A 71,139-nucleotide genomic window follows, 5' to 3' on the forward strand; every position below is an offset into this window, starting at 1 on the left:
ATATTTATTACTCTATTTATTTATTTATTTTATTTGTACATATCTATTCTATTTATTTTATTTTGTTAGTATGTTTGGTTTTGTTCTCTGTCTCCCCCTTTTAGACTGTGAGCCCACTGTTGGGTAGGGACTGTCTCTACATGTTGCCAATTTGTACTTCCCAAGCGCTTAGTACAGTGCTCTGCACATAGTAAGCGCTCAATAAATACAACTGATGATGATGATGATGATAAATACGATTGAATGAATGAATAATAACTGCGGTTTTGTTCAGTGCTTACTCTGTGCCGAGCACTGTACTGACTTGGTGCGTTGGCGGTCTTTAAGGTGCGAGGCCCCGCGAGGCCGGGTGCAGGAAGGGGTTTGCTGGCATAAACCGTTTCTGCTGCGACCGTGGCCTGTGGTGAATGGGGTGGCCCTGGGCCAGCCAGCCCTGCGGGGCCCCTCCCTGCCTTTCCGTTCCCCTGGTCCGGGCTGGGTGCCCGAACCTGTTTTCACTGGTTCCTGGAGCCGAGGAGTTTGCCATCTCCCCGTTGCACGGGCCCGTGTGGCCCGGGTCTCGGTTGCACGGGTCTCGGTGGCCTGGGGCCCGGTTGAACGGATCCAGAGGGGTAACTCTGGTTCTGGGTGGTCTGGGGCCTGCTCCCATGGGTTCCGGTTGCCGGGGTCCGATTGGCACGGGACTCGGCGGCACGGGTCCTGGGTGTCCCGGATCCCAGTTGCACGGGTCCTGAATGGCCCAGTTTCCGGTTACACGGACCCTGGCCGGCCCAGCTCCCGGTTGCAGCGGTCCTGGGAGTCCCGGATCCCAGCTGTATGGGTCCTGTGTGGCCCAGCTCCCGGTTGAACGGATCCTGTGCGGCCCAGCTCCCGGTTGCAGGGGTCCTGGGGGTCCTGGGTGGCCCAGATCCCGGTTGCAGGGGTCCTGGGCGGCCCAGCTCCCGGTTGCGGAGGTCTTGGGTGTCCCAGGTCCCAGCTGCACAGGTCCTGAGAAGTCCAGCTCCCGGCTGCAGGGGTCCTGCGTGGCCCAGCTCCTGGCTGCAGAGGGCCGGGGTGTCCCAGGTCCCGGTGGCAGGGGTCCTGGGCGGTCCAGGTCCCGGCTGCAGGGGTCCTGGGTGCCCCAGGTCCCAGTTGCAGGAGTCCTGGGTGTCCCAGGTCCCGTTGCAGGGGTCCTGAGCAGTCCAGCTCCCGGCTGCAGGGGTCCTGGGCATCCCAGGTCCCGGCTGCAGGGGTCCTGGGCATCCCAGGTCCCGGCTGCAGGGGTCCTGGGCATCCCAGGTCCCGGCTGCAGGGGTCCTGGGCGTCCCAGGTCCCGGCTGCAGGGGTCCTGGGCGTCCCAGGTCCCGGCTGCAGGGGTCCTGGGTGTCCCAGGTCCCAGCTGCACGGGTCCTGGGCAGTCCAGCTCCTGGTTGCAGGGGTCCTGGGTGTCCCAGGTGCTGGCTGCAGGGGTCCTGGGTTTCCCAGGTCTCAGTTGCATAACTCCTGGACAGCCCAGGTCCTGCGTGTCGCAGGTCCCGGCTGCAGAGGTCTGGGGTGTCCCGGGTCCAAGTTGCAGGGGCCCTGTGTGGCCCAGCTCCTAGTTGCAGGGGTCCTGGGTGTCCTGGGTCCTAACTGCAGGTGTCCTGGGGGTCCCAGATCCCGGCTGCAGGGGTGCTGTGGGGCCCAGCTCCCGGTTACAGGGGTCCTGGGTGTTCCGGGTCCCAGCTGCATGGGTCCTGGGCAGTCCAGCTCCCAGTTGTAGGGGTCCTGGGCGGCCCAGGTCCCGGCTGCAGGGGTACTGGGTGGCCCAGGTCCCAGCTGCACAGATCCTGACAGCCCATGTCCCGGTTTCAGGGGGCCTGGGGGTCCCAGCTCCAAATTGCAAGCGTCCTGGGAGTCCCGGCTCCAAATTGCAGGGGCTCTGGGGCCAGCTCCTAGTTGCAGGGGTCCTGGGTGTCCCAGCTCCAAATTGCCGGGGTTCTGGGTGTCCCAGGTCCCAGTTGCACAGATCCTGACAGGCCAGGTCCCAGTTGCAGGGGTCCTGGGGGTCCCGGCTCCAAACTGCAGGGGTCCTGGGGGTCTAGGCTCCAAATTGCAGGGGTCCTGGGGGTCCCAGCTCCCGGTTGCAGGGGTCCTGGGAGGCCCAGGTCCCAGTTGCACAGATCCTGACAGCCCAGGTCCCGGTTGCAGGGATCCTGAGGGTCCCGGCTCCAAATTACAGGGGTCCTGGGGGTCCCGGCTCCGAATTACAGGGGCCCTGGGGGTCCCAGCTTCTGGTTGCAGGGGTCCTGGGTGTCCCAGCTCCCGGCTGCAGGGGTCCTGGGGGTCTCTCGGCTCCAAACTGCAGGGGTCCTGGGGGTTCCAGCTCCCGGTTGCAGGGGTCCGGGGCGGCCCTGGTCCCGGATGCAGGGGTCCTGAGTGTCCTAGCTCTCGGCTGCAGGGGTCCTGGGGGTCCTGGCTCCAAATTTCAGGGGCCCTGGGTGTCCCAGCTCCCGGCTGCAGGGGTCCTGGGAGACCCAGGTCTTGGCTGCAGGGGTCCTGGGGGTCCCGGCTCCAAACTGCAGGGGTCCTGGGGGTTCCAGCTCCCAGTTGCAGGGGTCCGGGGCGGCCCTGGTCCCGGTTGCAGGGGTCCTGAGTGTCCCAGCTCCCGGCTGCATGGATCCTGGGGGTCCTGGCTCCAAATTTCAGGGGCCCTGGGTGTCCCAGCTCCCGGTTGCAGGGGGCCTGGGAGACCCAGGTCCCGGCTGCAGGGGTCCTGGGGGTCCTGGCTCCAAGCTGCAGGGGTCCTGGGGGTTTCAGCTCCCGGTTGCAGGGGTCCGGGGCGGCCCTGGTTCCGGTTGCAGGGGTCCTGGGTGTCCCAGCTCCCGGTTGCAGGGGTCTCTGGGAGACCCAGGTCCCAATTGCACAGATCCTGAAAGCCCAGGTCCCGGCTCCAAATTTCAGGGGTCCTGGGGGTCCCGGCTCCAAACTGCAGGGGTCCTGGGTGTCCCGGCTCCCGGTTGCTGGGGTCCTGGGAGGCCCAGGTCCCAGTTGCACAGATCCTGACAGCCCAGGTTCCAGTTGCACAGATCCTGACAGCCCAGGATCCAGTTGCAGGGGTCCTGGTGTCCTGGCTCCAAATTGCAGGGGCCCTGGGTGTCCCAGCTCCCGGTTGCAGGGGTCCGGGGTGGCCCTGGTCCCGGTTGCGGGGGTCCCGGGTGTCCCAGCTCCCAGCTGCAGGGGTCCTGGGGGTCCCGGCTCCAAATTGCAGGGGCCCTGGGTGTCCCAGCTCCCAGTTGCGGGGGTTCTGGGAGGCCCAGGTCCCAGTTGCACAGCTCCTGACAGCCCAGGTCCCGGCTGCAGGGGTCCTGGGGGTCCCAGCTCTAAATTACAGGGCTCCTGGGGGTCCCGGCTCCAAATTGCAGGGGTCCTGGGGGTCCCGGCTCCAAATTGCAGGGGTCCTGGGGGTCCCGGCTCCAAATTACGGGGGTCCCGGCTCCAAATTACAGGGGTCCTGGGGGTCGCAGCTCCTCCAATTCCCCCGGCTGCAGGGGTCCTGGGGGTCCCGGCTCCAAATTACAGGGGTCCTGGGGGTCGCAGCTCCTCCAATTCCCCCGGCGGCAGGGGTCCTGGGGGTCCCGGCTCCAAATTGCAGGGGCCTTGGGTGTCCCAGCTCCTGGTTGTGGGGGTCCTGGGAGGCCCAAGTCCCAGTTGCACAAATTCTGACAGCCCAGGTCCCGGTTGCAGGGGTCCGGGGGGTCCCGGCTCTAAATTACAGGGGTCCTGGGGGTCCCGGCTCCAACTTGCAGGGGTCCTGGGGGTCCCAGCTCCCGGTTGCAGGGGTCCTGGGTGTCCCAGCTCCAAATTGCAGGGGCCCTGGGTGTCCCAGGTCCCGGTTGCACAGATCCTGACAGCCCTGGTCCCGGTTGCAGGGGTCCTGGGGGTCCCGGCTCCAAATTGCGGGGGTCCTGGGTGTCCCAGCTCCTGGTTGCGGGGGTCCTGGGAGGCCCAGGTCCCAGTTGCAAAGATCCTGCCAGCCCAGGTCCCGTTTGCAGGGGTCCTGGGGTCCTGGCTCCAAATTACAGGGGTCCTGGGGGTCCCGGCTCCAAATTACAGGGGTCCTGGGAGTCCCAGCTCCCGGTTGCAGGGGTCCTGGGGGTCCCAGCTCCCGGTTGCACGGATCCTGCCAGCCCAGGTCCCGGTTGCAGGGGTCCTGGGGTCCCGGCTCCAAATTACAGGGGTCGTGGGGGTCCCGGCTCCAAATTGCAGGGGTCCTGGTAGGCCCAGGTCCCGGTTGCACAGATCCTGCCAGCCCAGGTCCCGGTTGCAGGGGTCCTGGTGTCCTGGCTCCAAATTACAGGGGTCCTGGCTCCAAATTACAGGGGTCCTGGGGGTCCCGGCTCCAAATTACAGGGGTCCTGGGGGTCCCAGCTGCCGGTTGCAGGGGTCCTGGAGGGGGTCCCAGCTGCCGGTTTCAGGGGTCCTGGGGGGGGTCCCGGCTCCAAATTACAGGGGTCCTGGGGGGTCCCGGCTCCAAATTCCAGGGGTCCTGGGGGTCCCAGCTGCCGGTTGCAGGGGGTCCTGGGGGGTCCCAGCTGCCGGTTTCAGGGGTCTTGGGGGGGTCCCGGCTCCAAATTCCAGGGGTCCTGGGGGTCCCAGCTGCCGGTTGCAGGGGGTCCTGGGGGGTTCCCAGCTGCCGGTGTCAGGGGTCCCGGGTCCCCGGTGTCCCCGCATTCCCGGGGGCTGAGTCAGGGCTGGGGGCGGGGCCCGGGGGGCGGCCCCAGGAAGAGCCCGGCCTCCAGCCCCCGGCCTCCAGCCCCGGGACCCCCCGGCCCCCCCCCGGCCCCCCGGCCCCCGCCGCCATGGACCCGGCACCGCCCGCAGCGGCCCGCGCAGTGTCCCGCGCACCCCCGGACATGGCCAGAGACCACCACCACCACCAGCACCACCACCACGACGAGGAGGAGCAGGAAGAAGAGGAGGAGGAGGAGGAGGAGGAGGAGGAGGAGGGCCGCGCGGTGGAGCTCCGCATCACGGAGGGTAGCGGGGGGCAGGGGGTGGGCGGGGGGCTTCGACGGGGGGCGGGCCGGGGGGGGCACAACAACACCCCCCCTGCCCTCTCCCCCTTCTCCCCCTTCCTTCCCCGGCCGCAGCCAACCTGACCGGACACGAGGAGAAGGTCAGCGTGGAGAACTTCGAGCTCCTCAAGGTGCTGGGCACGGGAGGTGAGACCCCCAGACCCCCCAGACCCCCCATCCATCCATCCATCCATCCATGCCCCCCCACCCCCCTTTCCCCCCGAGATGACGTGTCCTGTGCCAGGCCTGCGGACCCCCGCCAACTCCAGGGGGGCTCACGTGTCCCGTGCCAGGCCTGCAGACCCCACCACCCCAACTCCAGTGTGGCACATCATCGTAACGATGGCATCGGTTAAGCGCTTACTCTGTGCCAAGCGCTGTTCTAAGCGCTGGGGAGGCTGCAAGGCGGTCAAGGCTGTCCTGCGGGGGGCTCACAGTCTTCATCCTCCATTTGACAGATGAGGGAACTGAGGCCCGGAAAATAATGATAATAATGAGGGCATCTGTTAAGCGCTTACTCTGTGCCAAGCACTGTTCTAAGCGCTGGGGAGGCTACAAAGGCAGTCAAGGCTGCCCTGCGGGGGGCTCACAGTCTTCATCCTCCATTTGACAGATGAGGGAACTGAGGCCCAGAAAATAATGAAAATAATGATGGCATCTGTTAAGCGCTTACTCTGTGCCAAGCACTGTTCTAAGCGCTGAGGAGGCTACAAGGCAATCCAGGTTGTCCTACGGGGGGCTCACAGTCTTAATCCTCCATTTGACAGATGAGGGAATTGAGGCCCAGAAAATAATAATAATAATAATGATGGCATTCATTAAGCGCTTACTCTGCGCCAAGCACTGTTCTAAGCCCTGGGGGGGGGGGATAAGAGGTCATCAGGTTGTCCCACAGGGGGCTCACAGTCATAATCCCCCATTTGACAGATGAAGGAATTGAGGCCCAGAAAAGAATAATAATAATGATGGCATTTGTTAAGCACTTACTCTGCGCCAAGCACTGTTCTAAGCCCTGGGGGGGATACAGGGTCATCAGTTGTCCCACGGGGGGTTCACAGTCTTAATCCTCCATTTGACAGATGAGGGAACTGAGGCCCAGGAAATAATAATAATAATAATAATAGTAATAATAATAATAATAATAATAATGATAATAGCATTTGTTAAGCGCTTACTCTGTGCCGAGCACTGTTCTAAGGGCTGGGGGGTTACGAGACGATCAGGTTGTCCCACGGGGGGCTCACAGCCTTAATCCTCCATTTGACAGATGAAGGAATTGAGGCCCAGAAAATAATAATAATGATAACAATAATGATAATAATAATAATAATAATAGCATTTGTTAAGCGTTTACTCTGTGCCAAGCACCGTTCCAAGCACTGGGGAGGTTACAGGGCGTTCAGGTTGTCCCATGGCGGGCTCACCATCTTCATCCCCATTTTGCAAAGGAGATCCCTGAGGCCCAGAGAATAATAATAATGATGGCATTTGTTAAGCGCTTACTCTATGCCAAGCACTGTTCTAAGCGCTGGGTTGGCTACAAGGGAATCCAGGTTGTCCTATGGAGGACTCACAGTCTTAATCCCCCATTTGACAGATGAAGGAATTGAGGCCCAGAAAATAATAATAATAATAATAATAATAATAATAATAATAATGGCATTTGTTAAGCACTTACTCTGTGCCAAGCACTGTTCTAAGCCCTGGGGGGGGAATACGAGGTCATCAGGTTGTCCCAGGGGGGACTCTAAGTCTTAATCCTCCATTTGACAGATGAAGGAATTAAGGCCCAGAAAATAATAATAATAATGGCACTTGTTAAGCACTTACTCTGTGCCAAGCACTGTTCTAAGCGCTGGGGAGGCTACAAGGCAATCAAGGTTGTCCTGCGGGGGGCTCACAGTCTTGATCCCCCATTTGACAGATGAAGGAATTGAGGCCCAGAAAATAATAGTAACAGCAGCAACAACAACAACAACAACAATAATAATAATAATAATAATAATAATAATATAGTGGCATTTGTTAAGCACTTACTCTGTGCCAAGCACTGTTCTAAGCGCTGTGGGTTTACGAGGCGATAAGGTTGTCCCACGGGGGGGCTCACAGTCTTAATCCTCCATTTGACAGATGAAGGAATTGAGGCCCAGAAAATAATAATAATAATAATGGCATTTGTTAAGCACTTATTCTGTGCCAAGCGTTGTTCTAAGCGCTGGGGAGGCTACAAGGCAATCAAGGTTGTCCTGCGGGGGGCTCACAGTCTTCATCCCCCATTTGACAGATGAAGGAATTGAGGCCCAGAAAATAATAATAATAATAATAATAATAATAATAATAATAATAATAATAATAATAATAATATAGTGGCATTTGTTAAGCACTTACTCTGTGCCAAGCACTGTTCTAAGCACTGGGGGGTTACGAGGCTATCAGGTTGTCCCACGGGGGGCTCACAGTCTTAATCCTCCATTTGACAGATGAAGGAATTGAGGCCCAGAAAATAATAATAATAATAATGGCATTTGTTAAGCGCTTACTCTGTGCCAAGTACTGTTCTAAGCGCTGGGGAGGCTACAAGGCAATCAGGTTGTTCTACAGGGGACTCACAGTCTTAATCACCCATTTGACAGATGAGGGAACTGAGGCCCAGAAAATAATAATAATAATAATAATAATAATAATAATGGCATTTGTTAAGCGCTTACTCTGTGCCAAGCACTGTTCTGAGCGCTGGGGAGGCTACAAGGCAATCAGGTTGTCCTACAGGGGGCTCACAGTCTTAACCCCCCATTTGACAGATGAGTGTACTGAGGCCTAGAAAATAATAATAATAATGATGATAATAATAATGATAATAATAATAATAATAATAATAATAATAATAATAATAATAATGGTATTTGTTAAGAGCTTACTCTGTACCAAGCACTGTTCCAAGCGCTGGGGAGGTTACAGGGTGTTCAGGTTGTCCCACGGGGGGCTCACCGTCTTCATCCCCATTTTACAAAGGATGTCCCTGAGGCCCAGAGAATAATAATAATGATGGCAATTGCTAAGCGCTTACTTTGTGCCAAGCACTATTCTAAGCGCTGTGTGGGGGGAATACAAGGCGATCAGGTTGTCCCACGGGGGGCTCACAGTCTTCATTCCCATTTTACAGAGGATGGAACCGAGGCCTAGAGAATAATAATAATGATGATGGCATCTGTTAAGTGCTTACTATACGCCAAGCACTGTTCTAAGCACTGGGGAGGTTATAAGGTGATCGTGTTGCCCCCCGGGGGTTCACAGTCTTCATCCCCATTTTAAAGAGGATGGAACTGAGGCCCAAGTAATAATAATAATGAGGGCATTTGTTATTATTATTATTAATAATAATGACGGTATTTGTTAAGCGCTTACTCTGTGCCAAGTACTGTTCTAAGCGCTGGGGTAGATATGAGATTGTCAGGTTGTCCCACAGTCTTCATCCCCATTTTACAGATGAGATAACTGAGGCACAGAGAAGTCAAGTGACTTGCCCAAAGTCACACAGCTGACAAGTGGTGGAGCTGGGATTAGAACCTGTGACCTCTGACTTCCAAACCCGGGCTCTTTCCTCTATGTGCCAAGCACTGTTCTAAGCGCTGGGGAGGTTACAAGGTGATCAGGATGTCCCACGGGGGGCTCACGGTCTTCATCCCCATTTTACAGAGGAGGGACCTGAGGCCAGAGAATAATGATAATGCTAAGGTATTATTATTATAATAAGTTATTATTAATTATATTATATTAAGTTAAATATAATAATGTTAAGTGCTTACCATGTGCCAAGCACCTTTCGAAGCACTGGCGGGGTGGGGGGGGGGGGGATACGAGGTGATCAGGTTGTCCCACGGGGGGCTCACAGTCTTCATCCCCATTTTCCAGAGGAGGGAACTGAGGCCCGGAGAATAATAATAATAACGATGGCATTTGTTAAGCGCTTACTATGTGCCAAGCACTGTTCCAAGCACTGCGGGGGGATACAAGGCGATCAGGTTGTCCCACGGGGGGCTCACAGTCTTCATCCCCATTTTCCAGCGGAGGGAACTGAGGCCCAGAAAATAATAATAACGATGGCATTTAAGGGCTTACTATGTGCCAAGCACTGTTCTAAGCGCTGGGGGGGGATACGAGGCGATCAGGTTGTCCCACGGGGGGCTCACAGTCTTCATCCCCATTTTCCAGCGGAGGGAACTGAGGCCCAGAAAATAATAATAACGATGGCATTTAAGGGCTTACTATGTGCCAAGCACTGTTCTAAGCGCTGGGGGGGGATACGAGGCGATCAGGTTGTCCCACGGGGGGCTCACAGTCTTCATCCCCATTTTCCAGAGGAGGGAACATCTGTAAAACATCTGCCCTTCCCACGGGGGGTATCCCCCAGCCCCCGCACCCATGTGCCGGCCACTTGTGCAGAGCCCCGGCCTAGCCCGCCCAATGCCAATGCAACCCCCTCCTCTACGCTGTGAGCTTGTTGTGGGCAGGGAATGGCACTGTTTATCGTTGTATTGTACTGTCCCCAGCATTTAGCACAGTGCTCTGCACACAGTAAGCGCCTAAGAAACGCGATTGAACGAATGAATGCATCGCCTGGCATTCCCGGAGTTGCCACGTCGCCTTCGAGCTTCGCTTGCCCGCGCATTTCCATGCTTTGCATGCTCAGGCCTCAGATCTGCACGCTGCCCTCGCCGCGTGGTAGTATTTGTTACACGCTTACTAGGTGTCAGGCACTGTACTACGCGCTGGGGTAAATACAAGCTAATCAGGTTGGAGGCAGGTCCTGTCCCACATGGGGCTCCAAGGCCTAATCCCGATTTTAGAGATGTATCTGAGGCCCAGGCAAGTGAGGTAATAAGGATAATAATAATCATAATGATGGTATTTGTTAAGCGCTTACTATATGTTGCCAATTTGTACTTCCCAAGCGCTTAGTACAGTGCTCTGCACATAGTAAGCGCTCAATAAATACGATTGATGATGATGATGATGATGATGATGTGCAAAGCACTGTTCTAAGCGCAGGAGGGATACGAGGTGATCAGGTTGTCCCACCTGGGGCTCACAATCTTAATCCCCATTTTGCAGATGAGGGAACTGAGGCCCAGAGAAGTGAAGTGGCTTGCCCAAAGTCACTCAACCGACAAGCGGCGGAGTGGGGATTAGAACCCATGACCTCTGACTCCCAAGCCCGGACTCTTTCCACTGAGCCACGTTTGTTAAGCGCTTACTATGTGCCAGGCACTGTACTAAGCGCTGGGGTTGGTACAGGCTAATCAGGTTGGAGACAGTCCCTCGTCCCACGTGGGGCTCACAGGATTAATCCCGATTTTACAGATGTAGCTGAGGCCCATTCATTCATTCAGTCGTATTTATTGAGCGCTTACTGTGTGCAGAGCACTGTACTAAGCGCTTGGGAAGTACAAGTTGGCAATGTATAGATACGGTCCCTACCCAACAGCGGGCTCACAGTCTAGAAGGGGGAGACAGACAACAAGACAAAACATATTTACAAAATAAAATGAATAGAATAAATATGTACAAATAAAATAGAGTAATAAATACATACAAATATATATATATATATATATATACATATATACAGGTGGTGTGGGGAGGGGAACGAGGTAAGGCGGGGGGGATGGGGAGTGGGAGGAGGGAGGAGGAGGGGGCCCGGAGAAATGAAGTAATAAGGATGGTATTTGTTAAGCGCTTACTATGTGCCAGGTACTGTACTAAACCCACGTGGGACTCACAGGCTTAATCCCGATTTTACAGATGTAGCTGAGGCCCAGAGAAATGAAGTAATAAGGATGGTATTTGTTAAGCGCTCACTATGTGCCAGGCACTGCGCTAAGCGCTGGGGTGGGTACAAGAAAATCAGGTTGGACGCAGTGCCTGTCCCATGGCGGGCTCACGGTCTTAATCCCCATTTTACAGACGATAGAACTGAGGCTCAGAGAAGTGAAGTGACTTGCTTAAGGTCACACGGCGGACAAGTGATTTAGCCGGGGTCAGAACCCAAGACCTTCTGAATCCCAGGCCCATGCCCTCAGTGACTTGTCCAAGGTCCCACGGCAGACGTGCGGCAGAGGTGGGATTAGAACCCGGGTCCTTTTGACTCATCATCATCATCAATCGTATTTATTGAGCGCTTACTGTGTGCAGAGCACTGTACTAAGCGCTTGGGAAGTACAAGTTGGCAACATATAAAGACAGTCCCTACCCAACAGTGGGCTCACAGTCTAAAAGGGGGAGACAGAGAGACTTCCATCCCCGAGCTCTGTCCATTAGGCCACACTGCTCCTTCTGTCCCGGCCGTAGTACAGTACCCTGCCCACAGTAAGCGCTCAATAAGTGCGATTGACTATTAACTATTTTGTTAATGCTGTGCATTTGGCTTTAATTCTATTTATGACGACTTGACACCTGTCCACATAATAATAATAATGATGGCATTTATTAAGCGCTTACTATGTGCAAAGCGCTGTTCTAAGCGCTGGGGAGGTACTAGGTGATTTGTTAAGCGCTTACTGTGTGCCAGACACTGTACTAAGCAGCATGGCTCAGTGGAAAGAGCGTGGGCTTTGGAGTCAGACGTCATGGGTACGAATCCCAGCTCCGCCACATGTCTGCTGTGTGACCTTGGGCAAGTCACTTAACTTCTCTGGGCCTCAGTTACCTCATCTGTAGATGGGGATTGACTGTGAGCCCCACGTGGGACAACCTGATCGTGTTATATCCCCCCGTCGCTTAGAACAGTGCTTTGCACATAGTAAGCGCTTAACAAATGACGTCATTATTATTATTATTATTACAGGCTAATCAGGTTGGAGACAGTCCCTTGTCCCATGTGGGGCTCACAGGCTTAATCCCGATTTTCAGATGTAGCTGAGGCCCAGAGAAATGAAGTAAGAAGGATGGTATTGATTAAGCGCTTACTATGTGCCAGGCACTGTACTAAGCCCTGGGGTGGATACAAGGAAATCAGGTTGGACACAGTGCCTGTCCCATGGGGGGCTCACAGTCTTAATCCCCATTTTACAGATGAGGGAGCTGAGGTGCAGAGAAGTGAAGTGACTTGCCCAAAGTCACACAGCTGACAATTGGCGGAGCCGGGATTTGAACCCATGACCTTTGCTTCCGAAGCCCGGGCTCTTTCCAGGGAGCCACGCTGCGTCACCTGTTTTGTTTTGTCATCCGTCTCCCCCTTCTAGACCGTGAGCCCGTTGTTGGGTAGGGACCGACTCTAGGTGCTGCCGACTTGTCCTTCCCAAGCGCTTAGTCCAGTGCTCTGTACACAGTAAGCGCTCAATAAATACGACTGAATGAATGAATGAATTGACTGACTGAATGACTCCTCTGTGCCTCAGTTCCCTCAACTGCCAAATGGGGAATTCAGAATGAGTTCCCTCCTTTGCAAAATGGGGGTTCTCCCCCCTCCAGTTTTTTCTCAGCGGCCTTAGCCCAGTCAGCCCTTTCTACGATTTGCACCCTCCACTTTGGGATTTGTCCTCCCCCCGAATCCTGCTCCCCGGCATGGCCGCCCCCCCTTCCATGGCCACTCCACCGTCCCCCCCGTCCCTCACAGCCTACGGGAAGGTGTTCCTGGTGCGGAAGGCCGGGGGCCACGACGCCGGGAAGCTGTACGCCATGAAGGTCCTGCGCAAGGCGGCCATCGTCCAGCGGGCCAAGACGCGGGAGCACACCTGCACCGAGCGCTCCGTCCTGGAGCTGGTGCGTCAGGCCCCCTTCCTGGTCACCCTGCACTACGCCTTCCAGACCGACGCCAAGCTGCACCTCATCCTGGGTACCCAGCCGAGCGGGGAAGGTGGGGAGGGGGCCGGCTGGATAACTGTGACTCCAACCCCATCCTCCTCCTTGGCCTCCTCCTCCATTCTCCTTCTCTTCCTCCTCATCCCAATGCTCCTCCTCCTCCTCATTTCTCCTCCTCTTCCGTCCCCATCCTCCTCCTTGTCCTCCTCCTCCATTCTCCTCCTCCTTCTCCTCCTCATCCCAATGCTCCTCCTCCTCCTTGATTCTCCTCCTCCTTCTCCTCTGTCCCCATCCTCCTTCTTGTCCTCCTCCTCCATTCTCCTCCTCCTCCTCCTCCTCATCCCAATGCTCCTCCTCTTCCTCATTTCTCCTCCTCTTCCATCCCCATCCTCCTCCTTGGCCTCCTCCTCCATTCTCCTCCTCCTTCTCCTCCTCATCCCAATGCTCCTCCTCCTCCTCATTTCTCATCCTCCTCCTCTTCTGTCCCCATCCTCCTCCTTGTCCTCCTCCTCCATTCTTCTTCTTCTCCTCATCCCAATGCTGCTCCTCCTCCTCGATTCTCATCCTCTTGCTCTTCTGTCCTCATCCTCCATTCTCCTCCTCCTTCTCCTCCTCATCCCAATGCTGCTCATCCTCCTCGATTCTCATCCTCTTGCTCTTCCATTCCCATCCTCCATTCTCCTCCTCCTTCTCCTCCTCATCCCAATGCTCCTCCTCCTCATTTCTCATCCTCCTCCTCTTCTGTCCCCATCCTCCTCCTTGTCCTCCTCCTCCTCCATTCTCCTCCTCCTCCTCATCCCAATGCTCCTCCTCCTCCTCTTCTGTCCCCATCCTCCTCCTCCTCCTCCTTCTCCTCCTCATCCCAATGCTCCGCCTCCTCTTCATCTCTCACCCTCCTCCTCTTCCGTCCCCATCCTTCTCCTTGTCCTCCTTCTCCTCCTCATCCCAATGCTCCGCCTCCTCTTCATCTCTCACCCTCCTCCTCTTCCGTCCCCATCCTTCTCCTTATCCTCCTCCTCCTTCATTCTCCTCCTCATCCCAATGCTCCTCCTCCTCCTCCTTTGTCCCCATCCTCCTCCTCCTTGTCCCAATCGTCCTCCCCATCCATCTCCATCCTCCTCTGTCCCCATTCCGTGCCCGCAGACTATGTGAGCGGCGGGGAGATGTTCACCCACCTGTACCAGCGAGAATTCTTCACGGAGCCCGAGGTGCGGATATACGGAGGAGAGATCGTGCTGGCACTGGAGCACCTTCACAAGGTGAGAGCTGGCACCACTCATTCATTCATTCAGTCATTCAATCATACTTATTGAGCGCTTACTGTGTGCAGAGCACTGTACTAAGCACTTGGGAAGTACAAGTTGGCAGCATAGAGAGGCGGTCCCTACCCAACAGCGGGCTCACAGTCTAGAAGACCATGTAGAACACTGCTTTGCACATAGTAAGCGCTTAACAAGTGCCATCATTATTATTATGTGCCAAACGCTGATCGAAGCACCGGGGATTAATAAGAATTAATAATAAGCACCATGTAGAACAGTGCTTTGCAAATAGTAAGCGCTTAACAAGTACTATTATTATTATTATTATTATTATTATTATTATTATTATGTGCCAAGCGCCGATCGAAGCACTGGGGATTAATAATAAGCAACCATGTAGAACAGTGCTTTGCACATAGTAAGTACTTAACAAGTGCCATCGTTATTATTATTATTATTATGTGCCACGTGCTGATCGAAGCACGGGGAATTAATAATAAGCAACCATGTAGAACAGTGCTTTGCACATAGCGCTTAACAGATGCCATCGTCATTATTATTATTATGTGCCAAGCGCTGATCGAAGCACCAGGGATTAATTAGAATTAATAATAAGCACCATGTAGAGCACTGCTTTGCACATAGTAAGCGCTTAACAAGTGCCATCATTATTATTATTATTATTATTATTATGTGCCAAGCGCCTATCGAAGCACTGGGGATTAATAATAAGCAACCATGTAGAACACTGCTTTGCACATAGTAAGCGCTTAACAGGTGCCATCATTATTATTATTATTATTATTATTCTTATGTGCCAAGTGCCGATCGAAGCACCGGGGATTAATAATAAGCAACCATGTAGAACAGTGCTTTGCACATAGTAAGCGCTTAACAAGTGCCATCATTATTATTATTATTATTATGTGCCAAGCGCCGATCGAAGCACCGGGGATTAATAATAAGCAACCATGTAGAACAGTGCTTTGCGCGTAGTAAGCGCTTAACAGGTGCCATCGTTATTATTATTGTTATTATGTGCCAAGCGTCGATCGAAGCACCGGGGATTAATAATAAGCAATCATGTAGAACAGTGCTTTGCACATAGTAAGCGCTTAACAAGTGCCATCGTTATTATTATTATTATTATTCTTATGTGCCAAGCGTCGATCGAAGCACCGGGGATTAATAATAAGCAACCATGTAGAACAGTGCTTTGCACATAGTAAGCGCTTAACAGGTGCCATTATTACTCTTATTATTATTATGTGCCAAGCGTCGATCGAAGCACCGGGGATTAATAATAAGCAACCATGTAGAACACTGCTTTTCACATAGTAAGCGCTTAACAAGTGCCATCGTTATTATTATTATTATTATTATGTGCCAAGCGTCAGTCGGAGCATCGGGGATTAATAATAAGCAACCATGTAGAACAGTGCTTTGCACATAGTAAGCGCTTTACAGGTGCCATTATTATTATTATTATTATTATGTGCCAAGCGTCGATCGAAGCACTGGGGATTAATAATAAGCAACGATGTAGAACAGTGCTTTTCACATAGTAAGCGCTTAACAAGTGCCATCATTATTATTATTATTGTTATTATTATTATGTGCCAAGCGTCAATCGAAGCACTGGGGATTAATAATAAGCAACCATGTAGAACAGTGCTTTGCACATAGTAAGCGCTTAACAGATGCCATCGTTATTAATATTATGTGCCAAGCGCTGGCCGAAGCACCGGGGATTAATAAGAATTAATAATAAGCACCATGTAGAACACTGCTTTGCACAGAGTAAGCACTTAACAAGTGCCATTATTATTATTATTATTATTATTATTATGTGCCAAGCGCCAATCGAAGCACCGGGGATTAATAATAAGCAACCATGTAGAGCAGTGCTTTGCACATAGTAAGCGCTTAACAGGTGCCGTCATTATCATTATTATTATTATTATTATTATTATTATTGTTATGTGCCAAGCGCCGATCGAAGCACCGGGGATTAATAATAAGCAACCATGTAGAACAGGGCTTTGCACATAGTAAGCGCTTAACAGATGTCATCGTTATTATTATTATTATGTGCCAAGCGCTGATTGAAGCAGCGGGGATTAATAAGAATTAATAATAGCCCTCCGGCCCCGGCTTCTCCTTGTCCGGAGGTGGGGTGCGGGAGCTTTTCCTGGGGATCACGATCTCGGTGGCAGGGGTGGCAGGAAACTTGCGGGCCCGGGGCTGGGATTAGCAAGATCACAGGTCTGACAGTCGGAGGACCCTGGCTTCGAATCCCAGCTCCGCCACTCGCCTGCTGTGTGACTGCAGGCAAGCGACTTCACTTCTCTGTGCCACCGCTCCCTCATCTGTAAAATGGGAATTCTCCGTTCCTCATTCATCCATTCATTCCTTCATTCATCCGTTCAGTCGTATTTATTGAGCGCTTACTGTGTGCCTTTGGGAAGTACAAGTTGGCAACATATATTTATTTTATTTGTACATAGTCTATTTTATTTTGCTAATACGTTTTGTTTTGTTGTCTGTCTCCCCCTTCTAGACTGTGAGCCCCCTGTTGGGTAGGGACCATCTCTAGATGTTGCCGACTTGTACTTCCCAAGCGCTTAGTACAGTGCTCTGCACACAGTAAGCGCTCAATAAATACGATTGATTGATTGATTGATTCTCGTGCGCTCAAGGTCCCCGAATACGAATCCTAGATCTTCAGGATTTCGAAGCAGCCGAAAGAGGGGTAGGGCGTTCAGAAAATCATCAACTTGATGACTCTATGCCTCAGTTACCTCATCTGTAAAGTGAGGATTGAGACTGTGAGTCTCATGAGGGACGGGGACTGTGTTCAACTTGATTACCTTGTGTCTACCTCAGTGCTTAGAGCAGTGCTTGGCACATGGCAAGCGCTTAACAAATACCTTTATTATTAGTATTAGTAGTCTTCATCCCCATTTTCCAGGTGAGGCCACTGAGGCCCAGAGAGGTGAGGCGACTTGCCCAAGGTCACACGGCTGACAAGCGGCGGAGCTGGGATTTGTTAATATGTTTTGTTTTGTCGTCTGTCTCCCCCTTCTAGACTGTGAGCCTGCTGTCGGGTAGGGACCGTCTTTAGATGTTGCCAACTTGGACTTCCCAAGCGCTTAGTACAGTGCTCTGCACGCAGTAAGCGCTCAATAAATACGATTGAATGAATGAATAGTAGTATTATCTCTGTTATATTGTACTCTCCCAAGTACTTGGTGCAGTGCTGTGCATACAGTAAGAGCTCAGTCAGTCATCATCATCATCATCAATCACATTTATTGAGTACTTACTGTGTGCAGAGCACTGTACTAAGCGCTTGGGAAGTGATTGATTGATCAATTGAGAAGCAGCATGGCTCCGTGGAAAGAGCACGGGCTTGGGAGACTGTGGGTGGGTAGGGACCGTCTCTCTATGTTGCCAACTTGGACTTCCCAAGCGCTTAGTACAGTGCTCTGCCCACAGTAAGCGCTCAATAAATACGATTGATTGATTTGGAGTCAGAGGTTATGGGTTCGAATTCTGACTCTGCCAGGTTGTCAGCTGTGTGACTTTGGGCGAGTCACTTAGCTTCTCTGTGCCCCGGTTCCCGCATCTGTAAAATGGGGATGAAGATTGTGAGCCACCCGTGGGACGACCTGAGCGCCTTGTAACCTCCCCAGCGCTTAGAACAGTGCTTTGCACATAGTAAGCGCTTAACAAATGCCATCAGCAGCAGCAGCCCCCCTCTCTGTGCCCCCCATTTGCAGCTGGGCATCATCTACCGAGACATGAAGCTGGAGAACGTCCTCTTGGATTGCGACGGCCACATTGTGCTCACCGACTTCGGTCTCAGCAAGGAGTTCCTGTCCGAGGAGGTGAGTGAGGGGTTCCTGCCCTCCCCCGTGGCCGGCCTCTGCGACCCCTTGGCCTCGAGGAGCAGGGCGGCCTAGTGGATAGGGCACGGCCCTGGGAGACGGGAGGACCTGGCTCGTAATCCTGGCCCCGCCACCTGTCTGCTGGGTGACCTTGAGCGAGTCATTTCACTTCTCTGGGCCTCAGTTGCCTCATCTGCAAAACGGGGAGGAAGGCTGTGAGATCCACATGGGACAGGGACCGGGTCCGGCCTGATAGGCTTGTATCTACCCCAGTGTTTAGTCCAGGGCCTGGCATAGAGAAGCAGCGTGGCTCGGTGGAAAGAGCCCGGGCTTTGGAGTCAGAGGTCATGGGTTCGAATTCCGGCTCTGCCAATTGTCAGCTGGGTGACTTGGGGCAAGTCACTTGACTTCTCTGTGCCTCAGTTGTCTGTAAAATGGGGATGAAGACTGTGAGCCCCCCATGGGACAACCTGATCACCTTGTAACCTCCCCAGCGCTTGGAACAGTGCTTTGCACATAGTAAGCGCTTAATAAATGCCATCATTATTATTATTATATAGGAAGTACTTAACAAATACCATAAAAAAACCCCAACCTTGAGAACCCCGGGGAATGCATCTCTGGACTTTTTTCATCCCGAGATCTCTGAGCCCCCTTCCCAACCTCCCCAAAGCTCCTTGCCCTCCCCTTTTTGGCCTCTGATTTGGGACGGAGCAAACTTGCCCTCACGCTCCCCCTGCCCCCAATAATAATAATAATAACAATAATAATAATAATAATAATAATAATGATGGCATTTGTTAAGTGCTTACTGTGTGCAAAGCACTGTTCTAAGCGCTGGGGGGGATGCAAGGTGATCTGGTTGTCCCACGTGGGGCTCACAGTCTTAATCCCCATTTTACAGATGAGGTAACTGAGGCGCAGAGAAGTTAAGTGACTTGCCCAAGGTCACACAGCAGACACGTGGAGGAGCTGGGATTCGAACCCATGATCTCTGACTCCAAAGCCCGGGCTCTTTCCACTGATCCACGCTTCCCCGCCATGGCCTAGTCGATAAGAGCGCGGGCTTGAGCGTCAGAAGGACCTGGGTTCTAATCCCGGCTCCACCACCTGTCTGCTGTGTGGCCTTGGGCAAGTCGCTTCACTTCTCTGCACCTCAGTTCCTTCGTCTGCAAAATGGGGATTAAGATGGGGACCCCCGTGTGGGACAGGGACTGTGTCCAACCTGATTCCCTTGTACCTCCTCCGGTGTTTAGAACAGCGCTTGGCACAGTAATAAGCGCTTAGTACAGTGCTCTGCACACAGTAAGCGCTCAATAAATGCGATTGATTGATTGATTAACAAATACCAAAGTTATTATTGTTATTATTAACAAGCCCCCTGGCTTCTGCTCCGATCTGTCCCGGGCCTCGGCTGGGCTGAGTGGCCCCGGCCGGGCTGTGAAGCCGGGTGGTCAGCGTTGATCCGGGCAGGGGTCAGGGGGATTTGTTTCGGGATTTGTTGGACCCCGAAAAGAGGCCGGCGCGGGATGGGGGACCCCCCTCTCAGCCTTTCCCAGTCTCACGCATCCCCTCCCGTCCCCGCCACCTTCAGAAAGAACGGACCTTCTCCTTCTGCGGCACCATCGAGTACATGGCTCCCGAGATCATCCGCGGGAAGTCCGGGCATGGCAAGGTGCGGCGCCGGTGGCAGGAGGAGGGAGGGTGGGAAGCGCTTCCAGAAGTGGGGAAGTTGGGGGAAGTGCCGTGGGATGACTGGTGGGAAATGAGGGACGGAAGGGCCGATCCTCGCCGTCAAATAGCTTACAATCTGTCGGGGGGAGGCAGCCAGTAAGATACATGGCAGGCGGGGGAAAGCGACAGAGTAGAAAGATATGTATGTAAATTCATTCAATCGTATCTATTGAGCGCTTCCTGTGTTCAGAGCACTGTACTGAGAGCTTGGGGAAGGACAATATAGACTAGACTATAAGCCCACTGTTGGGTAGGGACCGTCTCTATATGTTGCTTTGGCCTCGCGGAGAGAGCGTGGGCCTGGAACTACCAACGACCTCGATTCTACTCCTGGCTCTGCCTCTTGTCTGCTGCTGTGCGACCTCGGGCAAGCCCCTTCACTTCTCTGGGCCTCAGTTTCCTCAACTCTAACAAGGGGGTCTAATACCCGTCCTCCTTCCTGTGAGCCCCAGGTGGGACAGGGACCCGGTCCAACCTAATTAACTTGCACTTAGAATGGCCTTTGACACACAGAAGCAGCGAAGAAGCAGAGAAGCAGCGTGGCTCAGTGGAAAGAGCCCGGGCTTTGGAGTCAGGGGTCAGGGGTTCGAATCCCGGCCCTGCCGATTGTCAGCTGTGTGACTTTGGGCAAGCCACATCACTTCTCTGTGCCTCCGTTCCCTCATCTGTAAAATGGGGATGAAGACTGTGAGCCCCCTGTGGGGTAACCTGCTCTCCTTGTAACCTCCCCAGCGCTTAGAACAGTGCTTTGCACATAGTAAGTGCTTAATAAATGCCATTATAATAATAATAATAGAAAGCACTTAACAAAGCACTTAAGCTGGTGGGAGAAATGCATCTACCAGCCATGTCATATTGTACTCTCCCGAGTGCTCTGCACACAGTAAGGGCTCAGTAATTACCCTTAATTTATTGATTGATTGATTGATTGATTGATTACTTGTATTTCCTGGGCACCTAGTGCAGTGCTCAGCACACCCGACTTGTAGTTCCCAAAAGCTTAGTACAGTGCTCTGCACACAGTAAGTGCTCAATAAATACAATTGAAGGAATGAGTGAATGAACAACGGACACTAAATTCATTCATTCAATCACATTCATTGAGCACTTGCTGTGTGCAGAGCACTGTACTAAGCGCTCGGGAAGTACAAGTTGGCAACATATAAAGACGGTCCCTACCCAACGACGGGCTTACAGTCTAGGAGGGGGAGACGGACAGCAAAACAAAACATGTGGACGGGTGTCTAAATGAATGCTATTGATACCGCTACTGATTTCTTAAACCTATTCCTAATCCAGCCCTGCCTTCCTGACAATCAGTCAATCAATTATTTGTGTTTATTGAGCATTTGCTGTGCAGCACGCTCTACGAAGTATCGTACTACCAGAGTACGACAGCATTGGAAGGGCCGATCCTCGCCATCAAATAGCTTACAATCTGTCGGGGGGAGGCAGCCAGTAAAATACATGGCAGGCGGGGGAAAGCGACAGAGTATATGTAAATTCATTCAATTGTATTTATTGAGTGCTTCCTGTGTGCAGAGCACTGTACTGAGAGCTTGGGGAAGGACAATATAGACTAGACTATAAGCCCACTGGTGGGTAGGGACCGTCTCTATATGTTGCCAACTTGTACTTCCCAAGCGCTTAGTACAGTGCTGTGCACACAGTAAGCGCTCAATAAATGCGATTGATTGATTGATTGACAATATAGCAATAAAGAGAGACAATCCCTGCCCACAACGAGCTCACAGTCTAGAGGGATGTGGGGAGAGAAGAGAGCTTTACCATGGGGGGCCTGGTTAATCTCTGGGGTCTGGGTTCTATTCCCGGCCCCACCGCTTGTCTGCTGCATGACCTTGGCCAAGTTCCTTAACTTCTCCGTGCCTCAGTTACCTCATCTGTAAAATAGGGATGAAGACCGTGAGCCCCGACTGGGACACGGACTGTTGCCCAACCTGATTAGCTTGTGTCCGCCTAAGTAGAGAGCTTTACCATGGGGGGCCTGGTTAATCTGTGGGGTCTGGGTTCTATTCCCGGCCCCACCGCGTGTCTGCTGTGTGACCTAGGCCAAGTTCCTTAACTTCTCCGTGCCTCAGTTACCTCATCTGTAAAATGGGGATGAAGACCGTGAGCCCCGAGTGGGACACGGACTGTTGCCCAACCTGATTAGCTTGTGTCCACCTAAGTAGAGAGCTTTACCATGGAGGACCTGGTTAATCTCTGGGGTCTGGGTTCTATTCCCGGCCCCACCGCTTGTCTGCTGTGTGACCTCGGCCAAGTTCCTTAACTTCTCCGTGCCTCAGTTACCTCATCTGTAAAATGGGGATTAAGACCGTGAGCCCCGAGTGGGACACGGACTGTTGCCCAACCTGATTAGCTTGTGTCCTCCTAAGTAGAGAGCTTTACCATGGGGGGCCTGGTTAATCTCTGAGGTCTGGCTTCTATTTCCAGCCCCACTGCTTGTCTGCTGTGTGACCTTGGCCAAGTTCCTTAACTTCTCCGTGCCTCAGTTACCTCATCTGTAAAATGGGGATTAAGACCGTGAGCCACCAGTGGGACACGGACTGTTGCCCAACCTTGTGTCCGCCTAAGTGCTTAGAACAGTGCCTGGCACATAGTAAGCGCTGAAAAATGAAATGGGGAAGATGCGATTTCAGATCAGAATAGGGGAGATCTGGGGTCCGTGTGTGACCGGATTTTTGTCTGGGCGTGATTTGAAGAGGAGCGGTTTGTTTTGAGGGAGGGACTGGGGTTTGGGGTGGGGGGCGGCGAGCTCCTCTGCCCCACTTTCTGACCTCGGTCTTCCTTCTGCAGTCTGTGGATTGGTGGAGCCTCGGGATCCTCCTGTTTGAGCTGCTGACCGGGGCATCGCCCTTCACCCTGGAGGGACAGAGAAACACACAGGCCGAGGTGTCCCGGTGAGGGGCGGCCGGAGCGGGAGGCCCCGGGGGCCGGGCCCGAGGCCGTGAAGGGCACAGCTGGTGGTCCGTGGTTTCTGTAGAGTCAGTCGATCGGATTTATCGAGCGCTTACTGTGTGCGGAGCACTGTACTAAGCACTTGGGAAAGTACAGTAGAACAGTGTAACAGGCACGCGTCCTGCTTAGGAAAAGACAATACAATAGACCGGATTCCTGCCCACACGTGGCTCAGGGGAAAGAGCCCGGGATCGGGAGTCAGAGGTCTTGGGTTTTAATCCCGGCTCTGCCACTTGTCAGCCGTGTGCCTTGGGGGGCAAGTCAGTTAACTTCTCTGTGCCTCGGTTACCTCATCTGTATAATGGGAATTAAGACCGAGCCCCACGTGGGACAACCTGATTACCTTGTATGGAGCCTAGCGCTTAGAACAGTGGTGGGCACATAGTAAGCGCTTAAAAGATACCATCGTTCTTATTACAAGGAGCTTATGGTCTCGTGGAGGGTGTGGGGTAACGTGGGGGGGAAGTGGGGTCTCCCCCTTTTAGACTGTGAGCCCACTGTTGGGTAGGGACTTTATATGTTGCCAATTTGTACTTCCCAAGCGCTTAGTACAGTGCTCTGCACATAGTAAGCGCTCAATAAATACGATTGATGATGATGATGATGATGATAACCCCTGTGCCTCCTCCCACCAGACGGATCCTCAAGTGCTCCCCTCCCTTCCCCTCCCGGATCGGTCCAGTGGCCCAGGACCTGCTGCAGCGGCTACTCAACAAAGACCCTAAGAGGCGCCTGGGGGCCGGACCCCAGGGGGCCCAGGAGGTCAAGAATCACCCCTTCTTCCAGGTGGGGGCCCGGCCAGGGCCCGGGGCCTAGGAACCGGGAGGCCCCTCAAGTTTTCTCCTGAGCTGGGGCGGGGGCTCTGAGCTGGGGAGAACGGGCAGAGCGGTCTTTCCTTCTCGCGGGTATCTGACCTCTGACCTTGGGCCACGCGGCCCTCCCCTAGGGTCTGGACTGGGCGGCCCTGGCCGCGCGGAAGGTCCCGGCCCCGTTCCGGCCGCAGATCCGCTCGGAGCTGGACGTGGGGAATTTCGCCGAAGAGTTCACGCGGCTGGAGCCCGTCTACTCACCCGCGGGCAGCCCCCCGTCCGGGGACCCTCGCGTCTTCCAGGTGAGGCCTCTGGCCTGGAGCCTCCCTTCACCTCCTGCCCTCTCCGTCCCCCCTTGAATCCTTCCTGCTGACCCTCCCAGCGCCCCCAAACCCGCCCCGCGGGGCTCTCCTTGACCACGATCTCCCCCCACAACTACTCCTGTCCCACAGGGTTACTCCTTTGTGGCCCCGTCCATCCTGTTTGACCGGAACAATGCTGTGATGACCGACGCCCTGGAGCTGCAGGGGGGTGGGGACCGGCCCGGCCGGGCCGCTGTTGCCAGAAGCGCCATGATGCAGGTGAGGGGAGGTGGCTCCCGGCTCTGGTGGTCCAGAGCCCCGGTGTTTGGGCTGGATGGACCCCTAGCCAGACTTGCTTGGGTCCAAGCTGGTTTTTGAAAGGGGAGGGGGTCCGGGCCACCAAACCAGAAGGGAGTCCTTGCCCCGAACAGGGTAGTTTGGGATCTATGTCCAGGGAGCACGCTGCCTGGAGCTTGGGCCTGCTAGTGATGTGGGGGGCGAGGAGGCGGAAAATAAGGGTCCTGAGCAATCCTGGAGCCAGAAGTCTTTCCAGGCCGGGCCCGTCCAACCTGCCCCAGTTAGGCAGAGAGGCCGGGCCCGCCGATCGCTCATGCACTTTGACCTCAAACGAGCGCCGTGCAAATTAGAGTCAAATGGTGCGTCCGCTAGCGCGGTGGAGGCCTGATGGCCCGCCCGGCCTCTCTCTCTCCGGTCTCTGCGCGGCCTCCCTAGGACTCGCCGTTCTTTCAGCTGTATGAGCTGGACCTGCGGGAGCCGGCCCTGGGCCAGGGCAGCTTCTCCGTGTGTCGCCGCTGCCGCCATCGGCAGAGCGGACAAGAGTTTGCCGTCAAGATCCTCAGCCGCAGGTGCGGGGGGAGGACCAGAAGGGGCGGGAGGATGGAGGCCGAGTCGAGCGGGGCGTGAGGAGCGAGTGGGGAGAGGTCAAGGTTACGGTCGGGGGGCAGTGCCTCGGGGTCAGCCCTCTGCAAGTACAGTGTGGGGGTGGCCTGACCGCCTCCTCCCCTCCCCTCCCGAGCAGGCTGGAGGTGAGCACGCAGCGGGAAGTGGCCGCCCTGCGGCTGTGCGAGTCGCACCCCAATGTGGTGAAGCTGCACGAGGTTCACCACGACCAGGTGACCGCTCAGTTGTGGGGGCCGGAGGGGCTGGGGGTGGGAGGCGAGGGGCGAGGGGGGACGGTGGGGTGGCAGGGAGGAAGGCGAGCAGGGTGTAAGGCGCGGAGGGCGGGAAGTGGAGGGCGGGAAGTGGAGCCCAGGGCCGTGAGTAGGCGAGCCCAGGACAGTGCTGGGGTGACGGGAGGTCAGTGAGTGTGGAGGGAACAGAGCCGATGGCAGCGAAAAGGGACAGGAGGTCAGTGAGCAGAGAGTGGGGAGGCCCAGGGCAGTGAGGAGTCCATCTATCCTTCCTTCCTTCCTTCCTTCCTTCCTTCCTTCCTTCCTTCCTTCCTTCCTTCCTTCCTTCCTTCCTTCCTTCCTTCCTTCTTTCTTTCCTTCTTTCTCCCTCTCTTCTCTCCCTTCCTTCCTTTCCTTTCCTTTCCTTTCCTTTCCTTTCCTTTCCTTTCCTTTCCTTTCCTTCCTTCCTTCCTTCCTTCCTTCCTTCCTTCCTTCCTTCCTTCCTTCCTTCCTTCCTTCCTTCCTTCCTTCTTTCTTTCTTTCTTTCTTTCTTTCTTTCCTTCTTTCTCCCTCTCTTCTCTCCCTTCCTTCCTTCCTTCCTTTCCTTTCCTTTCCTTTCCTTTCCTTTTTCCTTTCCCCTTTCCTTTCCTTTCCTTTCCTTTCCTTTCCTTTCCTTTCCTTTACTTTCCTTTCCTTTTTCCTTTCCCCTTTCCTTTCCTTTCCTTTCCTTTCCTTTCCTTTCCTTTCCTTTCCTTTCCTTTCCTTTCCTTTCCTTTCCTTTCCTTTCCTTTCCTTTCCTTTCCTTTCCTTTCCTTTCTTTCTTTCTTTCTTTCTTTCTTTCTTTCTTTCTTTCTTTCTTTCTTTCTTTCCTTCCTTCCCTCCCCTACTGTGTGCAACACACCATACTAAGCTCTTGGGAGAGTGCAATAGAACAATAACAAGCTCACAGTCTAGAGGGGGAGACAGGCATTAATATAAATAAATCTATAAATAATTAAATAAATAAATACATTAGATAAATAGAGTTGATGTATTTATCAGTTATATATGCAGTTGATATATATCAGTGGATATATATTTACAGTTGATAAATGTATTTCAATAAATAGATAAATTCATAAATAAATTGCAGATATATAATGTATTTATATGCATTATATATTTGTATATATATCACTGTATATATCTGTAATTTATTTATCCTTGTCTCTCCCCCCTCCAGACCCACCCCCAACCAGCTCTTTGTCTGCCCAGCTCCACCCCTATTATTAATAATGGATTATTAATCTACAATATAAATTTATATTCCTATAAATGCAAATTGGTATTTATATCATATATATAACTGTACATATCTGTAATTTATTTATCTATTTTTGGATTTATTTTTATTAATGTCTGTCTCCCCCTCTGGACTGCGAGCTCACTATGGGCCGGGAATGTGTCTGGTGTCCTGTTGTAGTCTCCCAAGTGCTTAGTACGGTGCTACATATATACACATGCATGTATATGTGTATGTATATATATAGCCCTGTACGTATATATGTATGTATATATATAGCACCATACGTATATATGTGTATGCATATATATATATAGCACCGTACTAAGCACTTGGGAGAATACAACATATACCGTACGTATATATGTATGTATATCTATAGCACCGTACTAAGCGCTTGGGAGAATACAACACACACACACACACACACACACACACACACACAGCGCTTGGGAGAATGCAACATATATATATGTTGCATTCTCCCAAGTGCTTAGTATGGTGCTATAGATATACATACAAATATATGTACAGTGCTATCTATCTATATCTATACATACATATATATATATTCTCCCAAACGCTTAGTACGGTGCTATATATATACATACATATATACATATGGTGCTGTATGTATGTATGTATATATATATACACACACACACACACACACACACACACACATATATATGTATATGTATGTATATATATACACACATATATACATATGGTGCTGTATGTATGTATGTATATATATACACACACACACACACACACACATATATATGTATATGTATGTATATACGTGTGCGCACACACACACATACACACACACACACATACACCCACATATACACACACATATATATGTATAGTGTTGTATATATGCATACATATACACACACATATATATACACACACATATATACACACACACATATACATATACACACATGCATGTATATATACTTATATATGTACACACGTATAAATATACGCACACGTATATATATATTTATATATATACACACACGTATATATATACACACACATATATATAATATATATAGTATGTATATATAATACATACTAAGCGCTTGGGAGAATACAGTATATTTAGATATATATCTGTATATCTATATATAGAGTTGAGGGGGCAGAGCCCAGGGCAGTGAGTGGGAAAGGGGGGCGGATCCCAAGAGGCAGAGCCTGAAGAAGAGTTTTGTGGGGGCGACAGGGAGGCAGGGGGTGCCGGGGCCTGGGAGCCGGGCGGGCGGCAGGGGCCGAGGCCGGGAGCCCCCCGGCCCTGAGCGCCCGGTCCTCCGCGCGGCCCGCCGGCAGTTCCACACGTACCTGGTCCTGGAGCTGCTGCGGGGCGGCGAGCTGCTGGAGCACATCCGCAAGAAGCAGCACTTCAGCGAGTCGGAGGCCAGCCAGATCCTGCGCAGCCTCGTGTCCGCCGTCAGCTTCATGCACGAGGCCGGCGTCGTTCACCGGGACCTCAAGCCCGAGGTGGGCCGCGCCGGCCGGCTGGCCGGCCGGGGGGACCAGGGCCACCCGGGGGAACTGCCCGCCCGGGGCTTGGCGGGTCCTTGCGGGAGAGGCCAAAGAGGCCGAGTGGGGGCCGGGGTGGCGTACGGAGGTGTTTAATAATAGTAATAATAACGACGATGGTATTTGTTAAGCTCTTACTATGTGCGAAGCACTGTTCTAAGCGCCGGGGCGATACAAGGCGATCAGGTTGTCACAGTCTTCATCCCCATTTTACAGATGAGGGAACTGAGGCACAGAGAATTAAGTGGCTTGCCCAAGGTCACACAGCTGACACTAATAATGACGGCATTTATCAAGCGCTTACTATGTGCAAAGCACCGTTCTCAGCGCTGGGGAGGTTACAAGGTGATCAGGTTGTCCCACGGGGGGTTCGCAGTCTTCCTCCCCATTTTCCAGATGAGGTAACCGAGGCCCAGAGAAGTGAAGTGACTTGCCCAAAGCTGACAGTTGGCGGAGTCGGGATTCGAGCCCGTGACCTCTGACTCCCAAGCCCGTGGAAGGAGTGGGCCTGGGAGAGAGGGGTAGGGGAAGAAGCGGGGGCTGGTTCCCAGGGGTCTGCCCCCCTTCCCTCCCCGACGCACCCCGATACTCCCCCTTCTCCTCCCGGCTCTCCCTCAGAACATCTTGTACGCGGACGAGTCCCCGGAGGCCCCCGTGAAGATCATCGACTTCGGCTTTGCGCGGCTGCGGCCCCAGAGCCCCGCGGGGCCCATGCAGACCCCCTGCTTCACCCTGCAGTACGCGGCTCCCGAGCTGCTGGCCCGCCAGGGCTACGACGAGTCCTGCGACCTCTGGAGCCTGGGTGTCATCCTGGTATGGGGGCTGCCCCAGCCCTGGGGGTCAGAGGTCATCCCGGAGGAAGGACGCCCGGGCCGGGAGGGGCGTCAGGGGCCTTCCCGAGGGAAGGTCACTAATCTAGGAGTGGGATCGGGGGCACTCGGGGCTGCCCGAGGACGGGGTCAGGAGTCCTCCCGGTCCGGAGGGACTGGAGGGCTCCCGTCCGTCTCCCTCTCCGGCCTTGATCCCGCTCCGGGAGGCAAAGCTGGCAGAGGGTCGGGGGATCCAGGCTTCCGTCTAAGTCCCGCCTGACTCCCGCCTTCCTCCCTCCCTCCTTCCCTCCTTCAGTACATGATGCTGTCCGGGCAGGTCCCCTTCCAGGGGGCTTCGGCCCAGGGCGGGCAGAGCCAGGCGGCCGAGATCATGCGCAAGATCCGGGAGGGGCGATTCTCGCTGGATGGGGAGGCCTGGCAGGGCGTCTCCGAGGAGGCCAAGGAGCTGGTCCGAGGTTCGGGGGGGGCAAGGAACTGGTTGGGGGTGGGACAAGGAGCTAGCCAGTGGTCCAAGGATGGGGCTGGGAGCTGCCCGGAGAGGGTCCAGGGGCCGGGGCGAGCAACTGGCCAGTGGCGTGGAGGCCCAGCTGGGGCTCCTGAACTCCCTGCGCGGGACGTGGGGGGCTTGGTGGGCCTGGGCCGAGACTGGGGAGACCGCAAACGCTTGAGGCAAGCGGCTTCAGGGGCGACCCCGTGGCTGGCACGTGGCGGAGCCCCCTCCCTCCCTAATGGACACCCCTCTCCCCGGCTCCAGGGCTGCTGACCGTGGATCCCGCCAAGAGGTTGAAGCTGGAGGGGCTCCGGGCCAGCACGTGGCTGCAGGACGGCAGCGCCCGCTCCTCGCCCCCGCTCCGGACCCCCGACGTGCTGGAGTCGGCCGGGCCGGCCGTGCGCTCGGGCCTCAACGCCACCTTCATGGTGAGGACCCTGGGGGACCCCGGAGGAGGACCACCGAGGAGCGGGGAGGGCCTTGGGGTCCTCTGGGTGCTGAGGGTGGGCTCCCGCTGGCAGGGGCCGGTTAGGGCCTTAACCCTCCATCCCCGCCCCTACAGGCCTTCAACCGGGGCAAGCGGGAGGGCTTCTTCCTGAAGAGCGTAGAGAATGCCCCCCTGGCCAAGCGGCGGAAGCTCAAACTGTGCAGCTCTGAACCCTCCTCTCGGCCCGGCTCCCCCACGCCCCCCGCACCGGCCCCCGACCCTGCCCTGCTCCCAGCCGCCCGGCCGCTGCCACCCCCTGCCAAGGGGGCTCCCCACCGCTCCAACGGGCCCCTGTCCCCCTCCTAGCGGGGCCGGGGGTCCGTGGGGGGGTGTGAGCCAGGGGCCGCCGACCCCCCGCAGGGTGGGCCGCCCCTTTTCGGGTGGGCAGCCGGGACCCTTGGAGGGGGGAGAAACGGGGTCAACGGGGAGGCCGAGGGGCTTCCGGACGGGGAGGCCGAGGGGCTTCCGGACGGGTCGTGCCCCCCAGGCTGTCGTCGGCTGCACCCCCGCCCCAGGGTGTCCACTTCCCCAAGGCCCAAGTTCCCACCTTCTCCCCCTTCCCCCTCGCCCCCTCCGTCCACCTGCCAATCTGGTCTCCCCCACCCCCTCGCCCCAACTCCTCTCAGAGAGAGACAGAGTATTTTTATATCAGAGAATTTTTTATGTCTTAACAGGTAGAGTTAGAGACACAGGGAATCTGGAGAGTGGGCGGGGAGGGGCAGGCCCCCGGGGGGCTGCGAGAAATGGGTGGGCAGGGGTGGCAGGACTCGGGCCCACCCATCCACTCCCACCTCTGCCGAGCGACCCCGGCTGGCCCTGGCCCGGTGGCCCCTCACCCACAGAGTGGGCTGGACTGAGGGGTCTGGAGAGCCGGCCCGCTCCCCCCGTGCCCCCTGTCCTCCCCAACAGGCCCTTCCGGCCCCCTGAACTAGGCCGGCTGGACATAGCCCCCATCCCAGCATCTTTCTTAGAGCGGTCAGGTGCTGGGATGCTGGGATGGGGACTCTGTCCGGCTGGCCTCTGCCTGCCCGCCGCCCCCCATCTCCAAGCACGGAGCTGCCGCAGTGAAAAGCCGGGGGGGGTCTCGTGTCCCGTCCCCACCCTCGCCCCCTCAAACACACACTCTCTCCACGCCCTGGGGATCAGGGAGCTCGGACGGGCTGGTGCTCGAAGTTGTCACTTTATGGGGCGTCTGTGCAATTGTGTCTGCCAAAGCCTTGGAGCCAAGCGAGGCTTGGGGTCTGGCCACTGATGCCTTGCCGCCCTCCCCTCTTCTCCCCCTTCCCTGCCCTTCTAATTGCCTGATTTTTTATTTCCTATTTCCCGGCAGGGCGGTGGGGTCGGGAGGCGAGGGCTGCCTCCCCTCTGCCCTTTGACCCCAGGTGGGGCGGCGGGGAGTGGGGTAGACAGTTCCACTAATGGTCCAGTCTTTCCCTCACCCGCCGCGGACCCTCACCCCTGCTCCCTGCTTTGGCGTGTCCGGCCCTAGGATTGGAAAAGGGGGCTTGCTGGTGGAGGACGGGGGATGGAGGGGAGGAAGGGGCTTCAACCCAGGGGCAGCTGTGATGAGGGTGGGCTATTTTGAGGGAGGGAGGGCTTCCCCACCCTGCTTGCCTCCCTGCTGCCTCGGCTGGCTTAGGCCACAGCTTTTGGCTTCAAAATAAAAATACCATCCACATGGCCTGTTGGTGTATTTGAGTGAGTGTCTGTGTGTGAGAGAGAAAGTGAGAGAGAGAAGCAGCGTGGTCTAGTGGAAAGAGAATGAGCCCGGAAGTCAGAGGACCTGGGTTCTAATCCAGGCTCTGCCACTTGTCTGCCGTGGGACCTTGGGGGAGTCACTTATTTGTCTTATTTGTCACAGTAAAGCCTCTCTTTATTGCTGAACTGTACTTTCCAGGCGCTTCGTACAGTGCTCTGCACACAGTAAGCGCTCAATAAATACGATAGAGTGAATGATTAACAGGGTACCAGTTTGGAGAGAGAAGAAAGTGCAGATTTCACTGGTATTATAAAGGTTGAACGGACAGGATTTGGCGACACCGAATGTGTGGGTTGAAAAAGAGATGAGTCAAAGATATTGCCAAGGTTCTGTCTAGACTGTAGGCTTGCTGTGGGCAGAGAACATCTCTGCCAACTCCATTGAATTGTAGTTTCCCAAGTGCTTAGTACAATGCTCGGCACATAGCAAGCGCTCAATAAATGCCATTGATGATGATGATGATGATGATGATGATGATGATTGCACTGTCCACCATGATGGGAAAGTTGGGGGAAGACGGGTTTTGGGTGGGAAGATGAAGTGTTCTTTGTCAGCGGGACATCCATGTAGAGATGTCCTGAAGGCAGGAGGAAATGCGAAATCGCGGTGAAGGATGCCCTCCAGCACCCTGTTGCCCCATGGCACCTCCCTCTTCCCTCATTCATTCATTCATTCAATCGTATTTATTGAGCGCTTACTGTGTGCGGAGCACTGTACTAAGCGCACCCAAGGAGGCCCGGGGCCAATGTTCCCAGCAACACTGGGACTCCTAACTTCCAGTCAGTCAGTCAGTTGCATTTATTGAATGCTTACTGTTCTAAGTGCATGGGAGAGTACAATATAACAATAAAAACACACATTCCTTGCCCACAACGAGCATACAGTCTAGAGGGGAAAACAGTCCTGAATAGGAATAAATAAAATTACAGAAATTACAGAAGTGCTGTGGTGCTGGGAGCGGGGATGAATAAAGGGAGCAGTCAGGGCGACGCAGAAGGGAGTGGGAGAAGAGGAAAGGAGGGCTTGGTCTGGGAAGGCCTCTTGGAAGAGATGGGCCTTCAATTAAGCTTTGAAGCGGGGAGAGTCATTGTCACTTTGTCACTTGAAGGATATGAGGAGGAAGGATGTTCCGGGCCAGAGACAGGATGTGGGCGAGAGGTCGGTGGTGAGGTAGAGGAGATCGAGCTACAGTGAGAAGGTTAGCCTCAGAGGAGCGAAGTGTGGGGGCTGGATTTTATTTATTTTATTTATCGAGCGCTTACTGTGTGCGGAGCACTGTACTAAGTGCTTGGGAGACTACAATATAACAATATAACAGACACATTCCCAGCTCACAATGATCTAGAATTCGTGGCTCGGTGGAAAGAGCCCGGGCTTTGGAGTCAGAGGCCAGGGGTTCAAATCCCAGCTCTGCCAATTGTCAGCTGTGTGACTGGGCAAGTCGCTTAACTTCTCTGTGCCTCAGTTACCTCATCTGTAAAATGGGGATGAAGACCATGAGCCCCCCTGTGGGACAACCTGATCACCTTGTAACCTCCCCAGTGCTTAGAACAGTGCCTTGCACGTAGTAAGTGCTTTATAAATGCCATCATTATTATTATTGTTACAGTCCCGCCCATCTGTTGCCATCCACCTCTCTCTCTGTCCTTCGGGGAATTGGACCGGTCCCTGTTTGTCCTGTGGGCAGCCTTTGTAGGGTTGATGGCCCCGAGAGGGTCAGAATGGCCGGATGTGGGTCCCAGGAAGGCCTCTGGACAGGGCAGCTCGGCCAGGGACTGACCAGCCTCGTGCCCGAAACATCCATAATAAATAAATAAAGAAATACATAAATAAAATAAAAATATATCAAAGTATATATTTTACTTGTACATATTTATTATTCTATTTATTTTGTTAAGGATGGGCATCTAGCCTTATTTCTATTCATTCTGATGACTTGACACCTGTCCCCATGTTTTGTTTTGTTGTCTGTCTCCCCCTTCTAGACTATAAGCCCGTTGGAGGGTAGGGACCATCTCTATATGTTGCCAACCAATCAACTGTATTTATTGAGCGCTTACTGTGTGCAGAGCACTGTACTAAGCGCTTGGGAAGTACAAGTTGGCAACATATAGAGACAGTCCCTACCCAACAGCGGGCTCACAGTCTAGAAGGGGGAGACAGAGAACAAAACCAAACATATTAACAAAATGAAATAGAATAGAGTCCAGTGCTCTGCACACAGTAAGCGCTCAATAAATACGATTGAATGAATGAATGAATCCAAAATAAATAAATAAATAAAATAAAAATAAATATAAGTATTTATTTTACTTGTACATATTTACTATTCTATTTATTTTGTTAACGATGTGCATCTAGCCTTATTGCTATTCATTCTGATGACTTGACACCTGTCCCCAGGATTTGTTTTGTTATCTGTCTCCCCCTTCTAGACTGTGAGCCCTTTGGTGGGTGGGGACCGTCTCTAGATATTGCCAACTTGTGCTTTCCAAGCGCTTAGTCCAGTGCTCTGCACACTGTAAGCGCTCAATAAATCCGATTGATTGAATGAATGAATGAATGCATGAATTCGTGTCTGGAGAAGCCACTGGCCCCAGAAAGCGAATCTTGCAGGCGAGGTCACTGTTGGCCCTGATCCCGGCTCGCGGCCCAGGAAGGCAGAAGCTCCTGGGTTCTAATCCTGGCTCCTCCATTTGTCTGACCTTGGGTGAGTCCCTTCACTTTGTGCTTCAGTTCCCTCATGAGGATTGAGACTCTGAGCAACAGTCACCTCACTTCTCCGCGCCTCAGTTACGTCATCGGTAAAATCGTGTCCAACCTGATTTGCTTGTAGCCGCTCCAGCACTTATTACAGTGCCTGGCCCAAAGCACGTGCTTAATACCATTATTACTACTATTGTAATAATAATAATAATAATGGCATTTATTAAGCGCTTACTATGTGCAAAGCACTCTTCTAAGTACTGGGGAGGTTACAAGGTGATCAGGATGTACCATGGGGGGCTCACAGTCTTCATCCCCATTTGACAGCTGAGGTCACTGAGGCCCAGAGAAGTGAAGTGACTTGCCCAAAGTCACCCAGCTGACAGTTGGCAGAGCCGGGATTTGAGCCCATGACCTCTGACTCCAAAGCCCAGGCTCTTTCCACTGAGCCACACCGCTTCTCTAGTTATTATGATGCTTGTCTGCTCCTGAAACCAGGCTCCTGAAAGACCGGGAGTTTGGCGTGGGGAGGATCTGGGTGGTGATTCCCAGGAGAGCTAGGTCTCCTGGATCTGGCCTCGGTTGGGCTGCCCAGTCTTCATCCCCATTTGACAGCTGAGGTAACTGAGGCCCAGAGAAGTGAAGTGACTTGTCCAAAGTCACCCAGCTGACAATTGGCAGAGCCGGGATTTGAGCCCATGACCTCTGACTCCAAAGCCCGGGCTCTTTTCACTGAGCCACGCTGCTTCTCTAGTTATTATGTATATATGTATATATGTTTGTACATATTTATTACTCTATTTATTTATTTATTTATTTATTTTACTTGTACATATCTATTCTATTTCATTTTATTAGTATGTTTGGTTTTGTGCTCTGTCTCCCCCTTTTAGACTGTGAGGCCACTGTTGGGTAGGGACCGTCTCTCTATGTTGCCAACTTGTACTTCCCAAGCGCTTAGTACAGTGCTCTGCACACAGTAAGCACTCAATGAATATGATTGATTGATTGATTGATTGATTGATTATTATGATGCTTGTCTGCTCCTGAAACCAGGCTCCTGAAAGACCGGGAGTTTGGCGTGGGGAGGATCTGGGTGGTGATTCCCAGGAGAGCTAGGTCTCCTGGGTCTGGCCTGGGTTGGGCTGCCCAGTCTTCATCCCCATTTGACAGCTGAGGTAACTGAGGCCCAGAGAAGTGAAGTGACTTGTCCAAAGTCACCCAGCTGACAATTGGCAGAGCCGGGATTTGAGCCCATGACCTCTGACTCCAAAGCCCGGGCTCTTTTCACTGAGCCACGCTGCTTCTCTAGTTATTATGTATATATGTATATATGTTTGTACATATTTATTACTCTATTTATTTATTTATTTTACTTGTACATATCTATTCTATTTCATTTTATTAGTATGTTTGGTTTTGTGCTCTGTCTCCCCCTTTTAGACTGTGAGCCCACTGTTAGGTAGGGACTGTCTCTCTATGTTGCCAACTTGTACTTCCCAAGCGCTTAGTACAGTGCTCTGCACACAGTAAGCACTCAATAAATACGATTGATTGATTGATTGATTGATTGATTATGATGCTTGTCTGCTCCTGAAACCAGGCTTCTGAAAGACCAGGAGTTTGGCGTGGGGAGGATCTGGGATCTGGGTGGTGATTCCCAGGAGAGCTAGGTCTCCTGGGTCTGGCCTGGGTTGGGCTGCCCAGTCTTCATCCCCATTTGACAGCTGTGGTAACTGAGGCCCAGAGAAGTGAAGTGACTGGCCCAAAGTCACCCAGCTGACAATTGGCGGAGCCGGGATTTGAGCTCATGACTTCTGACTCCAAAGCCCGGGCTTTTTTCACTGAGCCACACTGCTTCTCTAGTTATTATGATGCTTGTCTGCTCCTGAAACTAGGCTCCTGAAAGACCGGGCGTTTGGCGTGGGGAGGATCTGGGTAGTGATTCCCAGGAGAGCTAGGTCTCCTGGGTCTGGCCTGGGTTGGGCTGGGTCCCGGCCTCCTCCGGGCCCCACGGTGGGTGGCCAAGCAAGGGAGGACATTGAACTTCCTCCCCTGGGGCTGCCCTGCTGGGACTTCCCCCGCCTCACCCCTTCCCGATTTGTCCCCTTTGACCTCTGGGCCCAGCTCCCCTTAGCTCTGCCCCCTTCACGCTGACCTGTGTGGCCATCAGGAGAAAACTTCAGTTAATTAGAATAATAATAATTGTGGTATTTGTTAAACACTATGTGCCAGGCGCACTACTTAGAGAAGCAGCGTGGCTCAGGGGAAAGGCCTTCCGAGACTGAGCCCCCTCCTTCCTCTCCCCTTCTTCCCCCTCTCCATCCCGCCATCTTACCTCCTTCCCCTCCCCACAGCACCTGGTTATATGTATATATGTTTGTACGGATCTATTACTCTATTTATTTTATTTGTACATATTTATTCTATTTATTTTATGTTGTTGATATGTTTTGTTTTGTTCTCTGTCTCCCCCTTCTAGATTGTGAGCCCACTGTTGGGTAGGGACCGTCTCTATATGTTGCCAACGTGGATTTCCCAAGCGCTTAATACAGTGCTGTGCACACAGTAAGCGCTCAATGAATACAATTGATTGATTGATTGATCGTCTCTATATGTTGCCAATTTGTACTTCCCAAGTGCTTAGTACAGTGCTCTGCACGCAGTAAGCGCTCAATAAATATGATTGAATGAATGAACGAATGAAAGAGCACGGGCTTGGGAGTCAGAGGTCATGGGTTCTAATTCTGGCTCCCCCACGTCTGCTGTGTGGCCTTGGGCAAGTCACTTAACTTCTCCGAGCCTCAGTTACCTCATCTGTAAAATGGGAATGAAGACTGTGAGCCCCACATTGGACAACCTGATTACCTTGCATTCCCCCAGCGCTTAAAACAGTGCTTTGTGCATAGTAAGCACTTAACAAATGCCATCCTTATTATTATTATTATTGTTACTAAGCGCTGGGGTGAATACAAGCAAATTGACTGGACACAGTTCCTATCTCACACAGGGCTCACAGTCTTAACCCCCATTTTACAGACGAGGTAACTGAGGCCCAGAGAAGTGAAGTGACTTGCCCCAAGATCACACAGCAGACAAGTGGCAGAGTTGGGCTGAGACCCTATGACCTTGTGATTCTCAGGCCCCTGCTCTATCCACTATGCCATGCTGCTTCTATAATAACAATGGTATTTGTTAAACACTTACTATGTGTCAAGCACTGTTGTAAGCGCTCTCTCCACACATCCGCCAACCTAGCTCCCTTCTTCCCTTCAAAGCCCTACTGAAAGCTCACCTCCTCCAGGAGGTCTTCCCACACTGAGCCCCCTTTTTCCTCTCCTCCTCCCCATCCCTCCCGCCCTACCTCCTTCCCCTCCCCACAGCACCTGTATATATATTTGTACAGATTTATTACTCTATTCATTACTTGTATACATATTTACTATTTATTTTGTTAACGATGTGCATATGGCTTTAACTCTATTTGTTCTGATGACTCTGACACCTGTCTCCATGTTTTGTTTTGTCGTCTGTCTCCCCCTTCTAGACTGTGAGCCCGTTGTTGGGTAGGGACCGTCTGTATATCAATCAATCAATCAATCAATCAATCGTATTTATTGAGCGCTTACTGTGTGCAGAGCACTGTACTAAGTGCTTGGGAAGTACAAGTTGGCACCGTATAGAGACGGTCCCTACCCAACAGCGGGCTCACAGTCTAGAAGGGGGAGACAGAGATCAAAACAAAACGTATTAACAAAATAAAATAAATAGAGTAGATATGTACAAGTAAAATAAATAGAGTAATAAATATGTACAAAAATATATACATATATATAGGTGCTGTGGGGAAGGGAAGGAGGTAAGGCAGGGGGGATGGAGAGGGGGAGGAGGGTGAGAGGAAGGAGGGGGCTCAGCTTGGGGGGTCGCGTAACTATATGTTGCCGACTTGTACCTCCCAAGCGCTTAGTCCCAAGTGCTTAGTCAGTGCTTAGAACAGTGCTTTGCACATAGTAAGCGCTTAATAAATGCCATTATTATTATTATAGTCCAGTGCTCTGCACATGTTAAGCGCTCAATAAATACAAATTAATGAATGAATGAAAGTAAATCAGATTGATGGGCCGGGCCTGAGCCGGAAATCCAGGGGCCAAAGGTGGCTCCAGGAGCCCAGGGAAGGTGAGGGAAACTGAGGTGACTCCCCCGATGTCCCAGGAAGCCCGGCCGAGACAGGAACGGTGGGAAACAGTGGACAGAGACCCCAGGGCCCAAACTTTCAGGTCCAGGGATTGGATGGAATGACCCACTGAGGTCACCAGGCTGCTCCGGAGCCGTCAGCCTGGGCAAACTGGCCCCCATCCCCACCTCCTGGCCCAGTCAGCCCCTTGCCCCCCGCCAGTGTGAAGCCTGTGCTACCCATGACCCATGGGTAGCTACCCATGACCCATGACCCATGACCCATGACCATGAAGCTCTGGTCGTGATCTGTAATTATATGGATTCAGCCTCCTGCCTTGGGGCAGGCCGGCCTGAGGGAAGAGGGTGGCCCAGTGCCAACTGGGCAGCGGCCAGTACCAGCTGGGTGGATCCCGCGGTTGGCAGCTACCCCAGCCTTGTGAGCTCTATCTGCCTCAGTCCAGATCGGGCTTGGAATAATAATAATAATAATAATCATAATGGTATTTGTGAAGCCCTTACTATATGCCCGTCCACGTGTTTCATTTTGTTGTCCGTCTCCCCCTTCTAGACTGTGAGCCCGTCGTTGGGTAGGGACCGTCTCTATATGTTCATTCATTCATTCAATCGTATTTATTGAGTGCTTACTGTGTGCAGAGCACTGTACTAAGCGCTTGGGAAGTACAAGTTGGCAACATATAGAGACAGTCCCTACCCAACAGTGGGTATGTTGCCGACTTTTACTTCCCAAGTGCTTAGTACAGTGTGCACACACAGTAAGTGCTCAGTAAATACGATTGAATGAATATATGTGAAGCATTGTTCTAAGCGCTGGAATAATTATGGTATTTGTTAAGCATTTACTACATCCCAAGCACTGTTCTAAAGTGCTGGGGTAAATACACAGTAATCAGGTTGTCCCACATGGGGCTCACAGAAGCAGCGTGGCACAGTGGAAAGAGCTTGGGCTTTGGAGTCAGAGGCCATGGGTTCAAATCCCGGCTCCACCAATTGTCAGCTGTGTGACTTTGGGCAAGTCACTTCACTTCTCTGGGCCTCAGTTACCGCATCTGTAAAATGGGGATTAAGACTGTGAGCCCCCCCATGGGACAACCTGATCACCTTGTAACCTCCCCAGTGCTTAGTACAATGCTTTGCACATAGTAAGCACTTAATAAATGCCATCATTGTTATTATTATCTCCATTTTACAGATGAGGTAACAGGCCCAGAGAAGTGAAGTGACGCTCCCAAGGTCACCCAGCAGATAAGTGGCGGAACCGGGATTAGAACCCGCGACTTCCGACTCGCAAGCCCCAGCTCTTGCTACTAAGCCACGCTGCTTTTCGGTAACCCGGGCTGATCCTGGGAGCTTCTGTAAGGCAGACTGTCCATCCTTTCCCTCACCTATCACAGGGGTGGGCAGAAGGGTTTGGGGGCTCACTGTAAAACAAGGCACTGACCCGGGAATCAGAAGGACCTGGGTTCTAATCCCGGCGCCTCCATCTGTCTGTTGTGTGACCTTGGACAGGTCACTTAACCTCTCTGTGTCTCAGTTCCCTCCTCAGTAATGAGAATGAGGATTGAGGATGGGAATGGGGATGGAGACTGTGAGCCCTGTGTGGGATAGGAGCTGTGTCCAACCCTATTTGTTTGTATCTACCCCAGAGCTTAATACAGTGCCTGGTGCATAGTAAGTGCTCAACAGATACTACAATTATTATTATTATTATTATTATTAATAAATTGTAAGAGCTGTTGAAAGGCCTCAGAGGATGCCTCAGACTGGTCCTTTCAGTGTCAATATACAGGGGCCTTCTGTATGTGGGTTTTGAAGATGTCGTCTAAGTAATCAATCAATCAATCAATCGTATTTATTGAGCACTTAATATGTGCAGAGCACTGTACTAAGCGCTTGGGAAGTACAAATTGGCAACACATAGAGACAGTCCCTACCCAACAGTGGGCTCACAGTCTAAAAGGGGGAGACAGAGAACAGAACCAAACATACTAACAAAATAAAATAAATAGGATAGAAATGTACAAGTAAAATAAATAAATAAATGAATAAATAGAGTAATAAATATGTACAACCATATATACATATATACAGGTGCTGTGGGGAAGGGAAGGAGGTAAGATGGGGGATGGAGAGGGGGACGAGGGGGAGAGGAAGGAAGGGGCTCAGTCTGGGAAGGCCTCCTGGAGGAGGTGAGCTCTCAGCAGGGCCTTGAAGGGAGGAAGAGAGCTAGCTTGGCGGAGGGGCAGAGGGAGGGCATTCCAGGCCCGGGGGATGACGTGGGCCGGGGGTCGACGGCGGGACAGGCGAGAACGAGGTACGGTGAGGAGATAAGCGGCGGAGGAGCGGAGGGTGCGGGCTGGGCTGGAGAAGGAGACAAGGGAGGTGAGGTAGGAGGGGGCGAGGGGATGGACAGCCTGGAAGCCCAGGGTGAGGAGTTTCTGCCTGATACGCAGATTGATTGGTAGCCACTGGAGATTTTTGAGGAGGGGAGTAATATGTCCAGAGCGTTTCTGGACAAAGATAATCCGGGCAGCAGCATGAAGTATGGATTGAAGTGGAGAGAGACACGAGGATGGGAGATCAGAGAGAAGGCTGGTGCAGTAGTCCAGATGGGAGAGGATGAGAGCTTGAATGAGCAGGGTAGCAGTTTGGATGGAGAGGAAAGGGCGGATCTTGGCAATGTTGGCACTGGTCTGGAAGTTAGGATGCCTGGTTTCTAATTCCAGCTTTGTCTCTGGCCTACTGGGTGACCCTGGATAAATCACTTACCGGCTCTGTAATAGTAATGATAGCATTTATTAGGCGCTTACTATGTGCAAAGCACTGTTCTAAGTGCTGGGGAGGTTACAAGGTGATCAGGTTGTCCCAGGGGGGCTCACAGTCTTAATCCCCATTTTACAGATGAGGGAACTGAGGCCCAGAGAAGTTAAGTGACTTGCCCAAAGTCACACAGCTGACAAGTGGCGGAGCTGGGATTTGAACCCATGACCTCTGACTCCAAAGCCCGGGCTCTTTCCAATGAGCCACGCTACTTCTCATGAGCCACACTGCTTCACGTCTGTGCCTCAGTTTCCTCCTCTGTAAAATAAGAAGATGATGCCTGGTCTCCCTCCTTCTTATACTGTGAACCAAGAGTGGGGCAGGGACTGTGTCCCATCTGATTGCCTTGTATCTTCCTAAACTCTTGGCACAAAGTAAGCAATTATCAAATATCATCCTCATCGTCATTATTATTATTATTGTTAGATCCGACCGTTGGTTTAAGTTAGCCATCTTAAGCCTCAGCTGGGGGAAGCACCTTTCCGCAATCCATTTAAGAAAACCCTAATCTCAGCCCGTTTCTAGACTGTAAACTCGTTGTGGGCAGGGAACACGTCTACCAAAGCTGTTCTATTGTCCTCTTCCAAGCGCTTAGTTCAGTGCTCTGCATCCAGTACGTGCTCAGAAAATACAATCGAATGATCGAATGGTCTTGGGGCATGGGGGGGTCATGGGCAAGACTCACAGGGCGTAGGGCAGCAGGGTGTCCTAGTAATAATAATAATAATTAATAATTGTATTTGTTAAATGCTTACTATGTGCCAGGCACTGTACTAAGCGCTGGGTTGGATACAAGCAAATTGGATTGGACACAGTCCCTGTCCCATTTGGGGCTCACAGCCTCGATCCCCATTTTACAAATGAGGGAACTGCGGTCCGCAGAAGTGAAGTGACTTGCCCAAGGTCACACAGCAGACAACTGGCAGAGATGGGATTAGAACCCATGACCTTTTGAGTTCCCGGCCTGTGCTTTGAGAAGCAGCGTGGCTCAGTGGAGAGAGCCCGGGCTTGGGAGTCAGAGGTCATGGGTTCTAATCCCGGCTCCACCACTTGTCAGCTGGGTGACTTTGGGCAAGTCACTTAACTTCTCTGGGCCTCAGTTCCCTCATCTGTAAAATGGGGATTAAGACTGTGAGCCCCACATGGGACAACCCGATCACCTTGTATCCTCCCCTGCGCTTAGAACAGTGCTTTGTACATATTAAGCACTTAATAAATGCCATATTTATATTATTAAATATTAATTATTATTATTATTATTAAGGGCTCCTGGACTTTATATTAAATATAATATAAATTATATTGATATTGTTAAATATTAATTCTTCTTCTTCTTCTTCTTCTTCTTATTATTATTATTATGGGCTCCTGGACTTGGTGTCAGGAGACCCACTAGCCCAGCTCTACCACTGGTCTGCTGGGTGATCCTGGCCAAATCACAACAACCCTCTTTCCTTAGTTTCTTCATGTGTAAAATGGGGATTAAGACTGTGAGCTCCACATGGGACAACCTGATTACCTTGTATCTACTCCAGCACTTAGAACAGTGCTTGGCACATAGTAAGCGCTTAACAAATACCATCATTGTTATTATTATGTCATGCTGCTGCATCATCATCATCATAGTATTTGGTAAGTGCTTACTATATACCAGGCACTGACCTAAGCTCTGGGGTGGATACAAGCAAATTGGGCTGGACACAGTCAATGTCCCATGTGGGGCTGACAGGTCTGGGAGCCAGAGGACGTGAGTTTTAATGATGACGCCTCCACTTGCCTGCTCTGTGACCTCAGGCAAGTCACTTCACTGTCTGGGAGCCAGAGGACCTGAGGAAGCAGCGTGGCTCAGTGGAAAGAGCCCGGGCTTTGGAGTCAGAGGTCATGGGTTCAAATCCTGGCTCCGCCACTTGTCAGCTGTGTGACTTCTCTGGGCCTCAGTTCCCTCATCTGTAAAATGGGGATTAAGACTGTGAGCCCCCCCGTGGGACAACCTGATCACCTTGTAAACTCCCCAGCACTTGGAGCAGTGCTTTGCACATAGTAAGCGCTTAATAAATGCCATTATTATTATTATTATTATTAATGATGACTTCTCCACTTGCCTGCTTTGTGACCTCGGGCAAGTCACTTCACTCCTGGGTGCTTTTGTTTCTTCAACTGTAAAATGGGGATTCCAGTGCCTGTTCTCCCTCCTATTTAAACCGGGAACCCCGAGTGGGACAGGGACCGTATCCGGCCTGATTAACTTGTACCTAACCCAGCGCTTAGAACCATTGCTGGCTCTTCCCATGAATAAAACTGGGCATTCTCCACTGCGTTGGATCTGTTCCCTTCTTGACCTTGCAGATCCTGGAGGAAGATCCAGGGTCCAGGAAGTTCCGAGCCACGCTGGTTGGAGTTGAAACGGGTCGATGGTTTGGGAGGGAGAAGGGAAAAAGTTGGAGCTCCCAGCCTGTGCTGAGAGGGAGAGTGAGCAGGCCGGTTACCCACGGTTACCCAGAGTCCTCTGCTGGCCCCTGGTCCTCCCTGCAATGCATTCTGGGAGTCTGGTTCAGGGGCCGGGGGCAATCAATCAATCAATCAATCAATCAATCAATCGTATTTATTGAGCGCTTACTGTGTGCAGAGCACTGGACTAAGCTCTTGGAAAGTACAAATTGGCAACAGATGGAGACGGTCCCTACCCAACAACGGGCTCACAGCCTAGAAGGGGGAGACAGACGACAAAATAAAACATGGAGACAGGTGTCAAAACCGTCGGAATAAACAGAATTACAGCTGTATGCACATCATTAGTAAAATAGAGTAGTAAGTATGTACAAGTAAAACAGAGTAATAAATCTGTACAAATATATACAGGTGCTGTGGGGAGGGGAAGCAGGTAGGGCTGGGGGGGATGGGGAGGAGGAGAGGAAAAAGGGGGCTCAGTCTGGGAAGACCTCCTGGAGGAGGTGAGCTCTAAGTAGGGCTTTGAAGGGAGGAAGAGAGCAGCTTGGTGGATTTGTGAAGGAGGGCATTCCAGGCCAAGGGAAGGACGTGGGCTGGGGGTCAATGGTAGGACAGGCGAGAACGAGGCCCAGTGAGGAGGTGAGTGGCAGGTGATGCTTCATTCAATCAATCAATCAATCAAGCAATCAAGCAATCAATTGTATTTATTAAGCACTTACTGTGTGCAGAGCACTGTACTAAGCGCTTGGGAAGTACAAGTCGGCAACACATAGAGACAGTCCCTACCCAACAGCGGGCTCACAGTCTAGAAGGGGGAGACAAGAGAACAAAACCAAGCATACTAACAAAATAAAATAAATAGAATAGATATGTACAAGTAAGATAAATAAATAAATAAATAGAGTAATAAATACGTACAAAAATATATACATATATACAGGTGCTGCGGGGAAGGGAAGGAGGTAAGATGGGGTTAAGATTGATTCAAGTCAATTCAATTCAATTCAGTTCAGTTCAATTCAATTCAATTCATTCATTCATTCAATCGTATTTATTGAGCTTTTACTGTGTGCAGTGTACTAGGAGTTGGGAGAGTACGCTATAACAATAAACAGACACATTCCCCACCCACAATGATTTAGTCTAGAAAGGGGAATTAGCTGCTCTGTGCTTCAGTTACCTCACCTAGAAAACGGGGATTAGACTGTGGGCCCTAAATTCATTCAATTGTCATTCAGTCAGTCAATTCATTCATTCATTCAATCGTATTTATTGAGCGCTTACTGTGTGCAGAGCACTGTACTAAGCACTTGGGAAGTACAAGTCGGCAACATATAGAGACGGCCCCTACCCAGTAACGGGGTCACAGTCTAGAAATGGGACATGGATTGTTTCCAATCTGATTACCTTGATTACCTGATTACCTGATTACCTTGATTACCTGATTACCTTGATTATCTGATTACCTTGATTACCTAGAGCAGTGACCGGCACATAGTAAGCGCTTAACAAAAAACCCCACAGGCTTATTGAGCACTCAGTGGTAAAGTCACAACTCGTGAGCATCTTTCAGGTTTTTTTTGGCTGATTTCGAGACTGGTGGAGTGAGACTGGGGATGTTTGGATTCTGATGGTCACTCAGTGGTAAAGTTACAACTCGTGAGCATCTTTCGGGTTTTTTTTGGTTGATTTTGAGACTGGTGGAGTGAGACTGGGGATGCTTGGATTCTGATGATCACTCAGTGGTAAAGTCACAACTCGTGAGCATCTTTCGGGATGCTTTTGGTTGATTTTGAGACTGGTGGAGCGAGACTGGGGATGTTTGGATTCTGATGATCGCTCAGTGGTAAAGTCACAACTCGTGAGCATGTTTCAAGGTTTTTTTGGTTGATTTTGAGACTGGTGGAGTGAGACTGGGGATGTTTGGATTCTGATGATCTCTCAGTGGTAAAGTCACAACTCGTGAGCATCTTTCGGGGTGTTTTTGGTTGATTTTGAAACTGGTGGAGCGAGACTGGGGATGTTTGGATTCTGATGATCGCTCAGTGGTAAAGTCACAACTCGTGCGCATCTTTTGTTTTTTTTTTGGTTGATTTTGAGACTGGTGGAGCGAGACTGGGGATGTTTGGATTCTGATGGTATTGCTGGACTTGAGCCATCCACCAGTTCAGGAATTGGGTCAGGAACAGAGGAGCTGGGGAATGCTTCAAAGACCCAGGAGCCAGGAAGTCTGGGCTTCTGTCGGGGAGGTAAGGCTGCGGGTGGGGGAGAGGTCAGGGCACGGGTTTGCGTTTTTCGGGGGAGCTGAAGAGTGCGTGGCTGAGAAGGAAGAAGGCCCAGGTGAGCCTGAGGGCTGATCAGTTACCTTGGAAAGCCTAGAAGCAGCACGATTTATTGGATAGAGCCCAACCTGGGAGTCAGAAGGATCTGGGTTCCAATTCTGACTCCATCACTTCTCCGCTGTGTGACCTTGGGCAGGTCACTGGGCAGGGATCGCCTCTCATTATTGCTGTTTTGTACTTTCCAAGCACTTAGTACAGTGCTCTGCATACAGTAAGCACTCAATAAATATGATTGAACGAATAAATGAACTTCACTTCTCTGTGCCTCAGTTACCTCATCTGGAAAATGGGGATTGAGTGTGTGAGTCCCATGTGGAACAGGGACTGTCCAACCTGGTTAACTTGTATCTATCCCAGTATTTAGATGGTGCTTGGCACATAGTAAGGACTTAAATAATAAATAATGATGGCATTTGTTAAGCGCTCACTATGTGCAAAGCACTGTTCTCAGGACTGGGGGGATACAAGGTGATCAGGTTGTCCCACGTGGGGCTCACAGTCTTAATCCCCATTTTCCAGATGAGCTAACTGAGGCATGGAGAAGTTAAGTGAGTTGCCCAGGGTCACAGAGGAGACAAGTATGAGCCCACTGTTGGGTAGGGACTGTCTTTATATGTTGCCAACTTGTACTTTCCAAGCGCTTAGTACAGTGCTCTGCACACAGTAAGCACTCAATAAATACGATTGATGAAGTGTAGCAGCCAGGATTAGAACCCAGGCCCTTATGACTCACAGGCCTGTGCTGTATCCATTAGGCCACGCTGCTTCCTGAACTTAGCACTGATGTATAATTGCTCATTTTATTTATTTTGGTAGTGTGTAAATTTTTTTTGTTGGTTTCCCCATTGGAGGGTCAGCTCCTTATGGGCAGGGAGCATATCGCTTTTTTATCCTGTACTTCCCAAGTACCTAATACAGTGCACAGCACCAAGAGGGAGCTCAATAAATAGTACTACTATTCCTAAATATATTTGTCAGTCTTCCCCATTACTGCATAAGCTCTTTCATTCATTCATTCATTCAATCGTATTTATTGAGCATTTACTGTGTGCAGAGCACTGTACTAAGCGCTTGGGAAGTACAAGTTGTATATATGTTTGTGTGTATTTATTACTCTATTTATTTTATTTGTACATATTTATTCTATTTATTTTATTTTGTTAATATGTTTTGTCTTGTTGTCTGTCTCCCCCTTCTAGACTGTGAGCCCACTGTTGGGTCAGGACCATCTCTATATGTTACCAACTTGTATTTCCCAAGTGCTTAGTCCAGTGCTCTGCACACAGTAAGTGCTCAACAAATACGATTGAATGAATGAATGAATGAACAGATAGAGACGGTCCCTACCCAACAGCAGGCTCACAGTCTAGAAGGGGGAGATAGAGAACAAAACAAAACATATTAACAAAATAAAATAAATAGAATAAATATGTACAAATAAAATAAATAGAGTAATAAATACGTATAAACATATATACATATATACAGGTGCTGTGGGGAGGGGAGGTGCTGGGCGTGCAGTATGTTACATCTTTGTTTTTTATTTCCCAAGTGCCTAGGGGAGCCCCAGAGGGGCTCAATAGCTACTATATATTTATATATTTATTATTAGCCATTATATATTTTTATTATTAGCTTTCATAGATAGCAGAGTGTTCTTGCTCTGCACTACCTTGCTCTGAACTAGCCTGACCCCATTTGACCCGGCTCCAACACCGCAGACCTGGGTTCTAATTCCGGCTCTGTCACTTGCCTGTTGGGTGACCTTGGGCCAGTCACTTCACTTCTCCGGACCCCAGTTTCCACATCTGTAAAATGGGGATTAAATACCTGTACTCTCACCCCTTAGGCAGTGAGCCCCACATGGGACAGGGACTATGTCTGATTGGATGATCTTTTATCTATGATAATAATATCATAATATCTATGATTATTATTGGCCAGGGAGGTGGCAGACATTATTATTAATAATAATTATGGTATTTGTTAAGCGCTTACTATGTGCCAGGCATTTTACTAAGCGCTGGGGTAGATACAAGCAAATCAGATTGGACACAGTCCCCATCCCATGTGGGACTCACGATCTCTATCCTCATTTTTGCACTTCCCAAGTGCTTAGCACAGTGCTCTGCACACAGTAAGCGCTCAATAAATACGATTGAGTGAATGAATGAATTTTGCAGATGAGGTAACTGAGGCACAGAGAAGCAAAGTGACTTGCCCAAGGCCAAACAGCAGACAAGTGGTGATGCCGGAATTAGAACCCGTGAGATTTTACTGGCAACTCCTTGGGGAGGCAATGGAGGGACGTTTTCTTTTATCTTTTGTTAGTATGTTTGGTTTTGTTCTCTGTCTCCCCCTTTTAGACTGTGAGCCCACTGTTGGGTAGGGACTGTCTCTATATGTTGCCAATTTGTACTTCCCAAGCGCTTAGTACAGTGCTCTGCACATAGTAAGCGCTCAATAAATACGATTGATGATGATGATGATGATCTTTTACCTTTTCCAACAAGAGAGTTGGTCCGAATTGATTAGAATATGTGCGGTCTGGATTCTATTTCCCTGAAAGTATTTCCCTATTTCCTTGCTCTTAGAACTTCCCCTTTCTGGGAAGTGAAGTGCATTGTTCCCGGAATGACTCTCCAGTAGTAGAGTAAACACACGCAGGACTATTTTCTATTTGTTAACATTGCCTAATGTAGACTCAGAGGTATTATTTTCTATTTGTTAACATGGCATAGCTCAGACTCAAAGTATTCGTGGACCTAATCTGCTTCTAGCTGTATTTAGATTTATTTACATAAGCTCCATTCTCTCAGAGCCTAAAACCACTCCCTGGGAGATTTCATTCATTCGTTCAGTCGTATTTATTGAGTGCTGACTGTGTGCAGAGCACTGTACTAAGCGCTTGGGAAGTACAAGTTGGCAACATATAGAGACGGTCCCTACTCAACAGTGGGCTCGCAGTCTAGAAGAGTCCTCTCCCAACCTGAAAAGCAGCTTGGCCTAAGTGGATAGAGCACTGGCCTGGGATTTAGAAGGAACCGGGTTCTAATCCTGGCTCCGCCACTTAGCGGCTGTGTGTCATTGAACGAGTCACTTAACATCTCTATGCCTCAGTTACTTCCTCCGTAAAATGGGGATTAAGACTGTGAGCCCCATGTGGGACGTGAACTGTGTCCAAACTGATTAGTTTCCAGTGCCTCACATGTAATAAGCATTTAACAAACACCATAAAAAACAAACAAACTAAAAGACCTCTTCTGGGACAGGAACAGAATCTCCTCTGTTAATCCTTTATCTATGCCGATGCTTAGCACGATATTTAATCGATCAAATTTATTGAGCACTTAATGTGTACAAAGCACTGTACAAAGGAAAGTGCAAGATAAGAGTTGGTAGACATGGCTCCCTGCCCTCAAATGAGTTTGCAGTCTAGAGAGGGAGACAGGCACAATATACATACATAAATTATGGTGATGATGATGATGGCATTTGTTAAGCACTTACTATGTGGAAAGCACTGTTCTAAGTGCTGGGGGCATACAAGGTGATCAGGTTGTCCCACGTGGGGCTCACAATCGTAATCCCCATTTAACAGATGAGGGACCTGAGGCCCAGAGAAGTTGAGCGACTTGCCCAAAGTTACACAGCCGCTAAGTGATGGAGGCGGGATTAGAACCCATGACCTCTGACTCTCAAGCCCGGGCTCTTTCCACTGAGCCACGCTGCTTCTCTATGTAAGTAACTGTTGTTGGGCTGAAGGAGGGGGTGAGTAAAGGGAGCAAATCCAAGTGTGAGGGCGATGCAGAAGGGAGTGGCAGAAGGGGAAATGAGGGTTTAGTCAGGGAAGGCCTCTTGGAGGAGAAGGGCCTTCATTCATTCAATCGTATTTATTGAGAGCTTACTGTGTGCAGAGCACTGGACTAAGCGCTTGATAAAGGAATTCGAGCCAGCCAGGAGTTGAACCTGGAATCTTCTGATCCATAGTCAGACGCGTTATCCGTTGCAATAAGGCTTTGAAGGCTGGGAGGGTGATTGTCCATTGGATATGAAGAAGGAAGCCTTTCCTGAGGCCTCTGGTCTGGAAAGCCCTCCCTCTTCATATAATAATAATAATAATAATAACAATAATAATAATGATAATAATGATGATGGCATTTATTAATCACTTACTATGTGCAAAGCACTGTTCTAAGCGCTGGGGAGGTTACAAGGTGATCAGGTTGTCCCACGGGGAGCTCACAGTCTTAATCCCCATTTTACAGTTGAGGTAACTGAGGTAAGGGATTCGAGCCAGCCAGGAGTCGAACCTGGAATCTTCTGATCCGTAGTCAGACGCGTTATCCATTGCAATAAGGCTTTGAAGGCTGGGAGGGTAATTGTCCATTGGATATGAAGAAGGAAGGCTTTCCTGAGGCCTCTGGTCTGGAACGCCCTCCCTCTTCATATAACAATAATAATAATAATAATAATGGCATTTATTAAGTGCTTACTATGTGCAAAGCACTGTTCTAAGCGCTGGGGAGGTTACAAGGTGATCAGATTGTCCCACGGGGGGCTCACAGTCTTAATCCCCATTTTACAGATGAGGGAACTGAGGCCCACAGAAGTGAAGTGACTTGCCCAAAGTCACACAGCTAACAATTGGCGGAGCTGGGATTTGAACCCATGACCTCTGACTCCAAAGCCCGGGCTCTTTTCCATTGAGCCATGCTGCTTCTCTCTGCCATATCTGACATATCTGACAGACAATATAGTTTTTATGTTCTCTAGACCGTAAGCTCATTGTGGACAGGGAATGTGTCCACTATATTATTATATTGCACTCTCCCAAGCACTTTGTACAGCGCTCTGCACACAGTAAGCGCTCAATCATCATCAATCGTATTTATTGAGCGCTTACTGTGTGCAGAGCACTGTACTAAGTGCTTGGGAAGTACAATAAATAAATACTAAAATACTAGAAATACTCAATAAATACTATTGACTGACGGACTTGCTTGGACTGCACTCTAGAAGTGTCAGAGCAGAACTGGGAGTCCGAAGTGACGCTAGATTTGGGAGGGTAGCCTCGTTTTTGGTTCCTGAGTGGAAACAGCAGGGGACTGGGCTCTAATTCCGGCCCAACTGCTTGCTTGCTGTTTACCTTGGGCAAATCATTTGACTTCTCTGTGCCTCAGGTTCCTTATCTGTGAAATGGGGATTTATATATCTGTCCTTCCCCACCCTCAGACTGTCAGCCCTGTATGGGACAATGACTGTCTGATTTGATTTGATTTTAATCTATCCCAGCTCTTAGTACAGTGCCAGGCACCTAGTAAGTGTTTAACAAATATCACTACTATTTATTATTATTATTATCATTATCATCTTTACATTCTGCACAGGATATTTCAATTTAAGCAACTCTTGCACTTAAGAATTGATATGTATCTCCTCCCCCCTGCCATTCAATGCTCATTTATACATGTCAGCCAGTCAGTCATGTTTATTAAGTACTTACTGTGTGTAGAGCACTGTACTAAGCGCTTGGGAGAGTACAAGATAACAATAAACGGGCACATTCCTTGCCCACAATTAGCTTACAGTCTAAAGTGAGAGAGTCTACTCATTTACTTTGATCCCTCTAGTTGGAAATGTTTTTATTTTTGTCTCCCCTGTTTAGAGCATAAGCTTCTTGCTGTCAAAGACTGTGTCATTATACTGTATTTTGCAAGCATCTAGTAATAATAATAATAATAATGATGGCATTTGTTAACCGCTTACTATGTGCGAAGCACTATTCTAAGCGCTGGGGGGATACAAGGTGATAAGGTTGTCCCACATGAGGCTCACAGTCTTAATCCTCATTTTACAGATGAGGTAACTGAGGCCCAGAGAAGTCAAGTGACTCACCCGAAGTCACACAGCTGACAAGTGGCAGAGCCGGGATTAGAACCCATGACCTCTGACTCCCAAGCCCAGGCTCTTTCCACTGAGCCATGCTGCTTCTGATCATGGTATTTGTTAAGCACTTTCTATGTGCCATGCATTGGGGTGCACATAGTAAGTGGTTAACAAATACCATCATTATTATTATTACTAGATGCCTGCAAAATACAGTATAATGACAAAGTCACCCAGCTAACAAGTGGGGAGCCGGGATTTGAACCCATGACCTCTGACTCCAAAGCCTGGGCTCTTTCCACTGAGCCACGCTGCTTCTCTAGCAATTTGGGTTGGACGCAGTCCCTGTCCCATATAGGGCTCACAGTCTCAATCCCTATTTTACAGATGAGGCCACTGAGGCCCAGAGAAGTGAAGTGACTTGCCCAAGGTCACACAGCAGACAAGTGGCGGAGTCAGGATTAGAACCCACGACTCTCTGATGCCCAGGCCTTTGCGCGCTCCACTATACCATGATGCTTCGCTTGGATTGGAAGCGAGGTTCGTATTCGGAGAGGTGGGTAAGGAAAGAGCAACATCTTCCAAAATCAAAATCGTCTTCTACATCCCGGTCCAGTCTACTGTCAGTTCTTTGCCAAATCCTAATCTTGGACAGAGCAGAAACAGATAAGACATTTTTCCCAAGTCCTTGATCCTTCTAGACTGTGAGCCCGCTGTTGGGTGGGGACCGTCTCTATATGTTGCCAACTTGGACTTCCCAAGCGCTTAGTCCAGTGCTCTGCACACAGTAAGCGCTCAATAAATACGACTGAATGAATGATACGCTCCCCACCAGAAATAGAAGATAAAAGCAACAAGCACCCCGTCACAATTCTTCTGTATTTTAGCTCTTTCAGCCCCAAGATGAGTACTATTTAATAATAGTCACAGTATGTCTCACCTCCTTCAGGAGGCCTTCCCAGACGGAGCCCCTCTTTCTCCTCTCCTCCTCCTCCCCTTCCCATCGCCCCCCCAAATCAATCAATCAATCAATCGTATTTATTGAGCGCTTACTGTGTGCAGAGCACTGTACTAAGCGCTTGGGAAGTACAAGTTGGCAACCCGTCCCCTCCCCACAGTACTTGTATATATTTGTACATATTTATTACTCTATTTTATTTGTACATAATAATAATAATAATAATAATGGCATTTGTTAAGCACTTACTATGTGCCAAGCACTGTTCTAAGCGCTGGGGGGGGGGATACAAGGTGATCAGGTTGTCCCATGTGGGGCTCACAGTCTTAATCCCCATTTTACGGATGAGGTAACTGAGGCTCAGAGAATAATAATAATAATAATAATAATGGCATTTATTAAGCGCTTACTATGTGCCAAGCACTGTTCTAAGCGCTGGGGAGGTGTCCCACTGGGGGCTCACAGTCTTTAATTCCCATTTTACAGATGAGGTAACTGAGGCCCAGAGAAGTTAAGTGACTTGCCCAAAGTCACACAGCTGACAATTGGCAGAGCTGGGATTTGAACCCATGACCTCTGACTCCAAAGCCCGTGCGCTTTCCACTGAGCCACGCTGCTTCTCATATGTACTCTATTTATTTTATTAATGATGTGCATATAGCTATAGTTTTTACTTATTCTGATTCATTCATTCATTCATTCCTTCAATCGTATTTATTGAGCGCTTACTGTGTGCAGAGCACTGGACTAAGCGCTTGGGAAGTACAAGTTGGCAACATCTAGAGATGGTCCTTACCCAACAGTGGGCTCACAGTCTAGAAGGGGGAGACAGAGAACGAAACAAAACATATTAACAGAATAAAATAAATAGAATAAATATGTACAAGTAAAATAAATAAATAAATAGTGTAACAAATCCGTGCAAACATATATACATATATACACGTGCTGTGTGGAAGGGAAGGAGGTAAGGCGGGGGGGGATGGAGAGGGGAAGGAGGGGGAGAGGCAGGAGGGGCTCAGTCTGGGAAGGCCTCCTGGAGGAGGTGAGCTCTCAGTCCCTTGTTTGTCACCTTAGAGAGGCAGTGTGGCTCAGTAGGAAAGAGCCCGGGTTTTGGAGTCAGAGGTCATGGGTTCAGATCCCGGCTCTGCCAATTGTCAGCTGTGTGACTTTGGGCAAGTCACTTCACTTCTCTGGGCCTCAGTTCCCTCATCTGTAAAATGGGGATGAAGACTGTGAGCCCCACGAGGGACAACCTGATCACCTTGTAACCTCCCCAGCGCTTAGAACAGTGCTTTGCACATAGTAAGCGCTTAAAAAAATAATAATAGCATTTATTAAGCGCTTACTATGTGCAAAGCACTGTTCTAAGTGCTGGGGAGGTTACAAGTTGTCATTGTAATAATAATAATAATAACTTACAGCGTGGTTCAGTGGAAAGAGCCCGGGCATTGGAGCCAGAGGTCACGGGTTCGAATCCCGGCTCCTCCGCGTGTCTGCTGCGTTACCTCGGGCAAGTCACTTAACTTCTCTGTGCCTCGGTTCCCTCATCTGTAAAATGGGGATGAAGACTGTGAGCCCCACGTGGGACAACCTGATCACCTTGTATCCCCCCCCAGCGCTTAGAACAGTGCTCTGCACATAGTAAGCGCTTAACAAATGCCATCATTATTATTAACTTACCTTCTCTGGCCTTCAGTTACCTCATCTGTAAATCTCGGACCTTCAGTCTCGTGGCCACCCCACCGTGGGCCTGTCGATGACCCTCTGCTTTGAAACCGGATGGAGTTTCGTTGCCTCAGGAGTCTGGCCTAGTGGATAGAGAACAGGTCTGGGAGTCAAAAGGACCTGGGTTCTAATCCCGCCACTGCCACTTGTCTGCTGGGTGACCTTGGGTAAGTCACTTCTCCGTACCTCAGTTACCTCATCTGGAAAATGGGGATTAAGACTGCGAGCCCCACGTGGGTCGGGGACTGTGTCCAACCTGATTAGCTTGTATCTACACCTGTGCTTAGAACAGGTCTTGACGTATAGTAAGCGCTTAACAAATACCATTATTATTATTATTATTGTAGCCATCATTGACCCAGCATGGCTCAGTGGAAAGAGCCCGGGCTTTGGAGTCAGAGGTCATGGGTTCAGATCCTGCCTCCGCCAATTGTCAGCTGTGTGACTTTGGGCAAGTCACTTAACTGCTCTGGGCCTCGGTTACCTCATCTGGAAAATGGGGATTAAGACTGCGAGCCCCACGTGGGTCGGGGACTGTGTCCAACCTGATTAGCTTGAATCTACACCTGTGCCTAGAACAGTGCTTGACACATAGTAAGCGCTTAACAAATACCATTATTATTATTATTATTATTATTATTGTAGCCATCATCGACCCAGCGCGGCTCAGTGGAAAGAGCCCAGGCTTTGGAGTCAGAGGTCATGGGTTCAAATCCTGGCTCTGCCAATTGTCAGATGTGTGACTTTGGGCAAGTCACTTAACTGCTCTGGGCCTCAGTTACCTCATCTGGAAAATGGGGATTAAGACTGTGAGCCTCCCATGGGACAACCTGATCACCTTGTAACCTCCCCAGCGCTTAGAACAGTGCTTTGCACATAGTAAGCGCTTGATAAATGCTATTATTATTATTATTATTATTATTATTATTATTATTATTATTATCATCGACCCCAAGGGAACTAGAACGATGGGGTGGATGGGCTAGGAGGCAGTCCCTCACAAGACCCCGAGAGGGCAGTGTTGAGTAATTAATGCCGAACTTATAAAAAGATTCAATAGTAATAATAATAATAATAATAATATTTATTAAGCGCTTCCTATGTGCCAAACACTGTTCTGCACAAGTCTCTTGGCCTTATGTTTTTGGTGTTTCCAGAGAGCTTAGTACAGTGCTCTGCACACAGTAAGCGCTCAATAAATACGATTGAATGAATGAATGAATGCGGTGGGGTTTTTTTCTTTCTCTTTTTTTTTTGCTACTAAAATATATAATTTTCTCCCACTCTGCATATAGAACTGTAGAACCAATCCAAGTCTTTAATTAGAGTATCATCTGGGGTTTCTAAGTCGATTTTATCTTGAAGACTCTAAGCTCCTTGTGGGCCTATCAACTCTTTTGTGCTATACTTAGAGTTGATGGTCAATAAATACCACTGACTGATCAATTGATTGATTACCATAGGAGCTGCTGCTCCCCCCAGACTAAGCTCATTTCTGGAATTGGGAATCAGAGCCCTCAGATCTCCCAGAATCTGCTGGGCCCACTGTAGGGCTCCTAGGCCAAAGGAGAATCGGGGAATGGTAAGACTAAAGACTGAGTAAGAGCAGCAGCAAGAAGCATTTCTTGGGGCAGGATGGAAAGGAAGAATCAATAATAATAAAAATTGTAGTGTCTGTTAAGCTCTTGCTGTGTGCCAAACATTGTGCTAAGCGCTGGGGTTGATACAGGATAATCAGCTCAGACACGGTCCCTGTCCCACACAGACTCACAGTCTAAGGGAGAGGGAGGACAGGTATATAATCCCCTTTTTACAGATGAGGAGACCGAGGCCCGGAGACGTGGTTTGCCCAAGTCACACAGCACGCAAATGGCAGAGCCCACTTCCTCTAAGTACCACCATCATCATCATCAATCGTATTTGTTGAGCACTTACTATGTGCAGAGCACAGTACTAAGCGCTTGGGAAGTACAAATTGGCAACATATAGAGACAGTCCCTACCCAACAGTGGGCTCACAGTCTGAAAGGGGGAGACAGAGAACAAAACCAAACATACTGACAAAATAAAATAAATAGAATAGATATGTACAAGTAAAATAGATAAATAAATAAATAGAGTAATAAATATGTACAAACATATATACATATATACAGGTACCAGGCTTGTGCTCTTCCTGCTAGGCCATGCCGCTCATCTGCTGCCCGTCCCTGTCAGTGAGAGAGGAGGCACAGATGCCAACCTGGTCCCCCGGGGATGGCATTAATGCCAAGCCCCTACAGCCCAGCCCTAATGCTGCCACACACCAGGAGCCTGCAACCGTACTCCATTAATGGCAGCTGCTTCCTTTATTTCTGAGGTAATAATCATCATCATCATCATCATGGTACTTGTTAAGCGCTTATTATGTGCCAACCACCATTCTAAGCGCTGGGGTAGATACAAATTAATCAGGTTGGACACAGTCCCTGCTCCACAGGAGGTTCACACTCTTAATCCCCATTTTACAAATGAGGTCACTGAGGCCCAGAGAAGTCAAGTGACTTGCCCAAGGTCACACAACAGACGTATGGTGGAGCTGGGATTAGAACCCAAGTCCCAGGGGCATGCTCTATCGACTAGGCCTCGCTGCTCTCCCTCCCCATTAGACTGGGAGCCCAGGGTGGGGCTGGGACTCTGTCTGACCTGATGATCTTGTATACATTTCATGGCCTTCTAGACTGTGAGCCCACTGTTGGGTAGGGACCGTCTCTATATGTTGCCAACTTGTACTTCCCAAGCGCTTAGTACAGTGCTCTGCACACAGTAAGTGCTCAATAAATACGATTGAATGAATGAATGAATGGCCTAGCTCAGTGTTCAGCACATAGTAAGCACTTAATACCTATAAACCATGATTGCCTCATCATTCATTCAGTCATTCAATCGTATTTATTGAATGCTTACTGTGTGCAGAGCACTGTGCTAAGCGCTTGTGAAGTATAAGTTTGCAACATATAGAGACGGTCCCTACCCAACAGTGGGCTCACAGTCTAGAAGGGGGAGACAGACAACAAAACAAAACGTATTAACAGAATAAAATAAATAGAATAAATATGTACAAGTAGAATAAATAAATAGAGTAATTCATTCATTCAATCGTATTTATTGAGCGCTGTGTGCAGAGCACTGTACTAAGTGCTTGGGAAGTACAAGTTGGCAATATATAGAGACTGTCCCTACCCAACAGCGGGCTCACAGTCTAGAAGGGGGAGACAGATGACAAAACAAAGCATATTAACAAAATAAAATAAATAGAATAAATATGTACAAGTAAAATAAATAGAGTAATTCATTCATCCATTCATTCAAGCGTATTTATTGAGCGCTTACTGTGTGCAGAGCACTGTATTAAGCGCTTGGGAAGTACAAGTTGGCAACATATAGAGACAGTCCCTACCCAACAGCAGGCTCACAGTCTAGAAGGGGGAGACAGACGACTAAACAAAACATATTAACAGAATAAAACAAATAGACTAAATATGTACAAGTAAAATAAATAAATAAATAGAGTAATTCATTCATTCATTCATTCAATCATATTTATTCAGCGCTTACTGTGTGCAGAGCACTCTAGTAAGTGCTTGGGAAGTACAAGTTGGCAACATCTAGAGACGGTCCCTACCCAACAACGGGCTCACAGTCTAGAAGGGGGAGACAGACGACAAAACAAAACATATTAACAGAATAAAACAAATAGAATAAATATGTACAAGTAAAATAAATAAATAAATAGAGTAATAAATCTGTACAAACATATATACATATATACAGGTGCTGTGGGGAGGGGAAGGAGGTAAACTTGGGGACTCAGGCCTCTGCTCCCGAGGCCCCGCCTCACCCTTGCTCCGTCCGGTCAGGCTTCGGTTTATCCCGAACCCTGGTTCTATTCCTTGCCCTGCCACTTGTCCTCTGTGTGACCTTGGGCAAGTCATTTAATCAATCAATCAATTGTATTTATTGAGCGCTTACTGTGTGCAGAGCAGTGTACTAAGGGCTTGGGAAGTACAAGTTGGCAACATATAGAGACAGTCAATCAAACAATCAATCAATCGTGTTTATTGAGCGCTTACTGTGTGCAGAGCACTGTACTAAGCGCTTGGGAAGTACAAGTTGGCAACGTATAGAGACAGTCCCTACCCAACAGTGGGCTCACAGTCTAAAAGGCTTCTCTCTCCCTCAGCTACTTCATCTGTGAGCCCCATGTGGGACATGGACTGTGTCCAACCTGATTAGCTTCTATCTACCCCAGTGCTCAGAACAATTCCTGGCACATAGTACGCATTTAACAAATACCATATAAAATAAAAAGCAAGACCCCCCCAAATAGCCTGGGATGGGGAATGGTTTGCATTGCTGGAGAGCTTTTCTTGCTAAAATCTCTAACTGCGGCGCTTCCAAACTAAGTCAGATCTTGGCCTTTGCTTTCTCCCTCTATATTGGCACATCGAAGGTAGAAAACAGGATGGCATTTTCACAGTCAACTATCACGTGACCATGCAGTAAAACACTTCCAGATGCCCCTCTTTCTGGCTCACTTTGATAATAATAATAATAATGGCATTTATTAAGTGCTTACTATGTGCGAAGCACTGTTCTAAGCGCTGGGGAGGATACAAAGTAATCAGGTTGCCCCACGGGGGGCTCACAGTCTTAATCCCCATTTTCCAGATGAGGGAACTGAGGCGCACAGAAGCAAAGTGACTTGCCCAAAGTCACACAGCCGACAAGTGGCAGAGCCGGGATTTGAACCCATGACCTCTGACTCCAAAGCCCGGGCTCTTTCCACTGAGCCACACTGCTTCCCACTGACTGTTTGCCCTCCTACCTAGGTTGTGAACCCTGTGTGGCACAGGGACTACATCTAACCTGATGCTTTATTAACCACCTCAGGGCATGTTGTAAACACTGAACAAACACCACAGTTTTTATTATCATTATTATTATAATAATTAGTACAAGAAAGGAATGTTACTTGGCCTGGGGCTGAGCAATTTGTTTTCATTATTATAATAATTATAATAATATTATATATCATTATAATATAATAATATATTATGTATAACATATATAATATATTATATAATATTTATATATAATAATAAAATAATAAATAATAATAATAGCAGCATGACCTAGTGGATAAAGCAGAAGGACTCCTACCTCCTAGTAGGACCTGGGTTCTAATCCCGCCTCCAGCACGCCTCTGCTGTTTGATCTTGGGCAAGTCTTTTCACCTCTCTGTGCCTCGGTTCCCTTACCTGTAAAATGGGGATCCAATACCTGTCCTCCCTCCTACTTATTCTGTGAGCCCAGCTGCGACCTGATTATTTTGTATCTCCCCCAGCACTTAGCACAGCACTCGGCATATAGTAAGGGCTTAACAAATACCACAGTTATTATTATTAGGAAAGGCTGGCACTGGGGGAAGGGAAGGCCAGGAGTTTCCGTCTCCGGGGAGCTTTAGAAATAGACTGAGCAGTCGGGAGAGAGGCATTGGCCCACATGTCCTGGGCCTGAGGGATCTCAGCAGAGGCCTTGCCAATTCAGGACCCCGTGAGAACTCACGGGAGGCCGGACGAATCCCTGATGGTCGGACGAAGGACAGATCCCGGAATCTGTCATCCCCTAGGGATCCTGACGACACCCGGGAAGAAATCAGCACAAGTCCGCAAGTGCTCAATTTGCAGGCCCCCTCCTCTGGAAGAAGTCAGTCAGTTGTATTTATTGAGCACTTACAGTGTCCAGTCTCTCATCCTTTCCTGACTGGATTACTGCATCAGTCTCCTCTCTGATCTCCCATCCCCCTATCTCTTCCCACTTCAGTCTATGCTTCACTCTGCTGCCCTGATTATTTTTGTACAGAAACGCTCTGGGCATGTCACTCCCCTCCTCAAAAATCTCCAGTGGCTGCCTGTCAACCTACGAATCAAGCAAAAACTCCTCATTCTCGGCTTCCAGGCTGTCCATCCCCTCGCCCCCTCCTACCTCACCCCCCCTTCTCTCCTTCTCCAGCCCAGCCCACACCTTCCGCTCCTCTGCTGCCGCTAACCTCCTCACTGGGCCTCATTCTCGCTTGTCCTGCCATCGACTCCCAGCCCACGTCCTTCTCCTGGCCCAGAATGCCCTCCCTCCGTATATGATGATGATGGCATTTATTAAGCGCTTACTATGTGCAAAGCACTGTTCTAAGCGCTGGGGAGGTTACAAGGTGACCAGGTTGTCCCACGTGGGGCTCACAGTCTTAATCCCCATTTTACAGATGAGGTAACTGAGGCCCAGAGAAGTGAAGTGACTTGCCCAAAGTCACACAGCTGACAAGTGGCAGAGCCGGGATTTGAACCCACGACCTCTGACTCCAAAGCCCATGCTCTTTTCCACTGAGCCACACTGCTTCTCTATATCCGCCAAGCTAGCTCTCTTCCTCCCTTCAGAGCTCTACTGAGAGCTCACCTCCTCCAGGAGGCCTTCCCAGACTGAGCCCCCTTTTTCATCTCCTCCTCCTCCCCACAGCACTTGTATATATTTGTACAGATTTATTACTTTATTTATTTTACTTGTACTTATTTACCATTCTATTAATTTTATTAATGATGTGCTTCTAGCTTTAATGCTATTTGTTCTGATGATTTTGACACCTGTCTACATGTTTAGTTTTGTTGTCTGCCTCCTCCTTCTAGACTGTGAGCCCGTTATTGGGTAGGGACCGTCTCTATATGTTGCTGACTCTTACTTCCCAAGCACTTAGTCCAGTGCTCTGCACACAGTAAGCGCTCAATAAATACGATTGAATGAATGAATGAATGAATGAATGAATCTTCCAGGGCCCTTTCCTCCTTTCCTCTTTTCCCCCTCCCTTCTGCGTCACCCTGACTTGCTCCCTTTATACATCCCCATTCCCAGCCCCACAGCACTCATGTCCGTGTCTGTCATTTATTGATTTATATTAATGTCTGTCTCCCCCTCTAGACTCTAAGCTCATTGTGGGCAAGGAATGTGTCAGTTTATTGTTCTGTTGTATTCTCCCAAGCGCTCGGTACAGTGGTTTGCACACGGAAAGCGCTCAATGCATATGAGTGATTGATAGTGCTATCACTGAGCATTGGGAGAGAGCAATTATAACCGAGTTGGTAGACACGTTCCCTGCCCACAACGAACTTATAGTCTAGAAGATCCCAAGGGGAGGGGATTTGGGTGGGTGGGTGGGAATCCAGGGGGCCAGATCTGCCGCTGTTGTGGCTTTGACTGCCTGGTTTGAAGGCTGTAGGATAACGGCAGCCCAGGGGGATGGGGAGTTGGACTAGGTGAGCAGCCATCTGGTCTTCTGCTTTGGTTCTCCTCGCTTCTAATCAATCATTCATATTTATTGAGTGCTTACTCTCTGCAGAGAACTGTACTAAGCGCCAGGGAGAGTACCACGCAACAACAGAACAGACATATTCCTTGTCGAGAGGAGCGTGTAAATCTTCCACCCACGCTGTTGCAAGAGGAAGTGCACCCGGACTGGGCTGGGGGAGGGAGAGGTGGGAAATCCTCGTGGTTCCGTGGCATCTTTTAATCGGTGGAAATCCTTTTCCCGGAGATGTTCAGGCAACTTCTTCCGGCTGAGGTGCGAAGCCTTGCTGTCAGTCCCTCGGAAAGAGCAGTGCTCCGGGAATTGGGAAACTTGGGCTCTAGTCCTGGTTCCACCGGCTGGTGCTATACTATCAGGGTTGAGGGGTTTCTTACTGAAGACCCACTGGGGTGCCTTGTGAGGTGGAAAGGCCCGGCAGGAATCAGGAACAAAAATGGTGCTTTTTGAAATTCTATTTTATTATGGCATCTGTTAAGTGCTTATTATGTGCCAGGCACTGTACTAAGTACAGTGGTGGATACAAGCAAATTGGGTTGGGCACAGTTCCTGTCCCATGTGAGGCTCACAGACTCAATCTCCATTTTACAGATGAGGTAACTGAGGTCTAGGGCAGTGAAGTGCCTTGCCCAAAGTCACGTAGCCTACAAGTAGCGGGGCTGGGATTGGAACCCAGGTCCTCTGACTCTCAGGCCTGTACTCTTTCCACTGGGCCACACTGCTTCCCCAACAAAGGCTTCCCTGCTTCCCTGAACAAAGGCTCAGCCTTCGTTCCTCCCATTCCTGTCATCCTTCAGGGGCTTTCCAACCAAGACAGAGTGCAAGGGAGATGGAAATGTAGAGGTTCTGGTCTGCTTGTGAAACCAAATAGGCCAGAATCGGACATCTACTATTCATTCATTCATTCAATTGTATTTATTGAGTGCTTACTGTGTGCAGAGCACTGTACCAAGCGCTTACTACTACTACTACTACTACTGAAGCAGTACGGCTTAGTGGCAAGAGCTGTTTTGTTGTCTGTCTCCCCCTTCTAGACAGTGAGCCCGCTGTTGGGTAGGGACCGTCTCTAGATGTTGCCAACTTGTACTTCCCAAGCGCTTAGTACAGTGCTCTGCACACAGTAAGCGCTCAATCAATACGATTGAATGAATGAATGAATGACTCTATTTATTTTACTTGTACATATTTATTTTACTTGTACATATTTATTCTATTTATTTTATTCTGTTAATACGTTTTGTTTTGTTTTCTGTCTCCCCCTTCTAGACTGTGAGCCTGCTGTTGGGTAGGGACCGTCTCTATATGTTGCCAACTTGTACTTCCCAAGTGCTTAGTACAGTGCTCTGCACACAGTAAGCGCTCAATAAATATGATTGAATGAATGAATGAGAGCTCACCTCCTCCAGGAGGCCTTCCCAGATGGAACCCCATCCTTACCTCTGTCCCCATCCCCCCAGCCTTACCTCCTTCCCCTCCCCACAACACCTGTATATATGTGTATTTGTTTGTTCCTATTTACTACTCTATTTATTTTATCTGTACCTATTTATTCTATTGATTTTATTTTGTTAATATGTTTTGTTTTGTTCTCTGTTTCCCCCTTCTAGACTGTGAGTCCTCTGTTGGGTAGGGACCGTCTCTAGATGTTGCCAACTTGGACTTCCCAAGCGCTTAGTCCAGTGCTCTGCACACAGTAAGCAATCAATAAATACAATTGAATGAATGAATGAAAAGAGCCCGGGCTTGGGAGTCATAGGCCGTGAGTTCTAATCCCGGCTCTGCTACTTGTCTGCTGTGTGACCTTGGGCAAACCACTTAACTTCTCTGTGCCTCAGTTCCCTCATCTGTAAAATGGAGATTAAGGCTGTGAGCCTCATGTGGGACAACCTGATACCCTGTGTCTACTCCAGAGCTTAGAACAGTGCTTGGCACATAGTAAGCACTTAACAAATACCATCATTATTATTACTACTACTACTACTACTTCAGCGCTTAGAACAGTGCTTTGCACATAGTAAGCGCTTAACAAATGCCATCATTATTATTACTACTAATATTTATTAAATGTCTACTATGTGCCAAGCACTATATTAAACACTGGGGTAGCTATCATATAATCAGATCAGACACAATCCCTGTTCCACGTGGGGCTCGCAGTTTAAGTAGGAGAGAAAACAGTGATGGAATCTCTGTTTCACTTCTAGACTGTAAGCCCACTGCTGGGTAGGGACTGTCTCTATATGTTGCCAACTTGTACTTCCCAAGCGCTTAGTACAGTGCTCTGCACACAGTAAGCACTCAATAAATACGATTGATGATGATGATGATAAGCCTGTTGTTGGGTAGGGACCATCTCTATACGTTGCCGACTTGTACTTCCCAAGTGCTTATTCCAGTGCTCTGCACACAGTAAGCGCTCAATAAATACGATTGAATGATTGAATGAAGTCCAAAGAACTTGAGTGACTTAACCAAGATCACACAGCAGGAACGTGGCACAGCAGGATTAGAAGCCAGGACCCGGGACTCCCAAGTATGTGCTCTCTCTACTAAGCCACGCTGCTTTGCTATGTATTTACATCAAAGCGACGTCGCTGCTCCTCAAGCAGGCAATCCGGTCGATTCTATCTGGCCGGGTGGGCAGGAGAGGCTGCTAGGCTTAATCATTTCATTTGCTGGGATCGGTTCCAGGGAGATGGGGTTGCTAAGGTACTGTTGCTGGAGATAACCCAGAGGTGGGCGGAGAGCCGTGTAACATCACGATGCCACGGCCTGGGCCGGGGCCGACCACGACCCCGTTTCCTCCCAGTTGTCTTCTTCCCTTGGCATGCCCGGGATGGGCGTCCTGCCACTTTCCCTTAGCCGGATCTCGGAAGACCCTCCCGTCTTGGAGGGCCCGTTGGTGCCGGAGCCCAGGCAGCAGACCCCGACTCTGAGGATTCAGGCGGAGGAGAGAGATGGGCTCCGGCCTGTTTTGTCACATCCTGCACTGGAGTCTGGAGAAGCAGTGTTGGCTAGTGGAGAGTCGTTCTTGCCTGTCCCGCCGTCGACCCCCGGCCCACATCCTTCCCCTGGCCCGGAATGCCCCCCTCCACACATCCGCCAAGCTAGCTCTCTTCCTCCCTTCAAAGCTCTATTGGGAGGCTTTCCCACACTTAGCCCCCTTTTTCCTTCCCTTCCCCACAGCACTTGTATATATTTGTACAGATTTATTACTCTATTTTACTTGTACATCCAACTTGTACTTCCCAAGCGCTTAGTACAGTGCTCTGCACACCGTAAGCGCTCAATAAATGCAATTGAATGAATGAATATTTACTCTTCTATTTATTTTGTTAATGATGTGCCTATAGCTATAATTCTATTTGTTCTGACGATTCTGACACCTGTCTCCGTGTTTTGTTTTGTCGTCTGTCTTCCCCTTCTAGGCTGTGAGCCCGTTGTTGTGTAGGGACCGTCTCTATATGTTGCCGACTTGTACTTCCCAAGCGCTTAGTACAGTGCTCTGCACACAGTAAGCGCTCAATAAATGCAATTGAATGAATGAATGAGAGGGCACGGGCCTCGGAGTCAAAATGACCTAGGTTCTAATCCCGGCTCTGCCACTTGTCTGCTGTGTGACCTTGGGCAAGTCACTTCTCTGGGCCTCAGTTCTCTCATCTGTTAAATGGAGATTAAGACAGTCCATGCGGGACCTGGACTGGGTTCAACCTGATTAGCTTCTATGTACCTCAGTGGTTAGTACAGTGCCTAGCATAGAGTAAGCACTTAACAAATACATTATTATTATTTCATACAGCACGGGCCCGGGAATCAGAAGGACTTGGATTCTAATCCCAGTTCCACCACTTTTCTGTTGCTCTGTGACCTTGGACAAGTCACTTCACTTCTCTGGGCCTCAGTTACCTCAACTTTGAAATGGGGATTAAGATCGTGAGCCCTATGTGGGATATGCACTGTGTCCAACCTGATATGCTTGTATCTATTCCAATGCTTAATACAGTGACTGGCACATAGTAAGTGCTTAACAAATGCCATTAAAATAAATGAAGATATTTCAGGTGACCCAAAAGGCCAAGTCGCTCTCTTTAGAAACTCACTGTTGCCCATGAGAAAGTGGGAAATGCAGTGTCAGACTGGGGATCAATCAATCAATCGTATTTATTGAGCGCTTACTGTGTGCAGAGCATTGTACTAAGTGCTTGGGGATGAAAGAAAGGCTTGGGGGCCATTATTATTATTATACACAGTAAGTGATCAATAAATAAGATTGAATGAATGAAGCGGCGGAGCCGGGATTAGAACCCACATCCTCTGACTCCCAAGCTCTGCACACAGTAAGCGCTCAATAAATACGATTGATTGATTATTATTATTATTATAAAAAGCTATTTGCCAAACACCTTTTTATGGTATTTGTTAAGTGCTTACTCTAGCCGGGCATTCTACTAAATTCTGGGGTAGATACAAGCTAATTAGGCTGGACACAGTATCTGTCCTACATAGGGCTCACAGTCTTAACCCTCATTTTACAGATGAGGGAACTGAGTCCCAGAGAAGTGAAGCGACTTGCCCAAGGCTACACAACTGACAAGGGGCGGAGTGGGAATTAGAACCCAGGCTCCGCCCTGCCCACAGCGGGCTCACAGTCTAGAAGAGGGGAGACAGACATCAAAACAAGTAAACAGGCGTCCCGTAGCATCATTATAAATTAAAAGTATTATAGATAGATGCACATCATTAATGGAAATAAATGGAATTATAATTATAAATATGTACATATATACACAAGCGCTGTGGGGCGGGGAGGGGGATAGAGCAAGGGAGTGTCGGGGCGATGGGGAGGGGGAACAGAGGAAAAGGGGGGCTTAGTCTGGGAAGGCCTCCTGGAGGAGGTGAGCTTTCAGTAGGGCTTTGATGGGGGGAAGTGAGCTAGTTTGGCGGATTTGAGGAGGGAGGGCATTCCAGGCCAGAGGTAGGACGTGGGCCAGGGGTCGACGGCGGGACAGGCGAGAACGTCGCACGGTGAGAAGGTTAGCGGCAGAGGAGCGGAGTGTGTGGACTGAGCTGGAGAAGGAGAGAAGGGAAGTGAGGTAGGAGGGGGCAAGGTGATGAACAGCTTTGAAGCCAATAGTGAGGAGTTTTTGATTGTTAGGGAGGTTGATAGGCACCCGCTGGAGATTTTTGAGGAGGGGAGTGACGTGCCCAGAGCATTTCTGTAGAGGCAGCAGCGTGAAATGTAGACTGAAGCGGGGAGAAACAGGAGATTGGCTGATGCGGTAATCCACTTGGGATATGATGAGCTTGACACCTGTCCACGTGTTTTGTTGTCTGTCTCCCCCTTCTAGACTGTGAGCCCGCTGTTGGGTAGGGACCGTCTCTAGATGTTGCCAACTTCTACTTCCCAAGTGCTTAGTCCAGTGCTCTGCACACAGTAAGCGCTCAATAAATACGATTGAGTGAATGAATGAGTGAATGAATTTATTAAGCGCTTACTATGTGCAAAGCACTGTTCTAAGCACTGAAGCAAGCAAGCTGAAGTAGTAAGCAAAGAGAGGGAGGACCCCATAGTTTTCTCCCTTTGCTCCAGTCCAGTCCATTAAAGCTCCTTAGAAATAACTGCTGGAGGGCCGACGAAAGGAAAGAAGAAGCAGAAAGGATGTGTCTCTGTGGGTAAAGCTGACTGGGTAGCTTGCTTGATCAGAGTTAAGAGTTGTCTCTTTCAATTCAGCGCTTAGAACAGTGCTTTGCACATAGTAAGCGCTTAATAAATGCCATCATTATTATTATTATTATAATTCAGACTTGACAGTGTGGTTTTGGTCAAATCTGACTTCTCTCTTGGTTAATGCCGCGTTAGGAAAACTGGAGTCTTCAAAAATCTTTCTCACTCTCCCAGTCTTTTTCTCTGCCTCCTTTTCCTCTCACTTTTCTCTCTTCTCCCCATCTGGTCTCTGTCTCCACTTTCCCCTCCAGTCTCCCAAATAATGAAAGGCAACTATAAAATAGACCAGCCTGGCAGAATTTTTTAAAACAGCAACAGCTCACCGAAACTTTCACTAACCTTCCCTATCATTAGAAAGTCACCCCACTCTGGGTGAAATTAGAACTCAAGGGGTCTTATGAGAAGCTCGGTGGAAAGAGCATAGGCTTGGGAGTCAGAGGATGTGGGTTCTAATCCCGGCTCCGCCACTTCATTCATTCGATCATATTTATTGATCAATCAATCGATCAATCATATTTATTGAGCGCTTACTGTGTGCAGAGCACTGTACTAAGCGCTTGGGAAGTACAAATTGGCAACATATAAAAACGGTCCCTACCCCACAACAGGCTCACGGTCGTCTGCTGTGTGACCTTGGGCAAGTCACTTCACTTCTCTGCACCTCAGTTACCTCATCTGTAAAGTGGGGATTAAGCTGTGAGCCTCACGTGGGACAACCTGATTACCTTGTATCTACCCCAACGCTTAGAACACTGCTTGGCACATAGTAAGCGCTTACCAAATACCATAATTATTATTATTATTCTCAAGAGCCCCCAAACTCTTTCCTGTTGTATAGGGCACACCATTTCCTTCTTCCCTATGCAGACCCAGAGTCTGACTGTTATTCCACCTGAAAAGGAAAGCCTGGCTGTTCATCGAACGTAGACAGGTTCCAGAAAAAAATTCTCAATTCTCAACCCAACTTTCTACTTTCTATCTCCATCTCCCCTCTATCAGTTTTCATCTTTCCTTAGTTTTCTCAGGGCTGCAGGCCTTCTTTGGAGCCATGGACTCAATATGTTTTTTCTGTAATTAACATATTTCTTTTCCCGGGAGAGTGATATCATGCTAATGAGAAGAACTGAGTGGTCTCTCCACTTTAATGGCTCAGCCTAGAATAACAACTGGCTCTGGAGAAGGAGATGGGCAGAATGAGAAAATTTCTCAGGTGGGGTTTCCTGTGAGACCCTTGCTTCTGAGCAGGGCTTGTGTGTGTGGGAAGTGGGGGATAAAAATCACATTCTCAAGAGCTGTGCATTGCTCAGGGCAAACTATTTAGCTCAGGGAATATGTGATTCCCTGTTAAGAAATAAAGGCTGCTGAGAAGCAGCATGTTCTAGTGGAAAGAGATTGGGCCTGGGAGTCCAAAGGACCTGGTTCCTTCCCTTTCCTTCCCTTCCCTGCCCTTCCCTTCCCTTCCCTGCCCTGCCCTGCCCTGCCCTGCCCTGCCCTTTCCTTCTTTCCCTCTTTCCTCCTTTCCTTTCTTTCTTCCTTTCTTTCTTCCTTTCTTTCTTCCTTTCTTTCTTCCTTCCTTCCTTCCTTTCTTTCTTTCTTTCTTTCTTTCTTTCTTTCTTTCTTTCTTTCTTTCTTTCTTTCTTTCTTTCTTTCTTTCTTTCTTTCTTTCTGTCTTTCTTTCTTTCTTTCTTTCTTTCTTTCTTTCTTTCTTTCTTTCTTTCTTTTTCTTTCTTTCCTTCTTTCCTTCTTTCTTTCCTTCTCTCTTCCTTCCTTCTTTCTTTCCTTCCTTCTTTCTTCCCGTACTTCCTCCCTCCCTCCCTCCCTCCCTTCCTTCCTTCCTTCCTTCCTTCCTTCCTTCCTTCCTTCCTTCCTTCCTTCCCTCCCTCCCTTCCCTTCCCTTCCCTTCCCTTCCCTTCCCTTCCCTTCCCTTCCCTTCCCTTCCCTTCCCTTCCCCTTCCCCTTCCCCTTCCCCTTCCCCTTCCCCTTCCTTCCTTCCTTCCTTCCTTCCTTCCTTCCTTCCTTCCTACTTTCCAAGCACTTAGTACAGTGCTTTGCACACAGTAAGTGCTCAATAAATATGATTTGTTAGACACCTACTATGTGCCCAGCACTCTACTAAGTGCTGGGGGGGATACAAGCAAATCAGGATGGACACAGTCTTTGCCTCTCCTGGAGCTCGCAGTCTTAATCCCTGTTTTACAGATGAAGAAACTGAAGTACAGAGACTGCACTCATTTAATCGTATTTATTGAGTGCTTACTGTACGCAGAGCACTGTTCTAAACACTTGGGAGAATACAGTATAACAATAAATAAACACACTCCCTGCTCACAATGAGCTTACAGTCTAGAGGGGAGTGAAGCGACTTGCCCAAGGTCATACAGCAGACAAGGGGCAGAGTTAGGATCAGAATCCAGGTCCTTCTGACTCCCACCTCCATGCTCTATCGACTAGGCCACGCAGAAGGTCTAAGAGACCCTTCTCAGCAGTGTGTCAACAAGAAATGAAAGCAATTATCAGCAGAGTTTATCTCATATTCTCCAAAAGATGTCCAATTCCTTTCAAAAGCGCCAAGGACAAGAGGAATCTCCCCATGGGGGCAAGTGGGGCTGGGCTACCACCATGCTATCACTTCCAAAAGATTTCATTCTGATTCGGGTTTGCCCCTAGAGCTGGAAAAGAGGGATGTGCCACACAAAATATCGTTTGTGGTAATGTTCAAAGCACATCTCTTGAAACACTAAAGCTGTTGCCCTTCACACCAGAACTGACAGCTCAAAGCCCCTATCCTTGTCTCTGAGAACCACAAACTCTTGGCAATAAAAACAGAAAAGTTAAAGACAATTCTTCTTTCACCCTCAGGGAATAAATTAGTCCTCCTCAAAATTCAGCTAGTCGAAAACTTCCATTTGGAAATGTTCTCCCATTTAATAGATCTCAAGCATCTCTTTAGTTTTTTTTTAAGGTTTCTAGTAAGCCTACAACCCTCGGGTTTGAAGCATGCATTCATTCATTCAATCATATTTATTGAGCTTTTACTGTGTGCAGAGCACTGTACTAAGCGCTTGGGAAGTACAAATCGACAACATATAGAGACGGTCCCTACCCAACAATGGGCTCACAGTCTAGAAGGGAGAGACAGACAACAAAACAAAACAAGTAGACAGGTGTCAATACCATCAGAATAAATGGAATTATAGCTATATTCACATGATTAATAACATAAATAGAGTAATGAATATGTACAAATATACACAGGTGCTGTGAGGAGGGGAAGGGGGTAGGGCAGAGGGAGGGAGTGGGGGTGATGGGGAGGGGAGGAGGAGCAGAGGAAAAGGGGGGTTCAGTCTGGGAAGGCCTCCTGGAGGAGGTGAGCTTTCAGTAGGGCTTTGAAGGGAGGAAGAGAACTAGTTTGGTGGATGTATGGAGGGAGGGCATTCCAGGCCAGGGGAAGGACATGGGCCGGGGGGTCGACGGCGGGACAGGTGAGAACGAGGCACAGTGAGGAAGTTAGTGGCAGAGGAGCAGAGTGTGCGGGCTGGGCTGGAGGAGAGAAGGGAGGTGAGGTAGGAGGGGGTGAGGTGATGGAGAGCTTTGAA

General features: G+C 49.8%; 2 protein-coding genes across 2 annotated transcripts; one reads left to right on the forward strand and one right to left on the reverse strand.

Annotated features, from left to right (window-relative positions):
- Positions 1–322: 322 nt before the first annotated feature.
- On the reverse strand, positions 323–4,822 carry LOC119944129 (collagen alpha-1(I) chain-like). The gene is made up of 6 exons (XM_038765348.1): positions 4,755–4,822; positions 4,469–4,651; positions 4,370–4,423; positions 3,735–4,232; positions 1,678–3,514; positions 323–1,576 (listed from the first exon to the last, which is right to left on the reverse strand). Exons 1-6 carry the CDS (start codon positions 4,820–4,822, stop codon positions 323–325), a joined length of 3,894 nt encoding a protein of 1,297 aa, XP_038621276.1.
- RPS6KA4 (ribosomal protein S6 kinase A4) lies at positions 4,820–30,165 on the forward strand. The gene is made up of 17 exons (XM_038764755.1): positions 4,820–4,998; positions 5,112–5,183; positions 12,652–12,870; positions 13,980–14,095; positions 17,881–17,988; positions 19,583–19,663; positions 22,540–22,643; positions 23,337–23,487; positions 23,648–23,812; positions 23,963–24,091; positions 24,545–24,678; positions 24,852–24,945; positions 27,566–27,736; positions 28,397–28,591; positions 28,904–29,063; positions 29,363–29,526; positions 29,661–30,165. The coding sequence occupies exons 1-17, from the start codon at positions 4,821–4,823 to the stop codon at positions 29,889–29,891; spliced, it is 2,472 nt and encodes an 823-aa protein (XP_038620683.1). The 5' UTR covers position 4,820; the 3' UTR covers positions 29,892–30,165.
- The last annotated feature ends 40,974 nt before the right edge of the window (positions 30,166–71,139 follow it).

Source organism: Tachyglossus aculeatus, chromosome 22, assembly GCF_015852505.1.
Source record: "Tachyglossus aculeatus isolate mTacAcu1 chromosome 22, mTacAcu1.pri, whole genome shotgun sequence".
Classification (NCBI taxonomy): Eukaryota; Metazoa; Chordata; class Mammalia; order Monotremata; family Tachyglossidae; genus Tachyglossus; species Tachyglossus aculeatus.

Bases quoted from the DNA above. Each gene is read 5' to 3' on its own strand.
- RPS6KA4 (XM_038764755.1), top strand. From the start codon at position 4,821: ATGGACCCGGCACCGCCCGCAGCGGCCCGCGCAGTGTCCCGCGCACCC. The intron at 23,813-23,962 runs GTGAGGCCTCTG...CCTGTCCCACAG, and splicing joins GGGACCCTCGCGTCTTCCAG to GGTTACTCCTTTGTGGCCCC. The intron at 29,064-29,362 runs GTTCGGGGGGGG...CCCCGGCTCCAG, and splicing joins GGCCAAGGAGCTGGTCCGAG to GGCTGCTGACCGTGGATCCC.
- LOC119944129 (XM_038765348.1), bottom strand. From the start codon at position 4,822: ATGGCGGCGGGGGCCGGGGGGCCGGGGGGGGGCCGGGGGGTCCCGGGG. The intron at 4,424-4,468 runs GTAATTTGGAGC...TGAAACCGGCAG, and splicing joins CGGGACCCCCCAGGACCCCT to CTGGGACCCCCTCCAGGACC. The intron at 1,577-1,677 runs GTAACCGGGAGC...CCCTGCAACTAG, and splicing joins CCGGAACACCCAGGACCCCT to GAGCTGGGCCACACAGGGCC.